This window comes from Rattus norvegicus, chromosome 11 (genome assembly GCF_021556685.1).
Source record: "Rattus norvegicus strain SHRSP/BbbUtx chromosome 11, alternate assembly SHRSP_T2T, whole genome shotgun sequence".
NCBI lineage: Eukaryota > Metazoa > Chordata > Mammalia > Rodentia > Muridae > Rattus > Rattus norvegicus.
The window spans coordinates 38664855-38721227 of record NC_141544.1 but is presented as its reverse complement, the minus strand read 5'-3'; the positions used below and the strand labels follow the sequence as shown (position 1 = coordinate 38721227).

At 40.7% G+C, this 56373-nt stretch overlaps 1 protein-coding gene across 1 annotated transcript; it reads left to right on the top strand.

The window, feature by feature from the left end:
• Positions 1-4332: 4332 nt before the first annotated feature.
• On the top strand, positions 4333-52564 carry Adamts5 (ADAM metallopeptidase with thrombospondin type 1 motif, 5). Its single transcript, NM_198761.2, is given in 8 exon segments — positions 4333-5824; positions 18650-18782; positions 28397-28564; positions 43722-44005; positions 45227-45410; positions 45745-45920; positions 47729-47904; positions 51316-52564. Coding segments are annotated over 8 exon segments (2784 nt in total). The 5' UTR covers positions 4333-4729; the 3' UTR covers positions 51884-52564.
• The last annotated feature ends 3809 nt before the right edge of the window (positions 52565-56373 follow it).

Below are 56373 nucleotides of genomic sequence, written 5' to 3'. Positions count from 1 at the left end.
GACACTTTAGCAAATGGAAATATGAGAAAATACTACATACCAGGGCCAAAAGGCTGTGGAGTGCAGCCATGCTGGAAACAGAGAGCAGAGCACCTGTAGATGCTGTTCCCTTTCTTCTCTTCCGTATTTGTATTTTCCAGGTTGGAGTCCAAGTACCTATTGATCTTCTTGGCGCCATTTCTGAACTGTGAATTCTTTGCAAACATCAGTCATGGCTTACTCACCTTCACAAGTCCCCAGAGAGTCTCCCGGAACCTTTCACACCTTGACATGTATTTTCATAAGCTACGTAGGTTTTAAGAGGTGTTTGCAGAGTGGATATAATTAAGAGGTAGAAGATTGCAGTTTCGGCAGAGTGTGTCACTAGTAGTCCCTTTTCGTGGAAGCATCAGCTTGTGACTGACCAGTAGATGGTTGATGCCTTATGCAATCCCTGTGTCAGTAAGTTTGAACTCCACATCTTTGGCTTATGGTGAGTCTCTTGCACACTCACCCAGGAGCTACCTCAGTTCCAGAATGGAACACACAAACACACACACACACAGACACACACACACACAGACACACACACAGACACACACACACACCAATTATGTTTAAAATGCCTTGGCTACCTTAAAGGCACTGCACTCCTAAATTTTTTTGCTAACCCAGGCCCAACCAGGAAGTGGCCAGTGGCTACCACACCCCCAACCCCAAATTCTCACATGGCTGGTTGGCTTTCTCTCCTGCAGCTCCTGCATCCCATCTTTCTACCCTGAGTCATGGAAATTCTTCCTTTCTGTCTCCCCAGTCCTAGCCTGAGCAAATCTAAGGGCCCTGCCCATTCTCCCTTTGTCCAGCCATTGATCACTGGCATCTATATTGATCAATCGAAAACCAACTGGGGACAATGACTTCAGCGTTTGGATTCCCGATTAAAACAAAGCATTAGAACAAACCCCCAACAAATCCCCACAGCAATTTTGAACTCGCAGCATTCTATAGTAGAAAATATTTCTTTGAGAAAATGTAAAGTTTATACGTCTGTGATTTTGGATCATGTATTCAATAAATGTGTTAAAAAATAATTCTTATTACCTATGCAGAAAAAGTAGCTATTAGAGCAAAATGTAATCAATGGCTCCATCTAACATGGTGAACAATATATTTTTTCTTCTTATTGCAAAACTAAAGACTGCTGTTTTGACCTACTGAAATACTACTCTAAATTAATACTGGTTAATTTCTGCTCTGGAACAACTTGGTTGCACAGGTTCACTGGTGCAGTCTCTGTTTCAAATAGTAACTAACTTTCTACAGAATGCAAATACCTTCCACAGAAACTAAATACATGGAGAAAAAAATCCCCAAACCAAACCAAAACAAAACAAACAGCACACACACCAAAAAAAAAATAAGTAATTAAACATCAATAATATTTACTTATTGTATCCCAAGCTCTATCTGCCTCTATCCCTGTAACAAATACTGCCAGCAAACACTTACTATTTCATGCTCACACTTTGAAACAAATCTGCTCTTAACATATTTCCAAACATTTGGTTAATTGGTCTGAATTCTAATGTCATTCATTTATCAGAAATGAAGGCATGAAATTCAGATTGTGTTCCTTTAAGAGAGCAACAGGTTTTAGAGATGACAAAAGGCTTCAGTGAGGGTAAAGTCATCGGGAAATCCATAAGGAACCTGTCCACAAATGAAAACAATTGCAGTTAGCAGCCTTACCCCAGGGTCACCTGAAAGACCTGCTTTCTAAATGATTCTGTGAGACACAGATGAGTAAGTTGCACCTTTCAAATAAAAATTGTTTTTGGAAACTTTGTTTGATACCAAATATTGTACTTTATTATTTTTTTGGAAAGTGGCGTAAAAGAAATAAAGTCTGTATCTTAATTACTTACCAATTGTGGTGACAAAAAAAAAAAATCAGGACAGAATAAAATAATAAAAGTTGAAAATGTTTAATTGGGCTTACGGCTTCAGAGGATTTGAGTCCATGATGGCAGGGTCAGCTGAGAGCTCACATCTTGATTCCAACGCTGGAAGCAGAGAGCGTTTCTCCTGAGTGATGTACCTCCTCCAATAAAGCCGCACCTCCCAACTCTTCCCGAACCTCTCCACCAACTGGAGACCGCACGTATGCACCTATGGGGGCTGTTCTCATGCTGGCCTCTGCTACACGAATAGGTACCAGGTAATCTTCCCTGGAGTTACTTTGGTCGTCGTAAACCTGAAGGCTACTGGGCCACGGAGAAGATGGCCGGTACCTCCATTCTCTGCCTTTGATGCTTGCCCACTGCCTTGGAATGCTGACTACAGGAAACCTACTTGATCATCTTGAGGATTGAGGAGCAAGTGTTTCAGCAGCAGCCTCCTTCTAGGTCCTGATTGGTTTCAGGATCCAGCCAGTCTTTCTCAACTTCTCCCATGTCCACCCCCCCCCCACACACACACCTTGTTCTGTCTCTCTGAAATCCATGCCCTCTTTTACCTTAACTGTTGTTTCTTGGACTGCCTGGTACCTTACCTGAGAATGTACTATTTGGGGGAGCTATGCAAGTGCACCTGCTCTCCTCTGAAGCAATGAAGCTGAAAAGGATGGAAATGTGTAAATTATATGAGGTGTGTGCGGATTCCAGTATTGGACCTGCCTGCCACCCATCAGCTTGCTCTGAGAAAGCCAGTGGGTTTTCCAGTTCACCTTCTTAGAATTGATAATGAGAGGGGAAAAGGGATGGAGGAAGTAAGTGGCAGGGGCCATGCCATCTGCCCACTAATAACCACCAATCACCTCCCCTAAAGTATTCTTCCATTGGAATAGGAGCTTTGGAAATGATCCTGGAAGCAAGAGTAGGGGACCGACAGTAAGTGAATGACTTAGGAGAGATGTAGTGAGTAAACAAACAAAGGAGTGCTTGCCATTTAATTACCTTTTAAGAAGGAAAGAGAGAAAGTGTGAGCACAAATATAAAAGTTTGGGGTGGGGGTGCTGAATTCCCTTCAAGAGTTAACTCTTTCCCACCCTGACATCCTACAGCTCAAAGAGTTCCAGTGGCTGGGATAAGTGACAGATTGTGGGCACTGACCAACTATGCGCTGGAAAAAGCTGGGAGCACCGCCATTTATACACAAAGCCAAGGACTTCCCAGGCCGCAGCCGGCCCTGTTGGGGTCACCGCAGTGCTGCATGCCCAGAGACGCGCCAGGAAGCACCCGTGGCTGCCCGGCTGCTCAGCTGGTGGCCGGGAGAAGTTAGTCACCCCTAACCCGAAGTCAGCAAGTGTTGGAGCTTGAACAAGCTAGAAGATGAAAAGTCTGGAGATCAGCTACCGAGACGACTGGAGGGAGCCAGGGAAAAGAAAGATGGACTTGGGAGTGCACGGGCAGCTGCCCTGTCCAGTGAAGTTACCAGGTCAACAAGGCCAGAGCGCACCGGCCCACAAAATGAGGCAAGAACTTCATATCCCGTGCAAGAACAGCAAGGGGAAGGAGCTAGGGAGAGACTTTAAAAACACACCAAAACACCCCTTAAGGAGATGAGGTAAGCCGAGGTTAGCCAACCCCGTTTGGTTGTGAAATACCACACAGACCCTGAGTTGCTGTGGCTTTAAATGAGGCCAAGTGAATTTTCTTGTTTTCTGCCCAAATGCTGTCTCTCTCTCAATCTCTCTCTCCCCCTTGCTCCCTCCTTTGTCTCTCCTTCCACCTTGTTAGCTAGGTTCTGGTCCCTTCCTCTTTCCGGGTCTCCCTTTCCTCGATCACCCTCCGCCTCTCCCGGCGCCCTCCCCCATCAGATTAGGCGCGGACCGGGAAGGGTGGGAGTGGTGGGGGAAGCTCTCCCTTTAAGAGGCAGCGTGCAGTGACGAATTGTTGAAATTGCCATTGCAGGATGGCACGCCGCTATAAATTCATTGTCCCACCTCCTCGCATCTTCACAGCGCCTGAGCCGCTCTCCGCGCCCGCAGCAGCCGCCGACTGGGGATGATCCCGGGCGGGAGAACGCGGCAACGGAAGGGACCAGGACGCGCCGCCTCGCTGGCTCTCCACAGGCCGCCTCCTAGCTTTTGATTTTAAACATTTTAGGTGTTTTCTTTCTTTCTCTCTTTTCTTTTCTCCCGTCTCATTTCTCCCCGCCTTCGGGTTCCAGCAGAGCCGAGGAAGCCCTCAGAATAAGAAAGGAAGTGGGTCGGAGCTTGGAAGCTCTGCAGCCGGCCAGCCCCGGGCTTCGAGGGGGCGGGAGCCAACGCGCACCAGTTGCGGGCCGGGAGCGCGGTCCCCCTCCTTACTCTCTTTGCTCGTTTGTTTTAATCTGTTTGTGCAAAAATCTTGTCTGCGTTGGGCCTCTCTCCTTTATTTTGTATTTGGTAGCTCTCCAACTCCTGGCTTTTGCTCCCACCACCACCACCCTTTATTTAATTTTTTTTAATATTTTTAATTTTTTTTTCTTCCTCCGTCTCTTGGACCTCAATTCCAAACATTTTCCAAACCAACAAAGAAAAGTTCGCACGCTGGCACCGCGGCCAGGACAGCCTGGCGCTCCGCTGCGGGTTCCCCCTACCCTTTCCTGGACACTTGACTCAACCTTGCAAGCAAGTGTGTAGAGTGTGTGGGTGTGGGAGGGTGGGTGGGAGGGTGAGCCCCCCACCCCCGCCCCTGAAACTTCTATAGCAAATAGCAAACATCCAGCTAGACTCAGTCGCGCAGCCCCTCCCGGCGGGCAGCGCACTATGCGGCTCGAGTGGGCGTCCTTGCTGCTGCTACTGCTGCTGCTGTGCGCGTCCTGCCTGGCCCTGGCCGCTGACAACCCTGCCGCGGCACCTGCCCAGGATAAAACCAGGCAGCCTCGGGCTGCTGCAGCGGCTGCCCAGCCCGACCAGCGGCAGTGGGAGGAAACACAGGAGCGGGGCCATCTGCAACCCTTGGCCAGGCAGCGCAGGAGCAGCGGGCTGGTGCAGAATATAGACCAACTCTACTCTGGCGGTGGCAAAGTGGGCTACCTTGTCTACGCGGGCGGCCGGAGGTTCCTGCTGGACCTGGAGAGGGATGACACAGTGGGTGCTGCTGGTGGCATCGTTACTGCAGGAGGGCTGAGCGCATCCTCTGGCCACAGGGGTCACTGCTTCTACAGAGGCACTGTGGACGGCAGCCCTCGATCCCTAGCTGTCTTTGACCTCTGTGGGGGTCTCGATGGCTTCTTCGCAGTCAAGCATGCGCGCTACACTCTGAGGCCGCTCTTGCGTGGGTCCTGGGCAGAGTCCGAACGAGTTTACGGGGATGGGTCTTCACGCATCCTGCATGTCTACACCCGCGAGGGCTTCAGCTTCGAGGCCCTGCCGCCACGCACCAGTTGCGAGACTCCAGCGTCCCCGTCTGGGGCCCAAGAGAGCCCCTCGGTGCACAGTAGTTCTAGGCGACGCACAGAACTGGCACCGCAGCTGCTGGACCATTCAGCTTTCTCGCCAGCTGGGAACGCGGGACCTCAGACCTGGTGGAGGCGGAGGCGCCGTTCCATCTCCAGGGCCCGCCAGGTGGAGCTCCTCTTGGTGGCTGACTCTTCCATGGCCAAGATGTATGGGCGGGGCCTGCAGCATTACCTGCTGACCCTGGCCTCTATTGCCAACCGGCTGTACAGTCATGCAAGCATCGAGAACCACATCCGCCTGGCCGTAGTGAAAGTGGTGGTGCTGACCGACAAGAGTCTGGAGGTGAGCAAGAACGCGGCCACGACCCTCAAGAACTTTTGCAAATGGCAGCACCAACACAACCAGCTAGGTGATGACCATGAGGAGCACTACGATGCAGCCATCCTGTTCACCAGAGAGGTAGGTGATGCAGGTGGGTACCCAGCTCTAGGATGCAGACAGGTGGAAGGGGGAGTCTTGCTGGCGGCTCTGCTTTTCCCATAAATGACTTGTCACTCAGTAGAGATTTACTTAAATGCATCTTGTGACACACTCAGCCTCCACTTTCACTCAGCTTTTCTGCTTAGCCTCTGCCTTAATCCTTGCTTTAAGTGAGGGAACCGGCTTAGGAGATCAACATTCACTAGACTAGATGCCAGGCAGACAGGACAGCGGAGTGTATGATCATGATAAGGGGATATGCTCGTGTGTGGGGAGAAAGTGTACAGTTGAATGGCAAAAGGGAAAAAGTAAGACTGTCTGTGAAATTGGGTGTTTTCTATTTCGCAGTGAAGACAAAAGTTCTACTTTGTCCAACGAGTAGTTAACGAGAAGTTGGCAGTTGTTTTTATCTGATTGATGGCCTCCCTTGTAAATGTCCTTAAACGAACTCTTCTGCAACACTAGCCTTTTCCAAAGGACTCCTTTTTCTAATGTGGCTTCCAAATGGGCTTCTGACATATCCACCTTGGAATCTGAGTTCCTGAGAAGGAAGGAATGTGGGAGGGACAGGAGGATGCAGAAGCCCAATCAGCGGTGAGGACAAACCCCAAGGCCCTCTACCAGCACATCAGAAGCACCACCCTTCCACCCGGCTGCCAAACAAGGGTCAAATCCAGTTGGAAGGTTTGGGGTTTGGATGAATGTGTTTCTGAAGTTCTGGGCAGAGCTTCAGGATGTGGGGAAGAATGTTTTCCAAGGACTTCCCCACGTTAAGGATGATGGTTACAGAGAAGGAAAAGAGATGGGTCATTATAAGCCCAGACATTCTGGGAGCAACAAATCTATTTACGCAGTTAGCAGACCACCATGTTAGCATGACAGTTCAGACAAAACGTCTTGCTGGTAGTTGTGAGCCCGAGCATTTAGAAAGCTCCCCCCATTACCATTCCTTATGTATCCCCCTCCCAGTCCTGTTGAATTTCTTCTTCCCAGCCAATCCTTTTCTGCCGCCGTGTTTATGTGCACGTGTACAATAGGTGATCACAGCTTCATTGTCTGAATGATGGGATGGCTATGCCTGGCATATCTAGAAGAGAGCATGCCTGCTGTCATAGTCCTGTCCCCTACTCCTCTCCTCAATTTCCCTTGGTATATATCACCCATCCAGGTTGAGCACTAGGCTATCCATTCTTAGCACTGTGGTATGTTATAAGTCTGATTTAAGCTTGGCTTATTGCCAATTTCAATTTCTCTGCCTAACTTGTGCCTTTCCCATGGCTGTGAAGGGCTGATGTTTAAGGATCATTTTAGGTATATGAAATCCATCCAGTGTAACTTAAGTAACAACAAACTCTTACTGTGTACAGTTGCAAACTGTTACCAAAGAGGAAGGATAGATAATTCAATGGCAGGCTATAGGAGTTTCAGGGTACCAAAGCTTCCCAACCTAAATTTTCTATTTTTAATAAGGTATCCATGCTATGAAGAAAAAAAGTGTTGACAAAGTCAGATGAGAGAAACATTTGCTATTCATGAGGTGGATGTAATTGTAACCCACCAACAAAGACACCAGAAGCAGTGTCCAGGGGAGAAGTAGGCATCACAGCTTTTGTGTGCTGTGAAAAGTCTTTCATTTTATTAAGAGATGATCTGGAAGCCGTCCTTTAATACCTCTGCCTTGCATTGGCTTTTGAAATGATGCAACAGTCATTTTGTAGGCTGCCCTGAGAAGTTCTTCTGTAAAACTAGCCCTTTCTCACTTGAATTCCAAGTCTTTTTTTCTTTCTTTCATAAGCAACTTTCCATGTCTGGATTTCCTTGTGTTGCTATATAATGACTGCCTGCCAAGAAGGAGGCTTGGAGAGTTTGCAGAAGGAGGTTCCCTAAAGAAAGAGGAAAAAATACTTTTGTAGACAGACCACACCAAAAGGCAGTCACTGTAATAATTTTCTTTCAGTTTAATACAAAATTGTAGTGCATAATTCTAAAATTAACTGGAAGACTTCTCACCATTTGCTCTTTTCCACATACTTTCCCCCCAGCTAAAAGGAAACCAGCCCATGATTCTAAGTGATATCTACCACTTTTGCTGGGAAGATTTTTGTACTTGGGTAATTGACAATCATTGTTTCCCAGTCTCGGAAATGCATCACAACATTTTAACTAGAGAAAAAGTAAGGTAGAAGTAAATTCAACCTCTAACTTCTTTTTAATTAAAAAAAAATCTTAATTACATTCTATTAATGGGAGAGGGCATATGCCAAAGCTTGCAAACAGGTCAAAATGGAGAACACTTGGGAATTGATTCTTTTCCTCCACGTGGGTCTCAGGAATCAAACTGAGGTTCTCGGGCTCTGTAAGCACGTGCTTTTACCCTCTGAGACAGCCACCTTGCCAGCCCTAACTTAAGGTTACTAAGAATTGCCACAAAATTTCCAAGCTGGTTTGCACATGGGGAATATTTTACTTTAATCCTCTTTTTCCTCCTTGTCAAGCAAAAGGATACCTAAAAAAAGCAAATACCATTTGGATGGTGGTTGATCTCTAATAAGTTCATCTAACATCACAAAAAAATTGAATTTTTGAAGAACACTTAGAATATGAATACATTATTCTAATTTAAAAGAGGACTATTAGGTAGCTTGTGTGAGCATTTCAGTACTCGGCAATGTTCATCTGAAAGTATTCCACATGTGCAGTTAATCTCTATCTAATGTTTCGAAAAATGGAAACCAAAAAGTCTAGAAGAGGGAAGACGGGGACTCCTCTGTCCATGCAAGTTAGGTATTGTCAGGCTGGCCATATGAAAGAAATAACTTCCACAGTTATTTCTTTTCAATGAGAAATACCCAGAGTTGGCACCAGCAGTCCATTTTTACAACTCTGTTTTGAATGTGAGATGTGTGTTGCTTAGCAGCGAGACGCTCGACCGTCACATCCATGTTTTGATGGGCTCTGAGTTCTGCTCAAATTTTGTGTCCAGATGTCTTCTGCTAAATTGCTTGTTTTTCAGGCATGAAGCAAATGTGTGAGGAAGTGCTTTCCACTCCTGTTTACTAGCCAGTAACACCTTGAGCCTTGTGTCTAGGAGTCAGCAGAAGAGTGTTAATATTTCAGCTATCAAGCTAGCACACTTAGCTCTCAGGGCTGTGCACCAACCCTCAATAGTGTTCTAAGTATAGAAACAGCACCTATCATTTTTCTGTCACAAAGCCACTTCTATGTGAATGGCATTGCTGCTGAAATTCATACTATGTCTCCCACCAGACATTAGAAATCTAGTCCCTAGAGGTTTACTCCATCGCTTCCCAGAGTTCTCTCCTCATTCTGACTCTCACCCTTATTGTAAAATATGTTTTAAAAGACAGTCCTAAGCTTATGTTCCAAAATCATTTACTCCTCTTTAGAAAATAATCTTCCTGATTAATTTCAAAATCAGAAATCCTTTCACATCCCTCCCCCTACATCTGACCAACAACAATGAACCTTTCACTACTGCATGGACTGAAAACATTGGGGTGACTATGGACCAGCTAAAAGACTATTGAATAAAAGATCCATTAAGTTTCATTGACTACTAAAGTGCACTTTAATGAGCCATTGTGCTCTGCCTGGACTCTCTCTCTCCTTAGGATGCCTGATTCAGTATGCAGACGCTTCTCCTCTACTCTTTAGTTCCCTTTTAGTTTTGGCATGAAATAGACACTAGAAGTCAAAAACCTTAGAAAAGGGAGAGGATTGCACTATTTGTCCTTGGTTTGCTCACTGAACCAACTAATTCAGTTACATATTTGAATTTGAATCTACTTCAAACCTACAGCAACCACTGTTGAAGAATCACAGCTACAGATCAACATTTAATGAGGCTAATCCAGAAATGGGAAGAGTGGCCACAGAGTAGACAAGTCTAGATGATCACGTATTTTAAAAAAATATGAGAAATATTGTGAAAAACCTTGACTGTAAAATAATACTATACAACAAGACAATGATGCTTGTGGCAGAGTAGGCACCTTGCATGTGCCCACCTTCTGTGAAGAGGTTAGAAGAAGGCACCAAGATAGAAGGCGATGAGGGGAGAAACATTAGGTTGCTGTCAGTAGGCTAACCACCAGCAGAGGAAGCAATCCATGACTTAATCACTCTTATATCAGGAAAACGAATAAAGACTCCCAGCAAGGAAAAACAAAGTCTGTGACAGGGAACAGTAGAAACCTGATGATTCTTCCTAGGTGGCTTTATAAGGTCTCATTGCAAATGTATAATTGCACTGTTAAAGAATGGGTTGATCTCATTTGGATTCAACTAACTATTATTGTGCATTTCTTAACTAGTATCTATAGTATGAATCATTTTATCCTTAATTAACTGAGGAATCAGCAACCATCACATTGTTTTCTTTTGCCTAAAAAACATATTTGCAAGAAAACACAGATAATCTGAGGACATAACCCTGCCAGTGGACTTCCAAACGTGATGTGATTAATTTATTTAAATACTTAGCAATTGTCTTTAAAGCCAGAGAGAGAGAGAGAGAGAGAGAGAGAGAGAGAAAGGTTTAAAAAGTCACCTTTAAAAAAAAACTATTCCAGAAAATATACAACATTGATATTGAGTGGCTATACCATTATGACTTTTAGAAGATTTTGTTGTCCTGGACAGAGCTGAGGTTGTAGACCCCAGTTTTATAGAAGGCAATGCTAGCCAGACCCATATGGAGGACATATAGCAGATACACCCAAAGCCATGTACTATGACTAGAGGCAGTGTGGACAGTTGGTGCGGTATAGAGAGGTGCTATAAGAAGACAGAGCAGAAAAGCTGAATGATTACTAATTTAGTAGAGAAAGAAGTAACAACCAGATTACTTAAAAAAAAAACACCATCTGGTGTGTGTGTTGATTGATAGTGCTACAACAATACATTAGCATTGGAGCAGCATATCTAAAACAGAAATTCTCACTCGGTTCTGGAAACTGGAAAGTTTAAGATCAAAGTTCAACCTGGTGTACCTTCTGAGGAGATAGCTCTTCCTGGTTAGTAGGAGTCCATCTTCTTGCTGTGTGTTTATGTGTCCTTTCATCACTCTGTATGTTTGTCCAAGAGAGGTGTATGGATGGGGCAGAGGAAAAAGAGGAAACTAACATAACTGGAAAAATTGAGGAGGAAAGATGTCCGAAAATGTCTCATCTAAGTTGAATTCTACTCTTTTAAAGTTGTATTCTTTCTTATAGATTCTTTCTCCAAATGCAGTCACACTGGACTACTGGGGATTAGCTTGATCAACACAAGGAGAATACAGCTCAGGATATAGCATCATTGTACATTTTATGGTGGGAACTAATGACAGTGGAAACCAATGGAAAGAACATTAGGGAAGTTTACAGATGAGAGTGGCATTAGGAATTGAAAAGTGTGGAACAAGAACAGTTTGAGAAAAATAGACGAAAATGGATAAAGTTACTCTTTTCTAGCTTGTTCCTTGATGAACAAATACAAATGTTCTATGCAGGAAATGGTAGCCAGGATGGGACACTGGGATGTGAAGGGGGTTCAACTACGTTGTGCAGAGTTTTGAATGCCAAGCTGTGACCAATACAGAGAAACAAAGATCTCTTAGATGACCCATACTCTAAGAAACGAATGGGTCCCAGCATGTAGATATGGAAATTTCAGATGGCGAAATGGATCATTTGGAGATCTCACATGGTAGTTCAGGTGGAAAGAGATATTTAAAAGCAGGAGAAATAGAGGGTAGCTATCATAACTTAAATAGTTAAATGTTGCTCATATGGTGTGTCTGTGTGTAAGGGGTGCCCACATGTATGTGTCTATGAGTTGGGGGCTTGCAAACTATTTGAGAAATTTTCTTATCTCTCTCACATCCATTTTCTTGGTTTCTAGAACATCTTTCATGGTGCATTTAGTCTCTTTTCTATGCATCTAATTGTATAGCTTCATCAACATACCAACACATGAAGACCACCATGGCTGCCTTTTATTTGTTATAAGAAAAGAAGTTCATTTAATTAAGTACAGATTTGGGAACACATAAAATGATATTGGCGTCAAGAATGGGATCATGATTCAGCAATCTCATGCTGTGGAGTATAGGGATGTTTATCTATCATTAAAATTTAGCTTCCCTGTTCCAAAGCTTGAGACTCAGGTATTTACCTTTCCTGACCTTAACTTGAGAGTTCATATAAAGACATCTATTATATCAGAAAGTTTCAGGTCAATACCAGGACAGGTGAAGCTGGTCAGTGTCCTTGCATGAATGAGGAAGAGCCTTTGTCTCAATGTTTGTTAATTGTTTGGGTGTTTCTAATCCTGTGAAAACCTTTACTGATTCCCTGAAGGAAGGTCCATCATCCACCCCTCTCTGTATTTACAAGCTGCTCATCACAGCTGGTCTGTTAGCTTCTCCTCCAAACTTGTGTCTTGCTCACTCACTAAAAGTTAATCATGTGTCTTAAGAACCAGTATTAGAACCTCTCACTGCAACGGCAGTGATTTACATAAGAACTGGTTGGTTGTAGATACACAGTTATTGTTATATAGATGAATATACTTGGGCTCTTTAGACCCTAATTCCTTTGGACACTGTTATATTCTGAATCATTTTGTTGTATAGGTGCCTTCTTAGAGACTATGTAACGTAGGTCACTGTAATGATTGGCTTAATACTTCAAATTAATATAATCTCTATTTAAATACAAAACAGGACAATTTTTTTAGAGAACGTAGTGTAAGTAGAAAGAAAGTAAAAACTTGCATCAAGAATAAGATCCATGTTGTGGCATGATGATGGATAAGGACAATTTAGTTGTTATATGCCTCCTCTACACATGTGTGAGGTTGTCACATGAAATTCATTAATATATACATGCTAACCAAAGAGTTCAAAAGTCTACCAGAAAGCCTGTATATATAGCTGTAAATATACACACATAGGAGATACTTGTGATTAAACTATAGATTTAGTGTTAATTCCTCCATCACCAGTCTCTTGCCAGTGGAATTGTGAGAAAAGAAGAGTGGGCATTCCACGTGCTGTGATGTTTCACCCTTGTCTTGGACACTACAGTTGTCCTCATCAGGAACTAATACTATATAAAGTGTTCTTCTTCAGTTGGAGGGGTTGCTACTGATACCTTGCAATAGTATCTGTCCTTATCAGGATTTTTGTTTTCTCCAGTTCCTTATCTCAACATAATTTTGCTGCATGGCAGAGCAGTCTCTCAATGGAGACTGGGAGTTCTCCAGTCCTGTGACTTTCTTTACTTGGATATCACTGTCCAATTAGTGTGTGGTTCCTTTTTCCACCTAGTACTGATCACTGGCACTTTCCAAGCTACTTTGCAAGCACTTATGTTCTTGGCAGCATGATTTGCTGGCTTCCAGCAACTCCAAACCCACAAATATGCCCAAGGTATACTTGCGAATGGCATGATAAATCACAAGTGTCTCATATGTATAGTCTCTGTGACAGTAACAGGGCTAGTGACCTCCTTGTGGAAACTTTTTGGTACTGAAGACTACTTCCTATCTATCTTGGAATTAAATCCACTGTCTTTGTTCTGTGGCCCAGACAAGACCATACCATGGGACCACAATTAACTCTCCTCATACTTTTCAGACACTTTTTTTTTCTTAGTCTTCCACTGTATCACTGTATCTATATATATATTGCCTTCTGATGGACATGGAATAAGAAGAAAACCATTTGTTAACACTTTTAATTCATTTGCCTTTTTCATTGATGTTAAGCTGCCTTCTCTAGTGTCTCCTACCTCCAATGCTAGATTATGTGCATGCCTGCTATTATATATATATATATATATATATATATATATATAGTCATCCGTACAGTACTCCTACCCATCCTCTGCATTTTCAAAAACCCTATAAACTTGACAGCTAACTTACTGCTGTGAAGAGTCATCAGAAAATAAAGAAACGCAATATGCTGAATAACAATAATTTGATATCTACTCTTTTATACCGTAAGAAGAACATTGGCTTGCCATATCAACATGTTCACTGTACGTCTTGAGAGTGGATCCACAACTGCACTGAAAACATTTGAAATTGTGTGAGGCAAATGGAAAGTTTGCCAGTTTAAAATTATGGCTGTGCACCTATAGTGGTGTGGTTATTTAGTCAAGGGGCTTAATCAGTGTAGTTGGAAAATAACAAGTGCTTCTCTTCATAATTTAGTCACATGCACAGTTTCCATGGCGAAAGGCCAGATGCACTTAATCCAATTCAAGGAAAACAAGGAGGGTTGATGGCCCCTGATGAGCAATTGATTAGAGTAAAGAGAGATAATAGGATTCCCGCTTCAATGCCACTGAGAACAGGAAGGCCATTTTCTTTCACAGTAGCTCCAAGCTGCTTAATGACAGAGGGAGTGGAAGGCAGTTCTTGGACAACCCACTGTGCCTAAGGGTTCAACTATGACCTGGGATCTCAACCTAAAATTGTTTAAGAGGATGAAAAGGGAGGATAAAAATGTATTATACTATATAGTGATCCCAAAAAACAGTAATTATTATGAAAAAATATACTCAAGATTCATTTTTAATAAGAAAAAAATTTATTCCAATCCTAAACAACAGCATCCATCGCAACACACAGTAAAAGTAAATAAATAAATTTGCTATCAAACGTAAGAATGTTAAGTAAGTAATAAACCTTTGAAAACATTTGAACAGCTTCATATACATTTTCTACTGGGCAAACCTATTGACTAATAATTTGGGGGAGGGGATTATGGAAGATTGAACCGAGAGCTCTTTGCGTGCTAAGCAAATCTTATCTGGCTGTGTGCTCATCAATTTTCAATTGCTATCTCCTCAAATTGAAAGCCTGTAAGTACTACTTTCTCTCTCTCTCTCTCTCTCTCTCTCTCTCTCTCTCTCTCTCTCTCTCTCTCTCTCTCTCTTCCTCCCTTCTTTCCTTCCTCCCTTCTTTCCTTCCTTCCTTCTTTCCTTCCTTCCTCCCGTTCTTTCTTTCTTTTCACTGATAACAATTTTTATTGGAAATTTTTTATTTACATTTCAAATATTATCCCCTTTCCCCACCCAACCACCCACCCCTTCCAGCCACCCCACCCTGACATTCCCCTACACTGGGGGTTCCAGCCTTGGCAGAACCAACCGCTTCTCCTCTCTTTGGTGCCTAACAAATCCATTCTCTGCTACATATGCAGGTGGAGCCATGGATCTGTCCATGCGTACTCTTTGGATGGTGGTTTAGTCCCTGGGAGCCCAGGTTGATTGGTATTGTTGTTCTTATGGGGTTGCAATCCCCTTGAGCCCCTTCAATCCTTTCTCTAACTCCCCCAATTGGGATCCCTTTCACAGTTCAATGGTTGGCTGCTAGCATTCGCCTCTCTCTGTGTTTGTCATGCTCTGGCAGAGCCTCTCAAGAGACAGCTATATTAGGCTCCTCTCGGCATGCACTTCTCGGCATCAGCAATATTGTCTGGGTTTGGTGGCTGTATGTATATGGCTGGATTCCCAGGTGAGGCGGGCTCTGAATGCCCATTTCTTCGTCTCTGCTCCAAACTTTGTCTCCATATCTCCTCCTATGATTATTTTTGTTCCCCCTTCTAAGAAGGACTGAAGCATCCACACTTTGGTCAGTCTTCTTTTTGAGCTTCATGTGGTCTGTGGGTATCTTGGGCAATTCAAGTTTTGGGGGTATCCACTTATCAGTGAGTACATACCAGTGTTTTTTTGTTTGTTTGTTTTGTTTTGTTTTTTGTTTTGCTTTGTTTTTTGTTTTTTGTTTTGTGATTCGTTTACCTCATACAGGATGACACTTTCTAGTTCTATCCATTTGCCTATGAATTTCATGAAGTCATTGTTTTTAACAGGTGAGTAGTACCTATTGTGTAGATGTACCACATTTTCTATATCCATTCCTCTGTTGAAGGGCATCTGGGTTCTTTCAAGCTTCTGGCTATTATAAATAAGGCTGCTAATGAACATAGTGGAGCATGTGTCCTTGTTATATGTTAGAGCATCTTTTGGGTATATGCCCAGGAGTGGTATAGCTCAGTCCTCAGGTAATGGAATATCCAGTTTTCTGAGGAGCCGCCAGACTGATTTCCAGAGTGATTTTACCAGCTTGCAATCCCACCAACAATGGAGGAATGTTCCTCTTTCTCCACATCCTCACAAGCCTCTGTTGTCACCTGAGTTTTTGATCTTAGCCATTCTTACTGGTGTGAGGTGGAATCTCAGGGTTGTTTTTATTTGCATTTCCCTGATGACTAAGGATGCTGAATATTTCTTTAGGTACTTCTCAGCCATTTGATCTTCCTCAGCTGAGAATTTTTTGTTTAGTTCTGTACCCAATTTTCAATAGGGTTATTTGATTCTCTGGAGTCTAACTGCTTGAGCTCTTTGTATATTTTGGATATTAGCCCTCTATCAGATGTAGGATTGGTAAATATCTTTTCCCAATCTGTTGATTGCCATTTTGTCCTAATGACAATGTCCTTTGCCTTATGGAAGCTTTGCAACTTTATGAGATCCCATTTGCATAAGCCATTGGTTTTCTGTTCTGGAAAATTTTCTCCTGTGTCCATGTGTTTAACCTCTTCCCCACTTTTTTTTCTATTAGTTTGAGTGTATCTGGTTTTATGTGGAGGTCCTTGATCCACTTGGATGTGAGCTTACAGGGCAATAAGCATGGATCAATTTGCATTCTTCTACATGCTGACCTCCAGTTGAATCAGCACCATTTGCTGAAAATGCTATCTTTTTTCAATTGGATGGTTTTAGCTCCTTTGTCAGAGATCAAGTGACCATGTGTGTGTGGGGGTTCATTTCTAGGTCTTCAATTCTATTCCCTTGATCTATCTGCCTGTCTCTGTTTTAAAGTCATACAGTTTTTATCACGATTGCTCTGTAATACAGCTTGAGGTCAGGGGTGGTGATTCCCCCGGAAGTTCTTTTATTGTTAGGGATAGTTTTAGCTATCCTGGGTGTTTTGTTATTTCAAATGAATTTGCAAATTGCTTGTTCTAACTCTTTAAAGAATTGAGAATTCTTTGAGTTAGAAGAATTGATGGGGATTGCATTGAATCTGTAGATTGCTTTGGGCAAGATAACAAGATTCATTTTTAAAAGATGCTAACTTGTTTGTAACAGCAGTAATTTGGGATCTCATGGACATGGAAGGATGCTCAAGGAAGCTTGAAGGGGTTATTGTTGCTATGAGGTCTTGATTCACCAAGGCTCAACACAGCTGTAAACCAATATAAACAGCAAAAGAAGATCCTGAAAACACCAAAGAGAATTGGGGAGAGATTTTAAGTCTTGCTCAAGTTTGTTGGACATTTATAATCAAAAGAGAGAGAGGAGTGAGGACTACTTGTTGGCACTGAGTCCATACACTTTATATGTACAGGGATACCATCTTGTATCTGTGTGCCTGAAAGCTGCTGTGGTCCTGCCCATGGGCACAAAACAGAGATCTATGAGGACCATTGTATTGAGTCTGACTGTATTTCACCATTCCACTTAGTTAAGCAAAGATCAGTGAAGTCCCTCTAAGATACATGTTGTGCCAGGTATAATAGAACAGTACTTGTGTCCCAAATAAATATTTTCAATCCTGTCACAAAGTTGGTTTTCAACATATCGACTACTTTGGAATGCCACATTGCTCCTTCAGTTGTACACATACATGTTGATTTTTAATGAAATTCACAAGAAAGCACAAGAATTTTTTATGTTTATTGATAGTAAATTAACATTTGAAGAGAACATTACTAGCACAAGTTGAATATGTCAAAATTTGTAACTTCTGTTATCTTTTCTAAAGCTTCATTTCTTTGATGTCTTATTTATATTCTTTAAATGATCATTTTTACTTTTGCTAGTCTCTAAAAGCTCTGGAATTTCTCAAGAATCAAGTGAATATCTACCTATAAAAACATACTTGTATCACAAATATTTTCTCATATCTGATCATCTTGAGGTGAACTTCACTAAAAGCTATGAGCAAAATTGGTCAGTTGTTAAAACAATCTTGACAAACTGAGTTTGATTCCCGGGACTGATGTGGTGGGAATGGAAATCTGACTACCACAAGTTGTCCTCTATATCCCAATAGATTGAAATGATTAAAAAGCTATGGGTGCCCCTTCATACATTTCTGAAGACACAGCATATGAAACTATAATTCAATTTGGAAGTTGACAAATTACTTTTAAGCAATAATAGACACATAAAATTTGATTTTTCTATCTAATTTTACACATAGATTCAAGTGTAGTTTGTTTCTTGCATCAATTCCTGAATATATGTATACACACAAATATAAATATAAACACAAATGTCTTGGTAATGTATGTTCTATCACAAAGGGTGGTTATAGTTTGACTCTAACAGAAAACAAATTATTAGGCCTCTCTTCCAAGAAGTTCAGCCCGATTTGGCTCAGAATATTAGGTGTTCCTATATCGAACACATGTAACGCTTGACATTTGTGTAGTCACTACGGCTTTGTATCAGATGTAGAGCTTGGATGGTAATGAGCAGGCTGAAATGGTGGCTTCTTTTAAAATGTCACTGAATGTCTTTATCCTCCTGTGCTTCTGGGTTACAAAGTAGCTCAGAAGAGTTCCTGCTTTGAATTTGTCTTTGGAAGGCTTCCAGTGCTGAGCAGGTGACACCGTAAACATATCCCAGTCTTGCGATTTGGGGTGAGCAAGTGGCTGTCCATGGTGGCTCCTTCTGGATGTAAATTGATTTTAATGATTTCTTTCTTTCTCCCGGGCAGGATTTATGTGGGCATCATTCATGTGACACCCTGGGAATGGCAGACGTTGGGACCATATGTTCTCCGGAGCGCAGCTGCGCTGTGATTGAAGATGATGGCCTCCATGCAGCTTTCACTGTGGCTCACGAAATTGGTATGCAGCGCCTTTTCTCTTCCCTCGCCAAATCAAACACTTGTAACAGCTGCAACAGGACCCAAACTACTTGGCGATTAATTCCAGATTTCTTCTGGTTCAGACGTACCACTGGGGATTGCATTTGTTTATATTTGAACTCTCAGGGTTAACTGACGCAGGGAAAGGAAGGCGAAGTCAGCACCAGGGTAGACGTTTCCTTTTTGACGGTATCACTTAAAAGTTAAAGGGAAATTTGCTACTGTCTTTTTTTCTCTCTCTTTTTATGCATCCCTAAGTGACTTCTAGACAGAATTTGTCACAGTCGCCTGTGGGGTGCAGAGGCGTCCCTTATTCATGACAGTGTTGACTCACCCAGGGATAATCAGTTTGCACAGGAATTTAACATGTTTGCCCCATCATGAGTGATACTAGTAGGTTCCTGTCACAGAGAATAAGTGGCTCCTGGTAAATATCCCAGCCTCCTTCCCAGTGGTGAGGCAGATGAAATCAAGCAGACTCTCCACAGAGTTTACTTTATAATGTCACACATTCAATTAACCGAAGGCCTCTAAATCCTACAACTATGAGCTAGGGGCAGAGGTAAACAGTTAAACTGTGTCTCTGGGATAAGGAAAGGGGGCCTCCTAACCAATGACCTAGAAGACTGGTCGATGGAAAACTGATTTAGTACTTAGGACATAACACATGCAAGTTCGCATCTCACTGGAATTGTTTCCCATTCTGTTAGGAAACTCTGTGAGATGCCATCTTCTTTTCTGAACTATAGGAATAGCACTACCTTTTACATGGAGAAGCCAGATTGGGTGGAGTGTAGATAATGGATATCACTTATATTCACACCTACATATTTTCATATTTAAATATCTTTCCTTTCTTGATCAATGCATAACCTCTTTGCATCTTCATTTCTGCCACAAGATCATTTAATCATTACTAAATTTAGATTTTTTTGTATTTTTATTCAAAAGATTTAGCTTGTTAAAGTTAATTTAACTATTAAGTAGAAATTAAAATGTCTGCCTCACATTTCTAGTAGCCTCTATATTTTCACAAGGTGCCAATTTGTAATCATATTTAAGGCAGAGAATAATGTCTAGTTAAAGGGACAATTTTGTAAATCCAAATATGATAGCAATGAACAGAAGTAGGTAGCTGCATTTCAACTATTATATTTCAAGTATTAATCAGGACATTATTGTACTGATACTTGTCATTGAATCAAATATAAAACCACTGTGTAAATACCCATTTGACAGCATCATTGATGTAAATTCAGTCTGAAACATTTTGGATCATCTTTCCCTTAAACCAAGGTGCTGAGTCCTTTCCAGTTCCCTCTTGAATTTTACCCAGGTCGTCTAGACACCCTGACAGTCTGTGTTGTCCCTATATAGTGGGCAACCTAATAACCAGACACTGTAAATCACACATTCTTGCTACTGCTCTCCTGTGGTGACCTTTACATACAGTGACAGCGTTGACAGTTTTCCTTACAAGAGAAAAGCTGAGCTCTATACACAGCTTCTTTATATCTTGACTCTTATGTCACACCACCTAGACCAGAGAGGTTAAATCTAGCAAGGTGACTTTCCAAGTCCTCCTCAATTTTCAACATGAACTCTGGGTTGCACGGGCTAAAGCAGTGAGAGCTATGGATCCAGATACTCACAGGCAGGACAAGGCAATTGGACATAGAAAGAAGGACAACGTGGGGGAATAGTGAACTCCTATATACAGATTCAAACAAGGGTCTCTGCATATGATTACATCCTGGTGGCTCCTTGGATTTCTTGATTAAATTATCTCACTTTACTTCTTTGTAAAACCTTCTATGATTTATTTTCCAGTCAAATATTGGGTGCTTAATTTTCGTCTGTGTATTGCAAACAGCCTAAAGAGACACTTAAAGGTCAAAGATAAAAGAAGATGGATTTGATTCCTTTTCATAAAAAAAAAAAACGTTATTAACCTCATTTTGAATGCTTTCTTATTTTAATTTTGCCTAAGTATTATGAATATGTGATATAAAATGTGAGTCCTAAGTTTTTACTAAAGATTATCATGCCTAATATTTTCTTTGGATGATAGAGTCTTGTCTCTCTAACACCTTGACCTTAACTCATTGATCTGTTCAAAGTCTTTAATTTTATCAGTTACATGAACTGTCAATTCCACGTAAGCCAACCTGAATTGAATTTCATTTCTATCGTATTCTTATTGGACTTCTTTCTTTCTCTTTTATTATGTATTTGCTACATTTTTAGATTTGTAAATTATATATACTATCTCTATAGCTATAAAAAGGAACATTTTGAAGCTTTGGCTCTCAAGTATTTAGAATCTTCTTGAGTCTCATTCCAAAATGTGCAGTTTCATTTACTCGACACAAATAGTCAAGTTGTTCCTGCACTCAAAACACAAGCTGGGGCGAACTATCCAGGATTCGGTCATAGATTGCCTACTCTGCTTTTTTGGTTGTGAGCCTAGCCTTTAACGGCTGAGCCATCTCTCCAGCCCTACTCTGCTTTTTTTATTCTATAAGAATGAGTATATTTGATTAGGGATGGCTTCTATTAACTGAAACAGGGTTTCAAGCAGTGTCCAAAGGTTCCTCCTGCTATATACAGTGGCTTCAAATATAGGGTGAAGTTTATATTATGCACGCAGAAAGCAAGGTATCCTCCTCCAGGCCCCTTACTCCCCAATTTAAAAATCTCTTATATTGAAAATTAACACATACGATAAACGGAAACAAAGGTGGGGATGATGGCTCACTGAAAACGCCAGGACTGGGCAGACCCAAACAGAAGGATCATGAGTTTCAAGCTAGCCTGTGCTACATAGTGAGACTCTATCTGAAAGAAAGAAAGAAAGAAAGAAAGAAAGAAAGAAAGAAAGAAAGAAAGAAAGAAAGGAAGGAAGAAAGAGAGAGAGGAAGGAGGGAGGGAGAGGAGGAAGAGGAAGAGAGGGAGGAGGGAAAAGAAAGAAGAGAACGAGAAAAGGAAAGGAAGGAAGGAATAAAAATAGATAAAGAAAGAGAGGGAAGTAGAAGAAAAGAGTGGGAGGGCAGGAGGGAATGCAGTAAGGAAGAGAGAGACAAAGAGAGAGAAGGGAAGGAGGGAGAGAGAAGTAAAGGAGGAAAAATGGAAGGAAGGAAAGAAAGAAGGAAAAATAAGGAAGAAGAGAGAGAGCAGAAGAGAAGGGGAGTAGGAGAGAGGGAGAATGGGAGGGAAGTAGAGGATGAAGCAAGGAAGGAAGAGAAAGTGAGAAAGAGTGAGAGAGTGAGAGAGTGAGTGTGTGTGTGTGTGTGTGTGTGTGTGTGAGAGAGAGAGAGAGAGAGAGAGAGAGAGAGAGAGAGAGAGATGATAAATGACATTAAATTGTAGGCTGTGGGACAGCATGGATTAGATTACCCATTTTGAACAGTTCCCCTTGTGAGTACTGTGTGTTAACTGGAGCTCTCCTGTCAGCCTGATAATCCTTTCTAACTCAAAATCAAATGAACACTGAAGTGTGAAATGCTAAGCATAGGTAGTCGCCTAATGGCAGTACAGACTCCTGCAGGAGCAATGTACACCAATATGTGCTAGACCCACAGACGTTTCTAACTCGCCTCCTGCTTTCTATGTGTTCACTATGCACAGTGAACACAGACTCAATTGCTAGAACATTTCAAAACGTTGCTTCAAACCATCCATGTGCTTTGGGGTGGAGGCAGGAATGTGTTCACAGCTATTTTACAACCCGAAGGAGAACAGCAGAAAGTTTTCAAGTTGATGTAAGTTTACATTCTAAGTTTATATTTTTTAACTTGTCAAACTTTTATTGTAGACTTGTAATAATAAATATTTCACCTGCTGCACACATGCTCATTAAAAACAACCATTTTATTGATGTTGAGCCAGCTTCTAATATACTAAGGGGAACAATAGGATTTTATTCAGATTAATGAAATCCATAATTTCCCAGCACTCGAAAGGTTTGTGTTATGGTAGTTAATTATAAAATGTGCTAAGTGAGTTTCTCCACCAAGAAAGACTGCAATGTGTTTCCTATGTTAAAGCCAGGCAACTTTAAAGAGCAGGACCAATTCCTCAGCCAGACTTAGGAAGTGGTTGAGACACAGCGGGAGGCTGCCTGCGCTTTGCTGTGGTTAGAGGTCTGTCTGGTTGTGCACGTCAGTATGTGACTCTGCCCCATAGATGATTAGATTAAACAAGCCTATGTTTGGAAAAACTGCAGAGGTCCCTCCCCCTCCCCGCCAAAAAAGAAAATTTGGTAGACCAAAGGCAAGTCCATGGATTTGGGTGTTCACATTGGCAATGCAAGTAAGATATAAAATGAGAAGGGAGCTGGAATTGTTATTTATCTTCAGACCTGTCATTTTAATCAACGCAAACTAGGCATATTTCCTGTCAAACTTGAACCAGTACCACACCATGTCTTTCTTGGACCAGGGATGAAAGGCAATCAAAGGTATGGGTTACATGTCCCATAGCACTGTGAGATTTAGTGTTTATTATGACTTTAAAACTAAATTTAATCCCAATCCATGTTTCTCTATTGAATTTTTTTGCCACACAGGTTGACACCAGCAAGTTGGACATGACATTAAAAAAGGATTGAACTTGTAATCTGTGGTTTGTTTCCCTTTTCAAATTAGAAAATGGTTCTTTCTCAATTCTAGGTATTCAGTGGCATTAATATTTATTACAAATGCTAGCGGCTAGAGAAAGCTTGTTGGGAAACAAAAAGACATGAGTTCAGTCCTCATAATTTACATTAGAGCAAGATACAAATCCAAAGCCAGACATAGTTGGGCATACTTGCAGTTCCGGTGCTGGTGAAGCAGTTATTCCTGGCACTTAGTGGCTCGTTAACCTAGTGCACTTAGACTTTTCCAGGCCAATGACAGTACAAATATGAAGAAAACAAAAGGTAGATTGTAGATTGTGCTGGACAAACAGCTCAGGTTCTCCTCCAGTCCTTCACAGGTACATGCCTACCTGCGTACATGCACACAAACACGTGCATATACATATGCACACATAACACATAAACATGCACTTGGGTATACACCATGAAGTAAATACTATCATGAGGAACCCAAAAAGGAGGAAGCTAACATATAAAAACATTTCAAGATTTGTCTAAGATCCATACTATTCCAAGGGTCGCATTCCACTGCAACCTATCTGATTCCAGAGCCCAAGACTTTAATAATACTGTACACTGGGGCTTTACAGACTGTTCGGTAGGAAATTGATTTAAAAGATAGTTCATCATAATGTGAAAGAGTTCATTTTTTTGTTTCCTAAATTATATACTCAATATCACATTAAACATTTTTTCCTCAATGTTTTTGAGACAAAAGTTTCCACATGTTATCACCTCTACATAAAGGATTATGTTAAGAAGAGTGTGTCCCACCCAATTATTAGAAGTCGTGAGTCTTCTCTTTGGTGGTTCTAGATTCTGATCCCCTGTGAGCTGCTGACTCACTTTTCAATCCCTGGCCAGACCTTCTTGCACCTCCATAATCCCAGCTGGAAAATTAGGTAAACGAAAACCATGACCTCATTGAGAAACAGATGCCTCTTCTGGGCTGCACTTTCCCGAGTAAACATATTACAGTGTTTCTTGGGACATTTTTGTAGAATGTGGTGCTGTGTCCCTTTGACCATTGGGTAGTTTGGGATCAGGAGACAAGAACGCGAAATTCTGTTTAATTTGCAGACCAAAGTTTAGCAAAACATTCAATTTCCTTCCTGAGGCTAATGCTGCCCAGTAATACCTGAGTCAAACAAGAAGCTAACCCGGTGGTTCCTCTGTACAGAATGTGTCTTGGCTGGGATGTGGGAGAGCTGGGGTAGCTTTTCTTGCATGCCTGATGTCCTGAGTTCCATCACCAGGCTAAATAAAGCAAGAGTGAGAGACACACACTTCTGACCAGGCATTCAAATAGCAGAATATCAGAAGTTCAAGGTCACCCCTAGCTATCGATCATGATTAATGACAGCCTAGGATAAACAGAAGCCATCTTTTAACCCATCTTTTCCTGAGTGCACATTTTTCTAACTCCAGATTTATTGAAAGAAGGTGAGAGAATCTTTAAATCTGTATTTGGAAGAGCAAAGGTGACAATCATTGAACAATCTGACACACATTTGCAGGCATATGAAGAAGGGTATTGGCCAAACTGCTCTAACGGTTTTCTTTTTCAGCTTTGTACTCTCCAAGGCAATTGTTTGCCTTATGGAAGACTTGGGTCTTTAATGTGACCATTCAGAGTGAGTGGCCTCATCTTGTTCATTAGTTTGGGTACCCTATTTGAATAAGGGAGCTCCCTCAAAATTTCTATAAACTTTCCAATTGTCTTGAATGCACCCTACTCTTCTATTCCAATATTCTGACTCCTAAGAGAAAAAGACATTTCCACAGCTGCAAGGGAAAGGATGACCTCTCTCCATGGGTCTGGAGATCGCATGCCCTTTTTACCGCTAACAACTTATCCCTGTACAAGGTTCACTGTCCTGTTGCTCTGAAAGCTCGTCAGAAAACACTGCAAGGAGAACAACTACTGTCAGTCTTGTGAACATTGACCCTGTCACTTCAGCAGATTCTTCTTGCCTTGCGGCCTTGGGGCCTCTAGGTCATAAATACCCAGAAGCCATCTGTTGTTTATTGTAAAGATCTTTCTAGTGATTTCCAAGATAACTTCCTCTGAAGAAGCAGTTATCTGAAGAATTAAAAATCCATCCTTGTCAACCAGATCTACACATATTCTGTGTCCCCTTCACAGCTCTTTGAAAATTCAGGGTTGTCAGTTGTGACGTTTTAGTCTCAAATTTCCTAGAATCTGTAAATGCAATGTCGTGCTCCGTCATTTGCCACGTGAGTGCCTTGTACATCTGTGTGTAACTTATCATTCCTGTTCTTAACGGTGCTGACAAGTTGCAGACTGACATCAAATGTCTTAGCATCACTAACTGGAGACACAGACCTTAAGTGTACACTGTGTTTGCTGTTTGTGACCTTCAGTGTGTGTGTCACTTTGTCCCTGAAGAGCATCCAACACCCCTCATATTGATCTTCCTTTTCAAGCTCTGCCCAGTCAGAGCAGAAGTCACACGGGTCTCATATGGGACTTGCCCGGTTCCAGCTACTCTGCAGCTGGCCACCTGTTTCTGGTGAACTTCACTGCTCTTCTGGAATCACAACTTTCCCACCCTCAAGAGAACGTGCTTTCCTCACCCAGGGAGCTAACTGATTTCTCTCTAGATAGAATTGAGTATTTGCCATTAAAAGACAGTCTCCTAGCAGTGTTTCTGATGGATTTGAGGAGTCTTACACAGTGAACATTGCCTTTAACTTGTAGCAGAGCTGAAACTAAGATTTTCTCATGCTCAGATCATCAAGCATTTCTGGTTGAACTTGTTTATATGTGTCTTTGGTAGCAATTAAATTAGATAGCTAAACGTAGGGATCTTAAAAATCCCAGTGTGATATGAAATAATATGCTAAATGATTTATCAAATTATTCCACAACTTTTGCCTGGTTGGCATAATTTAAAAATTTAAGTTTATAGACGTTACCACTGGGTATGACAAAGACAAAAGCAAGACACTTTTCTTCAGACCCTCGAGGTGAATTTGGTGCTTGCCATGCATACTGTATTTTAAACCATAAATTAAAACTATGCCCTCTCAATGAAGTGAAAATCCCTTGAGGCAATAGTAAAAATACCTTTGGAAAGTGCTATTCATGTCAATTTGGAAGGAAAGATCCTGGTTCCATTAAACATGGGTGAATACCTCAGACAATATAGTGCAAAAGGCACATATTGTTACATTTAAAACATGGAGTTGACTAAATATCCTGTGACAGAGATTTCACTGGGCGCCCTTCCCTCTTTCTCTTCTCATGACATAATTCAAAACCCCAGTATGAAGCTTCCAAGCACACTCCGCTGTATTGGCTGTTAAAGATACCTTGGAGAAGTCCAGGGACTGGAGGGTGAATTCTCAACAAGTGCTGGATAGATTGAGTAATTTTGAGTAATCTTGATAATATGTTTTATGTGCATCATGACATTCTGTTTTAAAAATCTCTGCATACCACTCAGAAATCAGAGACGCCCTTGCCAATCTTGTTTCCCATGTCACTGGGGACACACCTGACAAACCGTAATTCATACTCATGCTATTTGATCAATTTCATCATGAGTCGCAATGGAGAGGCTTTTCAGAGAAACTTTGCCCAGTCAATTCTGTAAATGTTGTTGAAGTCAACAAGCAAATAAATGGCATAAATATCTGGAGAATTGGAAGGTCACTGAACCATAGTCACTTCATTTCAAGCACAAGAGCAATCAGCTGCATGGTGAATAATTTTGTTATGAGGTGTCAGTGATTTAACAAGTTGGCCCAAAGTAGCTGGAATGTGGTGTGAGAGATTTCATCTCTGTTGGGCTGTGCTGCTCTGCACTGACTGGACTCCTGATCACATGGCCAACATTCCTGTATATTCCTGATTATAAGAATCTCGGGGAAAAGCGACCAGTCTGTTAAACTGTCTTTTCCAAAATATCGGGGGATGTTGTATGATTCTGAAAACTTTGGCGAAATAACTATATACTTGAAGTTTTTGAAGCAAATTTTAGATTTATAGAAGAAACTCCATGTACCTCCTAGAGTACAGAAAAATTGATATCAAGAAACAAGAAGCAATTTACTCAGATTATAAAGATCTGTGGATATTGATACTCTGAGAATTGGTTCCTGAACAGACGAATACCTTAGAGCCACTACTTATCTTCCTGGAGCCCATTGCTTCACTTTTCTTTAGTACTTCAGAACAACTATGTCGAATTTTTTTATCCACAATACAACAGAGATGAGCAGAGTTTCAAGGTAGTTCCTTTATGAGACTAGTATCTAGCTGTGGTTCACTAAAAACTATAATAAACAGAAACAAAAAGAGGGCTGGTATTTCATACAGCAAGAAATCCACTTTAGTTACTTCTCTTTGTCTTGGTTTGGTTTTTTTTTTTTTTTTTTTTTTTGTCTTTTGGTCATCTCCAAAAACTACTTAAATACTTGAAAAAGAAAACAGAAGTCACTAACATCCAAAAAGCATCTACTGTTTGCGTCTTGACTAGCATTGAGTCAGATACAGAGGTTTCAGCAGTAGGTGCCCTTTGATCTGCTGGGGTTTGTAGTTGATCAGAGAAGGCAGAATCCTAACAACAAAACTAATATGTGGTGAGACCATGACATAATCTCACAGAAGCCTCCCAAATTCATGATTCTAAATAAGGTTTTACATGTCAGTGAGTGTATGTGAACCAGATGGACTTTGGGATTATCTACTTCTTCATTTATTTTCCTAATTTTCACCCAAATGTTCACCCAAAGCAACTACTTTATAGCAGCATACAGCTTTCATATGCAGGGGAATCAGTCTGGATACATAGACTGTTAAACTCACTTTTCATTAGGTGCAAAATGTGCTAAAGAACTTGTTAGGTAGAAAAAGAAACTCAGAATATTCTGTAATTAGAAATCCTGTTCTTCCTTCTGTCATTTGCACTCTCTCTTTTCTCCTTTAGGACATCTACTTGGCCTCTCTCACGACGATTCCAAATTCTGTGAAGAGAACTTTGGTTCTACAGAAGACAAGCGTTTAATGTCTTCAATCCTTACCAGCATTGATGCATCCAAGCCCTGGTCCAAATGCACTTCAGCCACGATCACAGAATTTCTGGATGACGGTCATGGTATGTAGCTTTCTGGACAACATAGGCTCAGCAAAACAAGTTCAGATTCTTAGGAGCTTTACACCATGCCTCATGATGACCTCATGATGCTCAGCTCATCCTGTGAGACAATGGTTACTGGGAGAGTGTCAGAAAAGAAGCAAGCAAATTGATTTTCTCTTGGCATGCAATGCCAGCATTCTTGGTGGCATTACAGCTATGGTATTTTTGCTGTTGACTTAAAAAGTTCAAAAGGGAAAGAGTGTGGGAGACCACACAGAAGGTCTAGCAGTGGGAGCCCCGAGAGTCTGGCTTTTATTTCCTCTTACACCACTAAGTTCCTGTGAGAACATTAGCAGACATGTTGTTTTGCATGTTACTAAGATGACTCTCAGAATTATTTGTTGCATATCTATCATAGGGCATTGGCTAAGGTGTAGGATGTGATTCTACTGGATACCCTTTAGAGCAACATATTAACAGGAAAGGTAGCTCTCTATGTATTCACCTACTAGAAAAATTTGATCTCATCCTAGCATCAGAATCTCCTGGAAGTGGAATAAAAACTACAGAACAAAAATAGTCATCCCATGGTGGGAAAATACCCCAAGAACTTCAAAGGAAAATTGCTGGCTTTCTCCCTTTCAGGCATTTCAAGAGCATAGCATACTTTATTAAACTCCGTAAGAGTAGGATTAGTGCTGTAAGTCATATGAAAGTACAGAGGAAGTCACAATTTCTAGGAATAATAAATTCTGCTCCCTAAGTACTCTTCGAAACAAGCTGCTGCAAATTTCCTCTCGTCCTTTAATGTTTTTTAAATAGTTTTTTTCATCTTTATTGGATATTTTATTCATTTACATTTCAAATGTTATTCCCTTTCCAGGCTCTTCCCTCTCACGTCCCCCTCCCCCTGCTTCTATGAGCATGCTCCCCTTCCCAGCCACCCAGACCCACCTCACTGTCCTAGCATTCCCCTACCCTGGGGAATCAAGCCTTCACAGGATGGATGGCTTCTCCTATTGCTGCCAGAAAATGTCATCCTCTGCTACATATGCAGCTGGAGCCATGGGTCCCTCCATGTGTACTCTTTGGTTAGTGGTTTAGTCCCTGGGAGCTCCGGGGTGTTGGTTGTTTGGTTGATAGTGTTGTTCTTCCTATGGGGTTGCAAACCCCTTCAGCTCCTTCAGTCTTTTCTCTAATTCCTCCATTGGGGACCCCATCCTCAATTGGATGGTTGGCTGCAAACATCCTCATCTGTGTTGGTATACTGTTTTAACATCATAGAAACACAGCAAGCTGAGCATTCACAGTTTTAAAGAATCCTTGAAAGCATATACTTCCACTTCTTCATCTTTCAGAAAAAAAAATGGCCGTTCTGTTTTCTTTCTGCTCTCCTAAGATCGGTCTCTTTCTGAAACAGGTGGCTATATTTTGGATTTTGAAGATAATAATTTCCATAACATGATCTAATGAGTCATTGCTCAAAGCAGGGACAAGGCAATCAGTAATAACAATCTTTACCCTGAGTTTCAAAAAGTTTTGGTCTATGAACACCTAATCTCTTAATGTGCTATGCATTTTGAACGTCAACAAAACATTGCCAAAACAATCAACAAAATAAATTAATTTCAAACACACAGATGATTGCTACAAAGTATATTTTTATACCACGTAGCCAAGATGTGTTCATTATTCCCTTCACAATTCCCTATATTACTGTTGAACTGATAAAGCCCTTGTGGTTACTAGAATTTGCATTTCATAGTCCTCAAGGCAATCTAGTTCTACCTTGTGTAGAAGTTCTCCTGATATCAGCAGCATGGTAATACAAGCCAGTAAACCTGGCATTCTTCAGGCTGAAGCCAGGATTGGGAAATCTACAACAGCCTTGGATGAAAAGCAAAGCCGTTCCTCAAAAATAGATATAGATAGATAGATAGAAAGATAGATAGATAGATAGATAGATAGATAGATAGATAGATAGATAGATAGATAGATAGATAGATGGATGGATGGATGGATGGATGGATGGATGGATGGATGGATGGGTGGGTGGGTGGGTGGGTGGGTGGGTGGATAGATAGATAGATAGATAGATAGATAGATAGATAGATAGATAGATAGATAGGCAGGCAGGCAGACAGACAGATAGATCAATAGATGATCCAACAAATCAACAAATAAACAAAAATGTAAATATTTATCAATAAAAATATATCTCATCACAGAAAAGACACTCCCATATCTTAAATACTTAGAAACAATACTAACATGCATAGTCCTTTCACTTAGACTAAATGAAAATGGCAATTCTCTTTAGTTTGGTTATAGCCAAATCCTAGAGTGGATGATCCCCTAGTCATCTTCCTCTCAATGCTGAACACAGAAAGAGTATCTCTCTAGTAGCATCTTAACTATCTACTCCGGATACTATGCTTACTGTTTTAGTTTTTAAGAACTAACAGGAATATTTTATTTTCAAATTATATATTACACATTCCAAAAGGCTTAGCTCAGCCCTGAATCTCTAAGTAATGGATCAAGTTGCTAAGGCAGCAAATTCTTATGGCAAAAGTAGGTCAGCTTTTCACCCTATGCTCGCATTAGCTTGGCTGCAGTGCTGTGGGGAACTTTGTTTCTCTGCCTCTGATTTGAGAATGGTGCCTTTATTTCATGGTTGTGGAACAGGATCTTACTTTCAGGACAACAACTATGCTTCCCACATTGTTTCAGCTTTTAACAATTTTTTTTTGGTATTTTAAAGGCCCTGTTCTTTGATTAGCTTTTAATTTTCATCAAACTCCCCTCCTTTTGCATTCATTTCTGTTCAAATGTGCTTTGGACAGAGAACAGCTGAGAACACAGTTATAGTAGAAACAGATGATTCATTGGCACTAATTGTCAGAGTCTCCCAGATGTGGATTAAGTAAACAAAGGAATTGCCAGAATTGTTTGAACAACAACAACAACAACAACAACAACAACAACAACAAAAATAATTTCTTACATAATCAAATCTAGATCCTTTCACGTTTGAATATGTTGATTTCTGTTAAGTGGTCTTTCATTTCAACTACAAAAGAAAAATTCTATGTTTCCAATCGCTTATAATGATAAAGGTAACTTCAACCTAAGGAAAGGTGATGTGCGGAAAGGGCCAAGCCATGGATCCTGGTGAGAGATCACACTAGCCTAGTGATTTTGATTTAAAAATACCTACAAGTCAGTCTAAGTGAAAGTATGGTGGCAGGAACTGGCAAGCCCTCCTACCCCCTTTTTTGATGATTGGGGCGCTGACATTTGAATTGCAAACATAGAGAATCAAGAAAAAACCCCAAGCCTAAGAAGACATACACACAAGCTCACAGGTACTTTTTTCTCAGGAAGCCAATGACTTGACCACTGGCCAAACCTGAGGTCATGCTTTAATGACTTCATTTGACAAGAAGGAGGTAAGAAAATCAGGAAATTGCCCACCTAAACCCAAAAATCAAACCAAAACAGAAACAACAATAAGACATACAAGCAAACAGAACCATGTAGTGACCTAGTACCATGTCCCTACATATCAACAATAAGAGATCTACCCGTCATGCTAATGTAATTCTTGACAGACCTATAGACACTGGCCAGATACAGCGATTTATACAGAGAGAAGAGGAAATTTACTTTCATGAAATTTACTCAGGAAAGTTACACTGTGACACTCAGATAAAGGCAGAGAAGAATACCATGTTTAAGTAACTACTGTCACAAAGCATGTCCAGTGTTTCCATGGTGCCTAAAGATCTGGAAACGCAGTTGATGTGACGTTACCTCCTTCCTACTTGCTCCTCCAGCACTGTTAAAGCAAAGAGAAGTTAGAGTCAAATTCAACTCAAAGCATTTGATTTATTTTTTAAATTATTAGCCATAAGTAGCTGGACATTTGTAGCACTCTACCACTGCCAGATTTGATTCATTAGTACTGAGTGTTTCCTGATTTAGGTCCAAGGAGAAATGTGCAGTGGTTCGGATATGGCTGGGAAGTCAAAGTGCACACTCCTCAGTAACTGTATCTGGAGACTTGTGATTCAGAACAGGAGTAGCCATGCCTCAGGGGACTCCTCCACCCCTGGCTATGGGCTTTGCAGAAATGTTGCAGTGTTTGTACAAGTTAGCTGGCTAGGAAGGCAAGCCTCTGAAATAAGGGTAAGGGCAGGCAGAGAGATTGTGCAAGGGTGGCAGGTTATTGAATTTCCTTTACCAAAGGCTTCCTAACCTTCAGTGAGGTACGGGGAGACGATAGCTTTATTTGCTGCATTTGGAAGTCCTCTGCCAGATGATGAGAGGGACCAAGTGGGTACAACTCAAGAACACCAGCAAACTGAGCTGATAGAGGAAACATATGGCAATTATCGTATTGCTTATTTAAAGAACTAAGGGTATGGCCACTCTGCAGGCACAGAATGTTGGACAGAAAATACTAGTGGAAAGCGATATATCTGTATTCTTTGTCAATTTTCAACTGTAGGTGCAGGCATAAAGCCACATTTTGAGGTACTATTAAGAAATTAAAGTCTTTTAGAGGCATATCTTGATTTTTCCATAATAAGTATGCTTTTGTAAAATATGAACAAATAACACACACTCAAGGGCCGTGATGAGCTATGATTTAAAGCATAACCTTACTGTTTTATATGATGATTAGTATATAATGCTACCTCTGGCTGCAGACTCCTAGAATGACTTTAGTCAACATTCTCTGTTCCTTTGGCAACGTTCTAGTTCCTTTATCACTAGACCCAAAATGGCTTCTCAAAGAATGGGAAAATGTACATCTTACTACTAATGACAGTCATCTAAAAGCCCCAAAGAAATCCATGAATATGAAGCAAGAAACAAAATGGGAACAGGAAAAATTTTATGAGGTTCAGATGCCTCTTTGGAATTATTCATTGGGGGTTTTCAAGCTATGGATATTTGGGTCAATGCTCAGTCTTATTCCCGAGTGCTGGAAGATAAGAAAAAGGAAGAAACAACTATGGTGCTAAAAAAAATAAAATAAGGTAAAATCATTAAAAAAATAATGCTATAATTCTTACTCACCATTGAGGAAAAGAACAGCCTGAGATAACTGAGACTTTTCGGTTTTATTTCCTGGAGCCAAGCTGTAACTTCTGTCATTCACTGGTGGACTGCAGAGACCTGGGGAAAACAACCATATTTTTTCATTCACTCATTCTAAATGACTTTTTTGGGGGTTTTGTTGTTGGCCTTATTCACAATTTTAACCGTATTTGCATGGAAAAAATGTGTATGTCATGTGCATCCATGCCTGCCGACTTTATAAGTATCTGTCTAATATGCACCAAGTGTAACAATGGAAGAAAGGAAAAAGAAAGGGGCACAAAAGGAGGAAAGAAAGAAGGCTCAGTGTGGCAGTCTAGAAGAGAGCAAAGGCCAGATAGAATTTCCAGCTAATAGAAACATTTTAAATATGAAGTAACTAAAAGTTGGGATTGATTAGATAAAGGAAAAGTCAACAGTTGGTTGGATCCCAATAAAGGCAAAGAAATCTAAATACTAAGAGAGTAGTCATTTTCTAGTTCCAGTCTTCCTCCAAACCATATGTGCTTTTCAAAGTGGAAGACGTAGATTGGATAATCCATTATTACATCATTTTTAAATACTGTGTACTGTGAATTTCATAGCCAGGCACTGTAATGGTTTTTGTCATTTCCCAGCATAAGGTTTCCATGTGGTAAAGATGCTGGTACTATTTTGTTACAAAAGGAAATCATTACATATAAAAACAAAGTCACTAAGGCACATGCTACAGAGTAAGCAGAAACAAATCTCTATAAAAAAATAGCAATAAGTTAATGTCAAGTATTCAAAGAAGAAAATTGTTTTATTTTCAACAAGAAAATGTCATTCCCATGTGACTTCTATAGAAAATGTTATTTTAATTGCACCGAGTTAAGTTTTGTAAAGATGCATTTCATCTTGAAGTATCCTTATCAGAGACTGGTTCCAAATTGCTTGCATTCTACATTCCTCTGCAATCGTCTCCTGAAAAGTAGGGTGGGTGTCAGTGGGAGTTTTCCCAGCTGATACCTTGTTAGGAAGTCTATAGTCTATACTTTTTTAGGGAAAGAAAAACAAAATAAAACAAAACAAAATGTTGTAACAGCAGTTTTGAAGACCTGGAAAGTATTCTCGCTGACTCTGAGATTTGTTGACAAAGAGATTTGTTGACAGCTTTCTAACATCATCAATCTGCTCAGGCTGCTCTGGTTTGCACAGCAGCCGGTTCATGCAGCAATGAAGATAACATTTTTCCCCATAGTTCCAAAGTGCCTGCTCTCCCTCTGTCTCATAAAGAACGCTTAGTGGGGTTTTACTATCATTCTTTCCTATTGACTTGATGTTAATGTTTTTCTTTTAACTTGATGTTTTTCTCCCTAAGTTCACTTTGGCGAGATTCTCCTTTCTAATGCTTTTTCTGGCTGGCCTTAAGAAGTTTTACCTCTTCAAACACTCTGGCTCAGTTAGATGGAAATTTGCTATTTATTCATTTTCATATAATGCTTCTATCACAGATGGACAGATAGGTGTATGTGTTCTCTTTGTAGCAACTTGATTATACAGTTATTAAAAAAAAATGTTTTCAACACACTCCAAACATGCTGAATAGTTATTTCCTCAGTGTAAGGATTTGAATGTGGAAGAATTTTTGTGGGACAAAAAGGCATTAACTAACATATCTAAACGGTTGATCAGTTCAGTCAAACATAGAAGCAACTATCATTGTTTTGTCTATTTCTGTCCTGTCTTTAATTTTTCAAAAGTAATTCTATCTTCACAGTACCTCGTTGAAAGAAGAAAATAAAAGCATCTCAAAGATCCCGTAAATGAATTAGGGAGAGATTAACTAACTCAGCTATGAGCACATAAGCATGTGATATCTCACCAGGATTAGACTTTAGACCAACTGTTTCTTGAATTAAGCATGTTGTCTATCACTTAAAGGATCTATACATGTGTCAGCCTCTCAGAAAGGAGATAAGACATCTTCTATAGGTCTGACAGAGACAAAATGGTATGCCTCAATGGTGGCAGCCCCTGAACACAAAACCCTAATAACTGTGTAACATTGCGTAACACACTGACAGTTTATATTTCTTGGCTTATCTCTAAGATGAATCAAAAAGTCAACCTCCTGGGATAATCATGTGAATTAAATATATGTAATATATGAAAAGAGCCACGAACGTATAGCAAGTGTTAGTTGTTACTGCTATTACAATCATTGTGATCATTGTATAATCAAGTGGAGTTATAATCACTAAAATCACAGAAGTCAGTGGGTTTCCATGAGAGTATTCAATAAAGAGAATTATTTCAGCTCACTAGGCCAGGCTTCTTAGGGGAACATTTTGAGTAAAAAGAAGCTTCTGTGAATTCTCCATAGCATCCCACCACCTCCATGTATGCAATGCAGTAAGGCCCCAACTGCTTCTAACTGTCATTCTAGACACTCAACGAGCCCACGATAAGCCAGTTTAAGAGAAATAGGAAGGTAAATGATACATTAGAATGTCTCTGGTCCAACTTACCCAAGATTCCTGCTTTGTATCACTACTTTATCCTAGAGATCTTGAAAGTCTTTTAATATACATTTTACCAGCCTGTGAGAAGTACTTATTTAGTCTCTCTTTCACTTTACTGGGATCTTAAGGAGTAGAACAGAACACACCCCAGTTTTTATTCTTGACAACTTCTATGCACCTCAAACATTCTAGACATTCAGTAAGTATTTATTCAATGAGTGCAAGGATGAATAATGACCTTGGATGTCATTAAGTCTTGGTGACTATGGGTCGGGTTATGTACATGTGAGGAAGAAGTGAATTAACACTGCTGAGTGGAGTGTCACCAATGAGCTATGGCTCAAAGCTGTAAATGGCATAGTTACTAGGAAGCTCCCCATTAGAGTTCCCCCAAGCCCCTCCTCATTCCCTCAGTGAAGTCTTACAACTACTACAAAATAGTCATAGAGAACAGTAGCCCTGCTCTGTACCTACAGCCTTACATCCACAATCACAGACATTTTCGGAGTGAACCCCTCTAAGACAATTCTAGAATCCAAAGAGATGGCCAGCCCTGCCTACTGCATCTACAAGGGAACCCGTCTACAGATTTGTAGGTTTGCCTTTTTATTATTATTATTATTATTAACGAGTATTTCTTATATACATTTCGAGTGTTATTCCCTTTCCCGGTTTCTGGGCAATCATCCCCCTCCCACCTCCCTTTTTTATGGGTGTTCTCCTCCCCATCCTCCCCCCTTGTTGCCCTACCCCCAACAATCTAGTTCACTGGGGGTTCAGTCTTAGCAGGACCAAGGGCTTCCCCTTCCACTGGTGCTCTTACTAGGATATTCATTGCTACCTATGAGGTCAGAGTCCACAGTCAGTCCATGTATAGTCTTTAGGTAGTGGCTTAGTCCCTGGAAGCTCTGGATGCTTGGCATTGTTGTACATATGGGGTCTCGAGCCCCTTCAAGCTCTTCCAGTTCTTTCTCTGATTCCTTCAACGGGGGCCCTATTCTCAGTTCAGTGGTTTGCTGCTGGCATATGCCTCTGTGTTTGTTGTATTCTGGCTGTGTCTCTCAGGAGAGATCAACATCCGGCTCCTGTCGGCCTGCACTTCTTTGCTTCATCCATCTTGTCTAATTGGATGGCTGTATATGCATGGGCCACATGTGGGGCAGGCTCTGAATGGGTGTTCCTTCTGTGTCTGTTTTAATCTTTGCCTTTCTCTTCCCTGCCAAGGGTATTGTTCCCCTTTTAAAGAAGGAGTGAAGCATTCACATTTTGATCATCCGTCTTGAGTTTCATTTGCTCTAGGCATCTAGGGTAATTCAAGCATTTGGGCCAATAGCCACTTATCAATGAGTGCATATCATGTGTGTTTTTCTGTGATTGGGTTACCTCACTCAGGATGATATTTTCCAGTTCCGACCATTTGCCTACAAATTTCATAAAGTCATTGTTTTTGATAGCTGAGTAATATTCCATTGTGTAGAAGTACCACATTGTCTATGTCCATTCCTCTGTTGAAGGGCATCTGGGTTCTTTCCAGCTTCTGGCTATTATAAATAAGGCTGCAATGAACATAATGGAGCACGTGTCTTTTTTATATGTTGGGGCATCTTTTGGGTATATGCCCAAGAGAGGTATAGCTGGATCCTCAGGCAGTTCAATGTCCAATTTTCTGAGGAACCTCCAGACTGATTTCCAGAATGGTTGTACCAGTCTGCAATCCCACCAACAATGGAGGAGTGTTCCTCTTTCTCCGCATCCTCGCCAACATCTGCTGTCACGTGAGTTTTTGATCTTAGCCATTCTCACTGGTGTGAGGTGAAATCTCAGGGTTGTTTTGATTTGCATTTCCCTTATGACTAAGGATGTTGAACATATCTTTAGGTGTTTCTCAGTCATTCGGCATTCCTCAGCTGTGAATTCTTTGTTTAGCTCTGAACCCCATTTTTTAATAGGGTTATTTGTTTCCCTGCGGTCTAACTTCTTGAGTTCTTTGTATATTTTGGATATAAGGCCTCTATCTGTTGTAGGATTGGTAAAGATCTTTTCCCAATCTGTTGGTTGCCGTTTTGTCCTAACCACAGTGTCCTTTGCCTTACAGAAGCTTTGCAGTTTCATGAGATCCCATTTGCCGATTCTTGATCTTAGAGCATAAGCCATTGGTGTTTTATTCAGGAAATTTTTTCCAGTGCCCATGTGTTCCAGATGCTTCCCTAGTTTTTCTTCTATTAGTTTGAGTGTATCTGGTTTGATGTGGAGGCCCTTGATCCACTTGGACTTAAGCTTTGTACAGGGTGATAAGCATGGATCGATCTGCATTCTTCTGCATGTTGACCTCCAGTTGAACCAGCACCATTTGCTGAAAATGCTGTCTTTTTTCCCGTTGATGGTTTTGGCTCCTTTGTCAAAAATCAAGTGCCCATAGGTGTGTGGGTTCATTTCTGGGTCTTCAATTCTATTCCATTGGTCTATCTGTCTGTCTCTGTACCAATACCATGCAGTTTTTATCACTATTGCTCTGTAATACTGCTTGAGTTCAGGGATAGTGATTCCCCCTGAAGTCCTTTTATTGTTGAGGATAGTTTTAGCTATCCTGGGTTTTTTGTTATTCCAGATGAATTTGCAAATTGTTCTGTCTAACTCTTTGAAGAATTGGATTGGTATTTTGATGGGGATTGCATTGAATCTGTAGATCGCTTTTGGTAGAATGGCCATTTTTACTATATTAATCCTGCCAATCCATGAGCATGGGAGATCTTTCCATCTTCTGAGGTCTTCTTCAATTTCTTTCTTCAGTGTCTTGAAGTTCTTATTGTACAGATTTTTACTTGCTTGGTTAAAGTCACACCGAGGTACTTTATATTATTTGGGTCTATTATGAAGGGTGTCGTTTCCCTAATTTTTTTCTTGGCTTGTTTCTCTTTTGTGTAGAGGAAGGCTACTGATTTATTTGAGTTAATTTTATACCCAGCCACTTTGCTGAAGTTGTTTATCAGCTTTAGTAGTTCTCTGGTGGAACTTTTGGGATCACTTAAATAAACTATCATATCATCTGCAAATAGAGATATTTTGACTTCTTCTTTTCCAATCTGTATCCCCTTGACCTCCTTTTGTTGTCTGATTGCTCTGGCTAGAACTTCAAGAACTATATTGAATAAGTAGGGAGAGAGTGGGCAGCCTTGTCTAGTCCCTGATTTTAGTGGGATTGCTTCAAGTTTCTCTCCATTTAGTTTAATGTTAGCAACTGGTTTGCTGTATATGGCTTTTACTATGTTTAGGTATGTGCCTCGAATTCCTATTCTTTCCAGGACTTTTACCATGAAGGAGTGTTGAATTTTGTCAAATGCTTTCTCAGCATCTAATGAAATGATCATGTGGTTTTGTTCTTTCAGTTTGTTTATATAATGGATCACGTTGATGGTTTTCTGTATATTAAACCATCCCTGCATGCCTGGGATGAAGCCTTCTTGATCATGGTGGATGATTGTTTTGATGTGCTCTTGGATTCGGTTTGCCAGAATTTTATTGAGTATTTTTGTGTCGATATTCATAAGGGAAATTGGTCTGAAGTTCTCTTTCTTTGTTGGGTCTTTGTGTGGTTTATGTATAAGAGTAATTGTGGCTTCATAGAAGGAATTCGATAGTGCTCCATCTGTTTCAATTTTGTGGAATAGTTTGGATAATATTGGTATGAGGTCTTCTATGAAGGTCTGATAGAATTCTGCACTAAACCCGTCTGGACCTGGGATCTTTTTGGTTGGGAGACCTTTAATAACTGCATCTATTTCCTTAGGAGTTATGGGGTTGTTTAACTGGTTTATCTGTTCCTGATTTAGCTTCGGTACCTGGTATCTGTCTAGGAAATTGTCCATTTCCTGCAGATTTTCAAGTTTTGTTGAATATAGGCTTTTATAGTAAGATCTGAAGATTTTTTGAATTTCCTCTGAATCTGTAGTTATGTCTCCCTTTTCATTTCTGATTTTGTTAATTTGGACACACTCTCTGTGTCCTCTGGTTAGTCTGGCTAAGGGTTTTTCTATCTTGTTGATTTTCTCAAAGAACCAACTTTTGGTTCTGTTGATTCTTTCTATGGTCCTTTTTGTTTCTACTTGGTTGATTTCAGCTCTGAGTTTGATTATTTCCTGCCTTCTACTCATCCTGGGTGTATTTGCTTCTTTTTGTTCTAGAGCTTTTAGGTGTGCTGTCAACCTGCTGACATATGCTCTTTCCTCTTCCTTTCTGCACACACTCAGCGCTATGAGTTTTCCTCTTAGCACAGCTTTCATTGTGTCCCATAAGTTTGGGTATGTTGTACCTTCATTTTCATTAAATTCTAAAAAGTCTTTAATTTCTTTCTTCATTTCTTCCTTGACCAGGTTATCATTGAGTAGAGCATTGTTCAATTTACACATATATGTGGGCATTCTTCCCTTATTGTTACTGAAGACCAGTTTTAGGCCGTGGTGGTCCGATAGCACTCATGGGATTATTTCTATCCTTCTGTACCTGTTGAGGCCCATTTTTTGACCAATTATATGGTCAATTTTGGAGAAAGTACCATGAGTTGCTGAGAAGAAGGTATATCCTTTTGCTTTAGGGTAGAATGTTCCATAAAGATCTGTTAAGTCCATTTGGCTCATGACTTCTCTTAGTCTGTCTACGTCTCTGTTTAATTTCTGTTTCCATGATCTGTACATTGGTGAGAGTGGGGTGTTGAAGTCTCCTACTATTATTGTGTGAGGTGCAATGTGTGTTTTGAGCTTTAGTAAGGTTTCTTTTATGTATGTAGGTGCCCTTGTATTTGGGGCATAGATACTTAGGATTGAGAGTTCATCTTGGTGGATTTTTCCTTTGATGAATATGAAGTGTCCTTCCTTATCTTTTTTGATGACTTTTAGTTGAAAATTGATTTTATTTGATATTAGAATGGCTACTCCAGCTTGCTTCTTCTGACCATTTGCTTGGAAAGTTGTTTTCCAGCCTTTCACTCTGAGGTAGTGGTTGTCTTTGTCTCTGAGTGTTTCCTGTAGGCAGCAGAATGCAGAGTCCTCATTGCGTATCCAGTTTGCTAATCTATGTCTTTTTATTGGGGAGTTGAGGCCATTGATGTTGAGAGATATTAAGGAATAGTGAGTATTGCTTCCTGTTATATTCATATTTGGATGTGAGGTTATGTTTGTGTGCTTTTCTTCTCTTTGTTTTCTTGCCAAGACGATTAGTTTCTTGCTTCTTCTAGGGTATAGCTTGCCTCCTTATGTTGGGCTTTACCATTTATTATCCTTTGTAGTGCTGGATTTGTAGAAAGATATTGTGTAAATTTGGTTTTGTCATGGAATATCTTGATTTCTCCATCTATGTTAATTGAGAGTTTTGCAGGATACAGTAACCTGGGCTGGCATTTGTGTTCTCTTAGGTTCTGTATGACATCTGTCCAGGATCTTCTGGCTTTCATAGTTTCTGGCGAAAAGTCTGGTGTGATTCTGATAGGTCTGCCTTTATATGTTACTTGACCTTTTTCCCTTACTGCTTTTAATATTCTTTCTTTATTTTGTGCGTTTGGTGTTTTGTCAATTATGTGACGGGAGGTGTTTCTTTTCTGGTCCAATCTATTTGGAGTTCTGTAGGCTTCTTGTATGTCTATGGGTATCTCTTTTTTTAGGTTAGGGAAGTTTTCTTCAATGATTTTGTTGAAGATATTTACTGGTCCTTTGAGTTGGGAGTCTTCACTCTCTTCTCTACCTATTATCCTTAGGTTTGATCTTCTCATTGAGTCCTGGATTTCCTGTATGTTTTGGACCAGTAGCTTTTTCTGCTTTACATTATCTTTGACAGTTGAGTCAATGATTTCTATGGAATCTTCTGCTCCCGAGATTCTCTCTTCCATCTCTTGTATTCTGTTGGTGAAGCTCGTATCTACAGCTCCTTGTCTCTTCTTTTGGTTTTCTATATCCAGGGTTTATAACACAGGTTTCCATGTGTTCTTTCTTGATTGCTTCTATTTCCATTTTTAATTCCTTCAACTGTTTGATTGTGTTTTCCTCGAATTCTTTCAGGGATTTTTGTGATTCCTCTCTGTAGGCTTCTACTTGTTCGTTAAGGGCATCCTTCATGTCTTTCTTGAAGTCCTCCAGCATCATGATCAAATATGATTTTGAAACTAGATTTTGCTTTTCTGGTGTGTTTGGATATTCCGTGTTTGCTTTGGTGGGAGAATTGGGCTCCGATGATGCCATGTAGTCTTGGTTTCTGTTGCTTGGGTTCCTGCGCTTGCCTCTCGCCATCAGATTATCTCTAGTGTTACTTTGTTCTGCTATTTCTGACAGTGGCTAGACTGTCCTATAAGCCTGTGTGTCAGGAGTGCTGTAGACCTGTTTTTCTGTTTTTTTTTCAGCCAGTTATGGGGACAGAGTGTTCTGCTTTCGGGCATGTAGTTTTTCCTATCTACAGGTCTTCAGCTGTTCCTGTGGGCCTGTGTCTTGAGTTCACCAGGCAGGTCACTTGCAGCAGAAAAGTTGGTCTTACCTGTGGTCCCGAGGCTCAAGTTTGCTCGTGGGGTGTTTTCCTCTGGCGTCAGAGATGTGTGCAGAGTGCCGTCTCTTCTGGTTTCCCAGGCGTGTCTGCCTCTCTGTAGTTTTAGCTCTCCCTCCCATGGGATTTGGGTGCAGAGAACTGTTTATCTGGTCTGTCCTTTCAGGTTCCGGCAGTGTCCCAGGCGCAGGGGTCCTGCCGCTCCTGGGCCCTTTCCCACGGGAACCCAGAGGCCGTATACAGTTTCCTCTTGGGCCAGGGATGTGGGCAGGTGGGGGTAGTGTTGGTGGTCTCTTCAGCTCTGCAGCCTCAGGAGTGCCCACCTGACCAGGCGGTGAGGTCTCTCTCCCATGGGGTCTGGGAGCAGAGAGCTGCTGCGGGCCTGGATCCGCGGGTTTGGGACTCCTGCTAACCACCAGAAGTGCCCGGTCCTAGAGGAATTTTGCTTCTGTGTGTCCTGAGTTCACCAGGCAGGTCCCTTGCAGCAGAAAAGTTAGTCTTACCTGTGGTCCCAAGGCTCAAGTTTGCTCGAAGGGTGCTGCCTACGAGCTCTCTGCAGCGGCAGCAACTGGGAAGATCTGTGCTGCCGTTTCCGGGAGCTTCAGTGCACCAGGGTTCCAGATGGCATTTGGTGTTTTCCTCTGGTGTCAGAGATGTGTGCAGAGTGCAGTCTCTTCTGGTTTCCCAGGCGTGTCTGCCTCTCTGTAGGTTTAGCTCTCCCTCCCACGGGATTTCGGTGCAGAGAACTGTTTATCTGGTCTGTCCTTTCAGGTTCCGGCAGTGTCCCAGGCGCAGGGGTCCTGCCGCTCCTGGACCCTCCCCCACGGGAACCCAGAGGCCATATACAGTTTCCTCTTGGGCCAGGGATGTGGGCAGGGGTGGGCAGTGTTGGTGGTCTCTTCAGCTCTGCAGCCTCAGGAGTGCCCACCTGACCAGTCGGTGAGATCTCTCGGTTTGTCCTGTTTTCAGACCTCCTGGGACGTTAATTTTTAGGTCCCCGATTATTACAATTTGAAACCTAAACCCAGGTTGATTCGAAAACTTGATTATTCTTTTAGGTAACTGTTTACTAGATGTACCACGGAAGCAGATTCTGGGCCCCGAGGAACTCCCAGGACAGACCTATGATGCCACCCAGCAGTGCAACTTGACATTTGGGCCTGAATACTCTGTGTGCCCTGGCATGGATGTCTGTGCACGGCTGTGGTGTGCTGTGGTGCGCCAAGGCCAAATGGTGTGTCTGACCAAGAAGTTGCCTGCCGTGGAGGGCACTCCCTGTGGGAAAGGAAGAATCTGCCTGCAAGGCAAATGTGTGGACAAAACTAAGAAAAAATATTACTCGGTAAGTGGTTTTCTTGTCAACTAAAGCCTAGAGACCCAACATAGGAAGTGCTTTTCCAGGCATACATGGTCGTTATGATCATAGGGCTTTACTTCCCAGTTAAAAGATGTTGTCCTTCAATAATCTATTAAACTTCATCTCCAATCCACAGCAGCCCTGCCTGCAACCAAACAAAGGAAAACACGCAACAAGCAGGGATTTCTTGGTCAATTTCTTGGTTTTTCACAAGTAAATCCAGATTGACAAATTTCACAAATAATATGAAATTGGCGCTCAATGTGGAGCCTCTGTGGTGCTTTTTGGAGGCTCGCTTTTGACATCCTCTTCCTAAAGTTATGAGACTGTGTCTACTGATCAGTAAGGAACCAGTGGTGGAGTGGATGCTATGATTCTCACTCATCTCTTGTAAGATCTCATATCTTTTTCTCAACAGAAAACGTATGTAATATTAGGAGCTATGGCGCCCTAGAGGCTCTCCCCAAGAATATGTGCACAATGCCTATGTCTTGTCAAATATCCTGACACAGGTGACCAGAAACTTATATTTCCTAGTCAAAATAGTTCATATTATCACACCTAACATGGTCTCTTAGATTCCTCCTGCAGTGTCTCCATAGGAAAGAAACCAAGAGTTTGGTACCTAGGCTTGTCTTTCCACACAGAAAGCACAAGGTCTGAGCACAAAGGCTGAGGGTGCCTTGCACTGTCTGTCACATCTAATTGGGAATTTAGCCAAGCCCAGCTCAGATGCATCCATGGATGAAGCAGAGTCTCTCATACACAGAATGTGTGATGTCAACAACTGGACCTCAGAACTCAAGGACTAAATAGAAAGAAATAGATGTAAATGCCCAGCATCAGACAAAGGTTTCAGCATGATGCGTTTTTCATTATTAGTCCAGGATGAAAGTACAAAGAAAGTTAGCAATTACCTGTGTTTAAGAACAGGAGTGCTACAGTATCAGAAGGCAGGAAATAAAATACCCGAAGAAAACAGGATGTAATCCTGGACATGGGCTCCTTACTTAGGGTGACACTTCAGCTCCTGCGCTGCTAGAAATGAGGTCCCGAATAAAGATGAGTTGCTTAGCCTTGGAAATGGGCTGCAAACCCTTAATTGACTCATATGCAGCCACTGGGATGATAGATGCGAGTGACTGGAATATACAAGTGGGACGTTTTTCCAAAAAGATTCAAAATATCTTCTGCTTTCTATTTCAGACATCAAGCCATGGAAATTGGGGGTCCTGGGGCCCCTGGGGTCAGTGTTCTCGCTCTTGCGGGGGAGGAGTACAGTTTGCCTACCGCCATTGCAATAACCCCGCACCTCGAAACAGTGGCCGCTACTGCACAGGGAAGAGGGCCATATACCGTTCCTGCAGTGTCATACCCTGCCCACCTAACGGTAGGTATGCTGCTCTCAGATATCAGTAACCACACGGGTCATGCATTATCCCTATTTTCGTAGAAACAAACAAGAAATGCTGGAGAGTAGCATTAATCTCATTCTGGATAGAGGCACTCATTTGTAAGTTGCTACCCAATATGGAGGTGGGTTTTAGTTTATTGTCCCAGACAGCAGTGTCTCCGAGAGACTGGGAGACAACACTTCTGTTTTCAATTCTGTTTATATGAAGGTACTTTAAACACTAGTGCAACAGGAGTTCTTAGAAACAGAAATCATTAACATTTTACCTTAAACTTAACAAGGTATAAATGTCAAACGTTTTGTTTCCTAGGCAAATCTTTCCGCCACGAGCAGTGTGAAGCCAAAAATGGCTATCAGTCCGATGCAAAAGGAGTCAAAACATTTGTAGAATGGGTTCCCAAATACGCAGGTGTCCTGCCGGCAGACGTGTGCAAGCTTACGTGCAGAGCTAAGGGCACTGGCTATTACGTGGTCTTTTCTCCAAAGGTAACTACCTCTCTAAATCTGGGACAGTGGGCATTTTGGGCAGAAGCTACTTCACAAAATAAATTCTGTAAATGCTGAATGTATGCAGTCATTGTTTGCAGGACGGTTAGGTTCGGGAAGGTTTTGTTTTGATCTCTAGCATTTCTGTATTTTCAAACTTTTTAAACAATGGTCTAAAGACATTTTACCAGAACAAATATATGTTTTAAAAATGAATTTTTGAAAAGTGCAGTTCAATGTCTGGGACATAAAATTATACTATCAACTTCAAAGTAACCTGGAAAAGAATATGCATTTTTCCAGACAAATCTTGTGAGAGGACTGTTAGGAAGAAAGATTTCTATTTTCCAACTATTTACTTAAGAATTTATGCGTTCAATCTGAAAGATAGGTTTTAAGTTGGTTATCTTAAAGTAAGTCTTAGACCCTCACCATGAAGCAAATTCCTTCTAGTCACATTTCAAGATGTGTATGTGGTTTTTCCTTGTTTTTCACAGGTAAACATTTTTTAAAATACTAAAGGGATTTTTCATTATTTCTTGTATTATGCAGCAATTAATAACACCATTTATCTAATTTTTAAACATATGATGTGTTTAAAAACACCTCTGAAATCAGCCTTCAGCCGTAGCTGTGTCTCTACATCACTGAAAAATCTACAGATCACTGAAAATTCAGCCAGTATCCAATCCGTGTGTATTTTGATATATCAAATGTATTTAGTTGTGAAGTAATACATTTTCCTTAAAATATTACATAGAAGTAAAAACAGAGAGCTAAAGCTATAACTAGGGAGAGAATTATTAACCCTTGGAGGGACATTCTACTTCAGTTTACAAGCAAACACCCAGACACACATACCCACATATCCAAAAGAGCCACATGCATGCAAATTGAAAATGCATTTGACACGTGTATGAATATGAATGCATACAAGCACACCACAGCTTCTTCTGTGCTGTGCTTTAAACGGCTTTGGAACAACATGTCCTGTTTCCTTAACTCCGAACCAAGTATTCATTCTATTTCATCCCTTTTCAGAAACACCCCTTGCCAGGATCTGTTTTTGGCATGAATATGACTTTACTTTGATGCCTGGAAGTTCAACATAGAACAACTACAACAGGTTTCAAATAAGTCTAAGTTTTTGAATTTGCTGCTAAACTAACAGTTACACAACAAAGAATCCTTTGTATTCTTAAGCTTTCTAGTGTTCAGAGCTCTACAGAAGCAATAGTCTTCCACAAAGTCTAAAAAACCTTTTCACCAAGGTAAGGGCAAGATGACACAATAAGACTGAGTCGTGAATACAAAAGTGGAAATCAGTAACTTGAATCACCAGATTTATTTTGCAAGAAGTTTAAGAGAGAAAATATATAACCAGACCGTCCCAATAAAAATACATCATGCGTGTTCTAGAATCTTCTAGAAACTAAATGGTTGATTGCTTTTTGATGGATTAGTTTTTAAGATTTATTTAGTTTTTATAATCATGTCTGTGTGTGTGCATATATGCTGGTATGTGCACACAAGAGCCCGGTGCCTGGAAAGGCTAAAGCACTGGATCCCCTCCCCCTGGAGTTGGGGTTACAGGTTGAAATGAATCACCTTACGAGAGTCCTAGCAACTGAGGCTGGGTCTTCTACAAGAGCAGTATCTGTTCTTAACCAAGGAGCCAGTTATTGCCTTATTTCTCAGTGTACAATTTATTACAATAACATTTCAGAAGTTACAACTTTCTCCTTAAGTCAAGGAACCAGTTCCTTGAGCCCAGATATCCCTATTGCTGATAACGTTGTCCGACGCAGGTTACAGATGGGACAGAATGTAGACCCTACAGCAACTCCGTGTGTGTCCGAGGGAGGTGCGTGAGAACGGGGTGTGACGGCATCATCGGCTCAAAGCTACAGTATGACAAGTGTGGAGTGTGTGGAGGGGATAACTCCAGTTGTACAAAGATTATCGGAACCTTCAATAAAAAAAGGTAACATGGCGGCACCTTCAAACTCCTGTGAATTAAATAAGGGTTTAGACTCCTGCGAAGCTGATGCAGGGCACCCATTATTCATTGTGTCTTTGCAGGAGTTTAATGCTAAGTGAACAATGCATTCCCCATAGGAGCAGGGGAGGAGAAGAACTGAATAGGGCTCTGTGGATGACAGAAACTTTAAATGTCTCTAGAAGCAGATAAACTATGACAACAATCACGGAGGGAGAATTTAGGATTAGAGAGCAAATGGAAAATGTGGGCACTGCTCTGCAAAGTAGGACCCAGCAGAGCTGCATGTTCTAAAGCCTCCCATGAGGATGCGTGATTGGCCTTCTCTTGGTTTTATGATATTTTTAAGTTTTATTTTATGTGTATGGGTGCTTTGTCTGCCCGTGCCTCTGTGCACCATTTGCTTGCCTGCCGCTGGAGGAGGCCAGAAGAGGGCATCTGTTCTCCAGAATTGAAGGTATACAAAGTTGTGAGACACCATGTGGGTGCTGGGCACTGAACCCGCGCCCTCTGGAACATGCACAGTGCTCTTAACTGAGCCACCCTCATTTGGCTCCTTCTACCCTGTTTTTAATTTGTTCTATGAATATTTCATACATGTATATGATGTATTTTGGTCATACTGGCACCCGGTCTTCCAGGTTCCACTGCACACCATTATGATCCCTTCCCAACTTCAAGTTTCCTCCCTTTCCATGGCTTTCATTGTTTTGGCTTTTTTTGTTGTTGGGGTTTTTTTTGGCGCGGGGTGTTGTTGTTTGGATTTTTTGTTTTGTTTTGTTTTGTTTTGTTTGAAACGGTTTTGGTGTGCAGACCAGAGAAACCTTGAACCCTTGAACGTCTGGTCATCACCTTGCCTCTGTGCTGGTGCCACATGTAAGATGCCACTCCTGGCTCCCTTTACTGTGTTCATAGCAAACAATTTCACACTAGACAGTGTGATTTTCTTCAGAAAACATTTCTCCATGCAAAATGTAAATTAATCAAGGGGCTGTGACAACAGTCCCATTTTATAGGGAATGATCTTGTTTCTGTCCACTCCATAAGGACAGACATACGGAAATGTCTCCTGTTTCCATACTTTTGATTTAAACACATGAGACCACTAATTATAGCTTCTGGAATCAAATATATAACACTATTGTCCAAAGGATGCTTGACTTAACTAAAGGACCAGCCAGGCGTCTCCCATGCTAAGTACATAGGTGAAGTGTGCCTGTATGCTACATGCATCCTATTTTGTTTTCTTCAAATTGTCAACAATCTGCTGATGATAAATACATACTATTAACCTTCCTAAATATTGACATTGGAACCATTTGAACATAATGTGCCACCACACCAACTCTGAGGAGACAGTTACGTTTTATATCTTTTCACATTTAAAATGTGCAAAACAGCTTACAGACTATCACCTCAAACTTTTGTTGTACAAATGAGGAAGCTAAAACTTGAAAGTTTAAGACTTATATAATTCACCATAGTGGGTGAATGCCAAAACAGAGCAGAGGCTATATCTGAGTTTAAGGGTATGAGGGACATTCTGCGATATGAGAAAGGAGAGGAAGAGAGAGGTAGAAAGAGGGCAGACAAAAAGGAGGGAAAGGGGGAAAGGAAGATAATGAGGGAGAGAGGAAGGACATTAGAAAAAGAACAAAAAAGTGGTATAGAAGGAAGATGGTAGAGGGAGATGGAACGTGGCTGAGAAACAGGAATCTCATGTTTATGGTAGTACCTCACCAATCATAAGTGTGTGCTGTTCTACAAGAAGCTAAAAGCTAGTTTGCAAAGTGGTAAATGCAACGCTTAGGTTTTCTGAATGTGTAACTACTTGTGCTCTTGAAGTCACATTCAGTGAGGAAGAAATTCACGGTGAAGAGAACTGACATGAAGGAAATCCCTTCCCGCATCAGTCATATTTTATAACAGTTAAATTTAGATCCTAGGCCTGGCTTTTAAACCCAGCACCAACAATCTCGAGTTCTGTAATATACTTGTTTAACCTATTCTCGTTTTCTATTCTTTGGTGGAAAGTGTGACATCATCTCCAACAGTCATTCCGACTTTGAAGCCCGTGTAGGATTGTGTGTTGTCTACCAGTTTTAGAGACTACCATGAAATTGAGGAACAAGGCCTTTAAAGATGATAGATCCAGATAGACAGAATCAGCACTACCTCAAGGAACTGTGCCCTCCCCACCACTTGGAGATTCTGACACATGTGAGAGAGACACTAGATTTCAGACACAGGACTTCCTTTGAAAATAAGCTTCCTTTCAGGAGTTATGAACTTAGATTTTTAACATATCATCTTGAACCTAGGAAGAATTAGAAATTACACAACGCAATCTGGCAACAGTCAGTCAATATGCACATTCAATGCTATATCTATTTAAATAACTGAGAATATTTGAAGACATATTAACTAAGAATATATCTTTAAGCTTTATTATGGCCTCTCATAAAAGCAAATATTTTTGGCAAAAAGATGAACCCTTCCTGTCGGTATAGTGTCCCAGGACTTAATTAGCATTTGTGCTAGAGTTCAACAATGTGTGTGAACATTAGAGACATTTGTTCCTCCTGTATCTTTCGAGACTGTCTTATTGTTTTACCCAATAAAACCCCTCAATCAATTTATCATATTGTCCAGTGAAAAGGAAACATTCAAAGAGTCATAAGGTCTTAAAATCATTTTTTCCATTGAACAATAGTAAGTAAGCATGATCTAGTGACAAAATTTTGCCATTCATTTAACTTCTCGCCCCAGAAATATCTAGTAAGGCTTCTAGAGGCAGAGCCTCAGTTTGTCCTAATACCAGTTCAACAAGCAACTAAGCCTGCCCTCGCCAGTAAGTCTGAACATTGGAACAATATAAAGAACTAAGCATGCCCCCTGTAGCCCACATTGGCAAAGGTTTGCCAGACCCAGCACACAGGATTAGGGCTCACTAAAATATTTGCTAGTGAGTCCAATATCACAATCTAAAAACATTGAGTGTCTCTATGAGAGTAACTAGGACAGACTTGGCTGTTTATACTCATGTGTAGCCTACCTGGTGACTGAAAGCATAAAATGTCTTTGTAAATGTGTTACACGTGTGCAAGTGTGACACAAATAAAGATAAAATGGTCATATAAATCACTAAACCTATTTTTAAAATAAGCTCGGGTTGCCAGCATAAAATGTAATTCCGTACAGCGATTTTATTTTGCCTTATGAAAAGGTTTAAAGCCAATTTAAACTTAAGCTCTTAAATACATTAAAGCTTTGTGTTGAGATGATGGAAAACTTTAGAAAAATTCTACTTGTTTATCCACGTATAGGCCTACACTAATTCTATCTCACTACCCTGTTCTTTTCCCCTTTCTTTCACGTGGACATCCCTGCCTACAGCAAGGGTTATACTGACGTTGTGAGGATCCCTGAAGGAGCAACCCACATAAAAGTCCGACAGTTCAAAGCCAAAGACCAGACTAGATTCACTGCTTACTTAGCCCTAAAGAAGAAAACTGGCGAGTACCTTATCAACGGCAAGTACATGATCTCCACTTCAGAGACCATCATCGACATCAATGGTACCGTCATGAACTACAGTGGGTGGAGTCACAGAGATGATTTTTTACATGGGATGGGCTATTCAGCCACAAAGGAAATTCTGATTGTGCAGATCCTTGCAACAGACCCAACTAAAGCATTAGACGTCCGTTACAGCTTTTTTGTTCCCAAGAAGACCACTCAAAAAGTGAATTCCGTCATTAGCCACAGCAGCAACAAAGTGGGACTACACTCCCCGCAGCTACAGTGGGTGACAGGCCCCTGGCTGGCCTGCTCTAGGACCTGTGACACAGGCTGGCACACCAGGACCGTGCAGTGCCAGGATGGAAACAGGAAATTAGCTAAGGGATGCATTCTCTCTCAGAGGCCTTCTGCGTTTAAGCAATGTTTGCTCAAGAAATGTTAGCCTGTGGTTTAGTCTAACGCACAAAAATAACCGGGAGGTCATCACAGACGCACTTGTGGGGAAGACAAGGCCTACCCAAAGCACAGAAAGTCATGCCCTCATGTCCCCTGTCACCGTGAGTCGAATTATGGGCAGAATCTGCTCTCTGCGACCAAAAGAATGACTCTATTTGGTGCAATGAAGGTGACCTTGGGATAACAGAAAACATGGGAGTTATGGAACATCCCTGGGCCTACACAAAGGAGGCACACAATGATGAATGTAGAAGCGGGGACATCTGAAGATGGCAGAGAAGTCTTGTCACCTACCTCTTATAGAATGTCTTCAAAGGCACCGTGATCATGGTCATCCGTGACACTCAGCTTATCTTTACTGTCTGTAAATGCATCTGCCCTTGGTATGTCACTTTATAAACTTGGTCCTATTAATATATACATATGTGTATGTATATATGTATATGTACATATATATACACATATATGTATATATACACATATATATACATATATATATATATTGCTACAACAAAATATTTGACCAAAGTAGGCCTACAGCTATTTCAACTAATAGTTTCCAGAAAGAGCTGTGGAAGATTTACTGGAAATTAAGAACTTGCTGCTGTTAAATAAGACTTTGTATATTTCTGGTCTGCAGGAGATAACATTTTAGTTAGAAAAAAAAGGAAAAAAAAGAAAAAAACATTTGACAGCAAGCACCTTCTGTGAAGTTCTAAAAAGGGAAAGGACCTCTGTGTGTGTGTGTGTGTGTGTGTGTGTGTGTGTGTGTGTGTGTGTGTGTGTGGTCATTTAAACACATACTCAGTTCTATGGACTCTAAATTTCGACCGTCTGTATGTTTTTTTCAGGCAGCCAGCCAGCCAAGCTATTGTATCATTGGGTTGTCGAAATCACATTTTCCTATGTATATGTGATCAATGTCCAAGGGTCTAAAAATTACTTTGCTTGTATTGGAATTTAAAAGAAACTCTAATATGTCACTGTGTTTTCAATTTATATTTCCACAACCGCTTCCTTTTCTATGGCTCCCGGCCTCGTATCTCACGGTGTGTAGTAACCATACAGAACGCACAGCAACAAGTTGTCTGTCACACCCAGCGCCTTCAGTAATGGCGTACCTCTGCTCAGCCAGTATTTAAAATGTGTTTGTGTTTGCTCATTTGCTTTTTCTGAGGATTGGAAGATGTAGGTTCTGTGTCGACTGGGTCTACCAGTGGTATTAAAATCATTTGCTATTTAGCCTCATCATGAATGAGCAATGGGATCAATTCAACTAATTCAAGAAACCAAACTAGTTAGCGCTAAAAAGACTGTTTCCACACCATAGGCAATCACCTCATAATTTGCAAAATATAAGCATATGCCTACTGTATTCGAGGGTTTTCCCAATCAGAACGTGTTGGTCTATACCAGTGAGTGTGTGTTAGCGGTGAAATGTGAGGGTTTTCAGGAAGTCTTTTACCTGTACAAGAAGGTTGCACATGTTTAATAACAATCAGAAACAGAAAATCTCCTTTAAACCACACACTGCATGACCCTCTCTGATAATTCAAATACTAGGAGGTGTTCTTATTCCACTGGCATTTATTTTTCTTTGTAAAAAAAAAAACTTCAAGGTAAATTGTTTTATGCAAATTTTATAGCGATCATACCAAATGTGCCTACTGTTAAAGATTTGCATCTAAGGATTTTGAGAACTCCTCTCTGGAATTCCACTAAATGTATGAGAGTTTATTTTTATTATAGGATATTTTAATATAAATAATTATGTGACTGATGACTCCATATCACATTTATTTCAGTGGACCAGAAAAAAGAAATGAAATCTTACTTAGATTTGTTTGCTTGCTTCTTTGTTTGTTTTAAGAAATTATTTCATGAAACACATCAACGCTCTTCCAACCCATCACAGTCCACTAGATTCGCAAAGCCTGGTCTTCTAACATCAAGAAATTCAGACTTTATAAACTCGTAGCCTATATTGGGCGGCGGTCCCCAAATATAGAACAGGGAATTAATCCAATTCAATTGATCATGAGACAAAAGATTCAATCTCACACTGGTTATTTAACTGTACAGAGAGAAAAAAATAGCGTAATGTGACTTTCTCCCATTTTGAAAACAATATAAACCAAGTAGTTCTAATTTGACAAAATTCTTTATTTTTTTTTGACAAAATTCTTATTTTGGGTTTTTTTGGGGGGTGTGGTTATATTTTTAAAAAATGAGGAGTAAATGTGATTATCTCCTACTCTGCTTCCCTACATGATCATCATAGATTTTTTAATAATATTTTCATTGGTTTACTTTTCCCTATAATGAAGTTTTACATTTCACATTGAAATCATCCTAACATGGATAAACAGGTAAACCACTAGTCTATGTCCAAAGGGAGGTGCTTTACGTTTTAAAATGACTATGCTACATTGACAGGGGAATGTATATAAAACTACTAAGGAAAGAGAGACAGCAAACTGAGATTCAGAAAAATGAAGTGTCAGAGAGGGAAAGAGGAATGGGTGTGTGAGGAGAAACCTATATTAAATTCTGATTCAGTCCAGTTAGCTTCTGTGCTGTGTCTCCCATCTTCCCATGGTGTATCTGGAAACCTTAAAGACCTTGGGTTTAAGATGATGAGTAAAGGTGGGGAAATAGAGAAAGGCAATGCTCAGGTTACAAAACACCTCACCTCACTTGCAAAAAAAAAAAAAAAATCATTTCAGAGTAAGCATCAGTAAGTGCAAAATAGCCCACAACGAAATAAATAGTGAAGTAGTACCTTGTCCTTTGAGAACAGCAAATGTCACCTTAAAACCTTTCTTACTGCTTGAAAGTATATTGTTATAATGTATCTGATGGACTCAGCATCTATTGCCTTCCTGTGGAAACAGTTTTAAACTAACAATAGAGGGATGAATCAGGAACAAACAAAACAAGAGGTTGCAGCACTGAAAAATAAGTAATTTATTGTCTTTGCAAGTGCCATGTGAATTTCTGTGATGAAATTATTTATTCTTATTTAACAAAAAATTATGTGCAAATTCTTCTATATTTAAGATGTTTTGCTGTTGTCCTGTTTTTTTTTTTAATTTATGCTTCTCGTTTGTGTATAAAGTGCACTTTGTGAGTTTGTATAATACACAGCACTGGTGGCTTTGTATTTTTCTTTTTACAGAAGGCTTTCTGTGTGAAACAGGTGTATGTGTTTTCAGCATTTTGCATGCATTTTCAGTCTGCCACTCTCTTAAATTTTAAACTTCCATTGCTAGTAACATTCCTTACTAATCACTATGTTAACAAGCCATTTAAATAACAATAACATTGATGTTTTTCAGATCATGAGTTTTAAAAATGTATATTTAGTCAAGCAAGTTGCAAGTTTTTAACTAGAGGACATATATACCTTAGCACCCACGGAAGCTAAGACACAATGGAGAATAGTGTTTGAAACAGGCATAGCCTGCAATTCCAGCAAATAGGAGGCTGAGCGAGGAAGATCATGAACTTTAGAGCAGTCTTGGATACATAGCAGAACCAGTTTCAGTCACACCACTGAGAAATATATACAAGGAGATATTAATGTATTATGTGATTGTTAAGGACACATAAAATTTAAGCGTTAAAGAATGATAATCACAAAGACTCACACCTTTAGAAACAACTCTCCACAAATACAGTGTCTTAACCTCTGCCATCTGTAAGAGATCCCATAGACGATCTCAAACAAAAATGAATTTATTTATTTCTGATAATACAAGTCATAGCTCTTATGGGTGTAGATGTACGTAACAAAATGTGACTCTTTACACTACTATCAACTGACCAGAGTATAGTATGCGGGATTAGCAGGAAACACTCTGGTGACAGCAGCTCATTTGTGACTGGGACTGTGTAGTCCAGTTCCAGAAATAAAGTCAAGCACTCTTGGCCCCACTGTACACTTCACTGGGTCAATCCCTGGTTCCGATGTTCCTCCATTAATAACTTCCTTTTTAGTAAATTAACAAGATCAGTCAGTGTAGCAAGCCAGATCAACAGGCAGGTTCAGAAGCCCAGGGTGTGCACTGTGGCTGCAGCACGCTGCTAGAAATAGAATGAATACACATTGAAGCCTACTCTGAACTGAGAACCCTGCGAAACAGCACAGCCATCATGAGTTAATACCACTCGTCTGTTTACAGGGAAACATGGCGTCCTGCAAATGCATTACATTTTTTTAATCATTTCATAGCTATGAAATAAAAGAAATCACCACGAGAACAAAATAGGTCCTTTGAAGCCAATGCAAAATCACATTGAAGGGGTTTTATTCATTGGAGCACACAGAAAAGGCACTTGTGCAGTTTCTGTAGTATTTCTCTCTTTGACCAACAATCTGCAGTTGTGGAGAATCAAACCAGTAGATCAGCCTGACTGAAGAGTTAGGTAAAACGGTGGTAATAAGCCCTTGTTAACGTGAAATTGGGCATGGCT